General features: G+C 40.6%; 1 long non-coding RNA gene and 1 pseudogene across 2 annotated transcripts; one reads left to right on the top strand and one right to left on the bottom strand.

Annotated features, from left to right (window-relative positions):
• Positions 1-28,012: 28,012 nt before the first annotated feature.
• Positions 28,013-31,499, bottom strand: LOC148054935 (uncharacterized). 2 transcript variants are annotated; one of them, XR_015706140.1, is made up of 3 exons: positions 31,361-31,499; positions 30,105-30,216; positions 28,013-28,166 (listed from the first exon to the last, which is right to left on the bottom strand). It is a non-coding gene; the product is annotated as an uncharacterized LOC148054935 (long non-coding RNA). The 2 variants fall into 2 exon arrangements; XR_015706139.1 differs by having other exon boundaries at positions 30,105-30,219; positions 31,361-31,488.
• A 9,727-nt stretch (positions 31,500-41,226) lies between these two features.
• On the top strand, positions 41,227-68,701 carry LOC148054934 (uncharacterized; annotated as a pseudogene).
• Positions 68,702-72,089: the final 3,388 nt, after the last annotated feature.

The following is a 72,089-nucleotide window of genomic DNA, read 5'->3' as shown; positions in this document are numbered from 1 at the left end:
GAGTCTTCCTTTTGACATGTCTGCCTGAGAATCTCTCAATTTTCAGCTGATTTGACCTCTCAAGAATGAGGTGCTAGTAATTCTTGGAGATGCAGAAATAGAGAATTATCTGTTCCACAGCCACATAAGAAATCAGCTGAGGAACAAACCACTGAACTCTAGTTTTAGGCAATCACTACTTCACTGTCTCTTTTCCTCTTCTATTGCTTTTACATCCCATTTTCTGTAGAAAGTTGATCCAAAAAACCATGAAACACTCATTGATAAAGAAAAAACAAGAATGAAACAAGATTCCTGGTTTACAGAAGCTCCCAATACAATGCTAATTTGACAAAGAGGTAACTGTCATGTATGCATCATACATATGTAATCATTTTATATGTGTGTTCAATCTCATTCCTATGAGAATTTCAATTTTTTTTGAGGGAAATATTACTTGATTTTGCCTCTTTGCTTAAGGCATTTAAGCAACTTATATTATCTAAACAATTTTGCAGGTCCTGAAATGGATCATGGGAAGGATGTCCCCTTCATTTATAGAGAAGCTGTAAACCAAGTGTATTGTTTATAATAGGCACTGGGTGTTCAGCATCTTTAAATTTAGTCTCTAAACATCTCTTCTTCCTCATCTTGAGTCAGTTCCTTGGACAGGGATAGACTTCTGGGAGGGAGCCAGGCTTTGGGGAGCCACAAGAGCACCTTTCTCATCTGCCCATGGCATGAAAACACAACATCAAGCTAACATAATTTAAAAAAAAAATATTAAAAAAATCAAAAAAACTCCCTACTAAATGCAACTCTGATGGGAAAAAATGAAAGCAAAAAATCTGAAAACACCTCTGGGAGAGAGAATGCTTTGGATAAAACTTTAAGACAGACATAGCTTCCACTGCTGAAGTGGTACGATGTGTCAGTATGCATGATACTATCATTGGATACATCAAAGAGTGCATTAGAAACATGCTTGCTACAAAAGGAAACACTGGTTTTGCATCCCTGAAAAGCAATGGCATTGACACAAAAGAGATTGTCAGCGATAGCAAAGGAAAATGCCAGTAACAGTTTTGCAAATATAATGATTCCATCAGTACATTGGAGAGACGAGCAATAAAAATGATTAGGGTAGTGCTGGTCACATCATTTTATGTAGATAACATTTGCTATGAATTTAGCCTCTTTTATTCCTTAAATATCCTTTGCAAACTAGTACTGATTGTCATGAAGCAGTCATTATTCATTGAGATGATGGCTGGGAAGGTCCATTAAGTCAACCATTCTGACCTCAAGAGAGTAATGGATTACTATAACAGTATCTACTGGCCTTATCTAAGTTCAGAGGCTTGTTGGACTCTTTATATATGGATAAATAGTTGCTGGGCCAATGAATTTATAATCAAACTGGATAAAATGTGGGAGATGAAATAGAGTCATGGTGTCAGAATAGATCAGTAAAGAATCTAGCCAAGTCAGTTTTTCTGACTTGAAGACTAGCATGTAAGACCCTGGAGTCTATTATCTCTTCATCTTGTCTTCATTATTTTCAGATACCCATCAGTGAGTAGTGACATAATGATTCTACTGCTTATTCAAGAGATATTTAACAGATGTTTGAGTATTTTTGTTTGGGGTTTTTTTCATGGTTTGGGGCATTTTTTTGTGTTTTTCTTCTAGACAACTGAAATAAGATTTTAAAAGTCTTGTGAGTTTTAGCAGATGCTTAGGAACAAACAAGCAGAACTCTTTCCAAAATGTATTCCTGCTTCTTAAAATGTAGCTTTCAAATCTCAGTATAATTTTCAAATGACAAAAGAAAAATACTAAAATCTTGAATTTTTGCACTAAAGATGACTCAGTGAAAAATAAGGATTGCTTCCCAGTACATTGCCTCCAAACAGTTCTTCCTTCTCAGGATCTGTTTATAGATTAGACAACAATTTTAAAGATTTTAGATTAAAACAAAATAGCTGCTGTGAAATTTAGACCATCTTAATACAGCTGTGTGTATAATTAATTAATAAGTATGTGTCCTTTAGTAAAAGAACATAAATATTTTAAAAAATATGGTTTTGATCAGTATTTGTGTTTATTCAGACTGTTTTTGCAATCTCACTGGAAGGAATGACTTTAAAGTGATATTTCCACTTTTTCTCAAAGGCTACTAAAGTTCACAAATAGTTGTCTACACCTCTATGAAACCAATCATAAGTGATTTCAGTGGGATTTTATAAAGAAAGCTCAGCCCCATCATCAGAGATTGAGTTAAAGTTTGCCAGTGTGAGCTCTGACCAGATATTTTTAATATCTGAAGTTTGTAAACACCAAAGGGAGGAATCGTAATTAGAATGATAAACAGATGGTCTGACAACCAGTAAATCATCATAATAAAGAAATGGAAAATTGTAGTGGGATGTTGGGAAGAACATCCTCATCATCCAAGCACGTTAGGCTTGAAATATTCTCTCAGAGAAATTGTGAAAATTCCCAAATTTGAGACTTTTGGTGAGAACACAGTCTATAATTTAAAGCAATATCCCATAACATACTGTGGCATCTATTATATACATAGAAACACTTTAAAAAAGGAAGTTGTGAGGTCTGATGTGAGATGTAGTCTACACAAAAGTCAAACATATACAGGAAATAGGAGAATGAAGCAAAAAAATGAAGGGATCCATAGAAGGTAAGAAGTGTTCTTAGTTGGTTTAAAAAAATATACATTTCACAAATGTACCTGTATAATTAATTTTTAGATTCTAACAAGTTCTAATTCCATGTGGCCTTCTTTCTTCAAGTTATATAACAAGGATATGTTTTCCAAGGTCAAGAAGATTTTTCAATTATAACATACTTGCCCAATACCTTAAAACATGTTGGTTCACTCTTTTGTGTGGAGAAATTGAGGTGATGTTTATGGATATACCTATAACCATACCAAAGTCCCATGAGATAATATAACTTGTCTGTACACTGTTAAATCAGGCCTTTCTTGCTTAAAAAAAACCAAACCAAAACAAAAAAAAAAACCCACATGTTAAAAACTGGGAACTAAATGATCCATTTTCTAAGTAAGGCAGCATGTTTACACTTTGTGTACTGAGCCATTCCAATTAGGATCCTACTTGAGCAAAACTGCCTATTAAATAACACAGAATTCAGGCAGTTAGTAACTCTGAATAACCTGGACCTAAATTTAAAAGATCTACGCAAAGTAAACAACCTCCATTACTACTATATTTATAGATCTATTTATTTTTTCTTCATACTCACTTGCAACTCCATTGGAAAAAACATAGAAGTTTTATCAACTATGCACCATAACCTCTGCCTGTGGCAAAGGGCTAGGAAAGTCACACATATGCTCAAATTTAGATTGTTTTTTCACTCACTAAATTTGCCTCCACATGTGAACAGAATCAGAAAAATAACCTAAGCCACAGAGGGTGGGGGGAAGAAGTTAAGAATTAGGTTAGAGTCTTGGAAACAGCAGACCCTGAAATCTTTGGTTTTACAAGAATGACAGTGCTGTCTTCCCTTCAAGTTATGTCTCAACCTTTACAAGTCTGAACCCTAAAAGCAGAGATATCTCTTTGTGACTGGTTGGTGATCACAGGGAGAGGTCTAAAAAGTGATTGAGAATATAAAATGGATACATATTCCTTAATGGGATAAGCATTTTTGCTGTTGGAGAACAGGGAGAATGAGCAAGGTGTGATTTAATTTTGAGACACATAATCATTTTTAGAAAATAAAATACAGGGACAGTTTTGATTCAGAGAGGAGGAACATGCTAGATGCACTTTTGAACACAACACGGAGGCTGGTGTGAGGCCATCAGAAAGGCTACAAGAGAGCTGAGACTGTTTGGGAAGTGCCATGAGGCTCTGGGCTGAATTCGCCTTGGCTGGATTGAAGCTCTAATGACAAGAAACTTAGCTCAGGGCTGACTCTGGAGAGGGCTTTCTTACCCAGAGCTTGAACTGCAATCACTGCAGGTTACAGACCTTTTTGAACAGAAGTATTGCAGAACAGGAGATGGATCTGCTCATACCTGGAGCCTGTTCATGTAACACAGAGGGGGAAGATAATGGTGGTTAGAAGAACATATTGCTCCACTGTTTTTTCACAGCAATACACTGAGGATGGTGGTTAAGATTAGTAAAAAGACACTTCAGGGGTTGAATTCTTATCTAAATCAGTAATAAACTGCCAGCAAGCCTAAATTTATTTCATCCCTCCCTCCAAGTTTTGTCACAGTACCATTGGACAAAATGCTTGATGAGCAGTGAAATGTTACCTGTCACAAGTAGCCAGATGATACATTTCAGTATCCAAGGCTCCTAGATATGCACTTGAAGGGACACTAGGTTTTGTTTCAGAAATGACCCCTGCCAAAAAGGTTATAGGAATAACAGGCTAGTTGATCCTCCATTTTTATGTGGACTGTGAGGAAGCTGTCAGTCTGGATGCTCTTGTAAAACATTTTATACATAGAAAATGAATTTTTTTAATGTGAACATCTATGTCAAACAGGGATTAGATTAAAACTATGTTTTTGGCTTACTAAATGAAGTAGAAACTCTACCACTGATACCCATGGAGATTAGTTCAATGGAACAGTAACTCATAGGTAAACAATTTCAATCTTGAAAATAAAATAGATAGTTCTTTTGGAGGAAAAGTTACTTGTCATTTTTACACCATTTTGATTCAAAATTACTTCAAATTAATTTGATTTTGGTTAGTATAATATGGGGCTTTTAATTCCACATTTGGTATGTACCTGGAAATAATGCAGAAAAGAGACTGAGTCAAACTGCTACATAACCACATAATCTAGAATCACTTTAAAACAGGTCTGCTGAGTTCTGCCTGGAATGATGCAGACATATGCAGAAGAAAAACTAAAAAATACATGTAGCAAAATAGTTTCAATGATTTGGGGTATGTAGCAATCTCTGGTAGATGCTGGAATATCTTTCAAGTAATACTGCATTTCTTTTGGCACCTGACTGACTTGCCTTTCATGTTTGGGTTTGGTTTTGGTTTTGTTTTTTAACTTTAATAATATATTTTATTACTTACCCACTCAGCCTCCTGAGACTTCCCAGGGTTTCTTTTCAAGACCAGATTCCACAGAGATATCTAAGCATGCCACCTATACCCGGTCACACTCAATAGTATTGAAACTGTTTTCTCAACAGGCACTAGTTTCTTCAGTGGATCAAGATGGATAGCACTCAATTTCTGCTAACTTTTTTGGTGTTTTTTCTCAAAGCTTGAATTCCTTCCTCTTCTGTGCCCAGCTAGGAGTGCTTGACCCATAGTTATCTCCTTCCTAGACATCCATTAGGGAAGGCCCTCTGTCCAGAAACTCACTGATGTCATGCTAGCAGAAAATTTGGCTCCTTTACTTTTCCATGTTTGTGTCTTAAAGGAAACTTCCAGACACAGGCAATACTTTCACTCCATTACAAACTGGAATGTTCTTATTGGAGTAATGGGAGTTCAGACTGAGGTTTTCTATCTGTGACCTTTAGCTCTCGGGAGAGTTAGAGGATAATTCAAAAACGGTCCCTTACATAGTTGGTAAGAAAAACAAGTTCATTGCCATGAAGTTTGATTTCTTGACACTGGGAGCTATAGCTCTCCTGGAAAAAGTTTTAAAGGCCAGCAAATAGAACAGATATTGTTGAAAACTAATGTTCAGGTACCAGCTGTAATGACTGAAGTGAGCTTCAGATTGTACTGGTGCAGAGCCGGGCTCTGAGGGAAAGGTGTGGGGTTTGAACTGAGAAGCTTCATTTCCCATCTGTAAAATATGGAGTAAAGTCCAATTCTCATCTTCCTTCTCATCCCCTAAACCTAAGAAAAATTCCAATGTCGAAAAGCGTCACCACAGAGGAAAAAAGTCCTACTTTGTCTTCTGTTGGAGATGATACTTCAGACCATTTCTGCCCAACCTGGATTCAGTTCCACTGTTTAGCACAGTAGAAAATGGAGCCAGATGGGAATGATAAAGCTGCCTATACATTCACTTCATTCAAAGCTGCAAGCTGCACTGAAAAGGATGCATATTTCTTTGTGCTCTGAGACATAATGTAGGTAGCAAAAAACCCACAAAACAATGTGTGGCAATATAATATTGTCCAAGTACTGCAGAAGACTAAATAATCTAATATGTGTGTGTATGAGTGTGTGTATGTGTGGGAGGGAGGGCAGAAGGAAAGACAAATTAAGGATTTTCTTCATTGCTGCTCTGATGAGAGTTTTGTTTGGAAGAAATGTCGTAAAATGATGGGTGAAAAAAAAGAATCATCTTCAATTATTTTTTCCCTCCTTGATGACTCTATTTCCTTGATTTCAAACCTAGTTGAACTTTATCTAGCATTGACACATGATTTGAGAAGCTCATTTGTGCCTTCCTAGAGCTGCCTTCCCTCCTCCCCTCTGAGGGATGCTGCACAAACTGGGTTCAAGGCACCTACTTCCAGTCACCCTGCCAGAGATAAGACAGGGAAGGGACTGCTTATTTAGCATTTAAAAAACAAAGGGTATGCTTACCTCTTAAGCAAAAAACAATTGATCACCAATAGTGAGTAAACATTGCTTAGCCACAGCACACAGACCTTGAGGGATTTATGAGCAGCTACAAGCTCACCTCTTGACTTCAGCTGGAAGCTGGTTTGCTTTTCTGAGTAACAGACTCTGACTGGTAATGTCCTGTGCAAATGAATTTAGAGATTTTTCTCAGCTTGTATTCATATTCTACAAAAGGTAAATATCCCCCAATTGCACCTACTTGGAGCTGAATTATTGACTTCAGCTTTGAAGTGCAAATGAGCTGAATGAAAACATACTTAAACTGCAACATAGGAGCTATTCTTACTAGCTGATTTATGGTGCATTAACTGTCTAGTAAGGAAAGCCTTCTATTGCTATGGATTTGTAATCCCCCAGTCCAATTATCCTGAAGATGAAGGCAAAGTGTCATCCACTGTATGAGGTGATCAATAGTGGTCATTTCTTAAAATTCTTTACTTCCCCTTCTTTCCAGCAATCCAGGTTACAGGATCTTCCATAAATTGCTCTTTCATGGTTTATCAGCCCTGCTGTTTCTAAAAGCTAGACTTATGGACTACGGTTATGAAAATAAACTGCTATAAACATCCTTTCAGTAGGTTAAAGCTATCAGTATTTATGGTGAATGGAAAGTCCTTTAGAAACTTCTAATCACCATAGTCTGTCTGTATAAAGGTAATCTCTGACTAAAGAAATATGTCATAGAATCATAGAATCATAGAATCATAGAACCATAGAATCGTCAAGGTTGGAAAAGACCCTTAAGATCATCGAGTCCAACTGTCAACCTATCACTGCCAAGTCCATCTACACCATGTCTTCAAGCACCGTATCTATCCATTCTCTAAATACCTCCAAGGATGGAGACTCAACCACTTCCCTGGGCAGCCTGTTCCAGTGCCTGACTATGCTTTCGGTGAAGAAGTTTTTCCTAATGTCTAACCTAAACCTCCCCTGGCACAGCTTGAGGCCATTTCCTCTCATCCTATCACTCTTTACTAGGGAGAAGAGACTGACCCCCACCTCACTACAACCTCCTTTCAGGTAGTTGTACAGAGCAATAAGGTCTCCCCTCAGCCTCCTCTTCTCCAAACTAAACAACCCCAGCTCCCTCAGCCGCTCCTTGTAACACTTGTGCTCTAGACCCTTCACTAGCTTCGTTGCCCTTCTCTGGACACGCTCCAGCACCTCGATGTCCTTCTTGGAGTGAGGGGCCCAAAACTAAACACACAGTACTCGAGGTGCGGCCTCTCCAGTGCCGAGTACAGGGGCACTATCACCTCCCTGGTCCTGCTGGCCACACTATTCCTGATACAAGCCAGGATGCCATTGGCCTTCTTGGCCACCTGAGCACACTGCTGGCTCATGTTCAGGCGGCTGTCCACCAACACCCCCAGGTCCTTTTCAGCCAGGCAGCTCTCCAGCCACTCCTCCCCCAGCCTGTAGTGTTGCATGGGGTTGTTGTGACACAAGTGCAGGACCTGGCACTTAGTCTTGTTGAGTCTCATACAGTTGGCCCTGGCCCAATGATCCAGCCTGTCCAGGTCCTTCCTAGGGCCTTCCTACCCTCCAGCAGATCGACACTTCCACCCAGGTTGGTGTCATCTGCAAACTTACTGAGGGTCTGCAAACTTACTGAGGCTGCACTTGATCCCCTCATCCAGATCATCAATGAAGATATTGAACATGACTGGCCTCAGTACTGAGCCCTGGGGAACACCATTCGTGATCGGCCGCCAACTGGATTTGACTCCATTCACCACCACTCTCTGGGCTCGGCCATCCAGCCAGTTTTTAACCCAGCGTAGAATGCACTCATCCAAGCCTTGTGCAGCCAGCTTCTTCAGGAGAATGCTGTGAGAGACTGTGTCAAAGGTCTTACTGAAGTCCAAGTAGACTTTATGTCATGAAGAGAAAAGAAACAGAACATTTCTATGACAAAAAAAGCATGTCTAATTATTAAACACCCATACTTTTTTCTTACTTTTTAATAAATAAATAAATATACACATGAAGTGACACCATATGAAAAATTCAAACCCCTCAATTCTCCTGTTACTCTCTGCTAAAGGGCATTATATCTTCATGTAATACCATTCCCAAACTCTTACCTGGAAGAGAAGAGGTGCCCTCTTATTTGCCAAAGCACCACATCCACTTCTTTCTCTGCTATCTTCAGGCATTTATTTTTCTATGCTGAAAACTTTCTTCTCACTCTCACCAGTTTTGCATCACAATATAAACTCTTTTGGATGCTTCTCAGAACTTCCAACATGAACACAGACTTCAGTTTATTTGAAAAAAAAAAAAGCTTATCCTAAGAAAATACTGGATGTTGCATATTCAGTTTATTTGTTGCATTTGTGTGCATGTGTTTCTGCCTATTTATGCCTGCCAAAGCAAGGTATTGCTCTCATTTTAGAGAAAGCTAAATAAAGATACAACAACTGAGGTTCATGCCATAGGTGTAGATGCTTGAAAGGTGAATGTCTTCATCAGAAGAAGTAGCCCTCAGCATTTACAACCAATGGAGATCTAGTTATTATAGTCATTGCAGTCTAGGATGAGATCCCTCTCATCCTCAAGTGCATGTATAAAATATGGCAAATATATATGCTATGCCCTCCCCAAATTACTGGTTTAATCCATTAATAACAAAGACAATGTGGAATGGTTGCTTGCAATGGCGATATCTAGCTTGTACCTGTTTGAAATAAGGTAAAAATTAATCCCAGCCCTAGCATCAAAAGGAAGATAGCAACAAGACAAAGAGTCACAGTGAGCACTAAGGTATTTTTCAGAATCAATACCATTGTGTCCTGGTTTCAGCTGCAATAGAGTTAATTTTCTTCTTGGTAGCCAGTATGGGGCTGTGTTTTGGGTTTAGGATGAGAACAATGTCGATGATACACTGATGCTTTGGTTCTTGCTAAGTAGTGCTAAGCTGTTGCTAAATAGGTGCTAAGTAGCGCTTACACTGGTCAAGGACTTTTCAGCTTCCCATGCTGTGCTGGGTGCGCAAGAAGCTGGGAGGGGGCACAGCCAGGACAGCTGACCCAGGCTGACCAAGGGGCTGTTCCATACCATGTGACGTCATGCTCAGTATATAAGCTGGGGAAAGAAGAAGGAAGGGGGGGACATTGCGTATGATGGTGTTTGTCTTCCCAAGTAACCATCCCGCGTGATGGAGCCCTGCTTTCCTGGGGATGGCTGAACACCTGCCTGCCCATGGGAAGTAGTGAATGAATTCCTTGTTTTGCTTTGTTTGCGTGCACGGTTTTTGCTTTGCCTATTTAACTGTTCTACTGTTTTACTTCAATTATTAAACTGTTCTTATCTCAACCCACGAGTTTTCTCCCTTTTACCCTTCTGATTCTCTCCCCCATCCCACCAGGGGGGAGTGAGCGAGCGGCTGCGTGGTGCTTAGTTGCTGGCTGGGGTTAAACCACGACACATTGTCATAATTGGACAATGAGCTTTGAAAGGGTCTCAGACTCTTGAAAGCATCTATTCTGCTTTCCGGGCTGATTTGAGATCATAAAATGGTCATAAGCTTCATGAAAGTGTCGATCTGCTGGAGGGTAGGAAGGCCCTGCAGAGGGACCTGGACAGGCTGGATCGTTGGGCCAGGGCCAACTGTATGAGATTCAACAAGGCTCAGTGTTGGGTCCTGCACTTGGGTCACAACAACCCCATGCAACGCTACAGGCTTGGAGAGGAGTGGCTGGAGAGCTGCCTGGCTGAAAAGGACCTGGGGGTGTTGGTGGACAGCCGCCTGAACATGAGCCAGCAGTGTGCTCAGGTGGCCAAGAAGGCCAATGGCATCCTGGCTTGTATCAGGAATAGTGTGGCCAGCAGGACCAGGGAGGTGATAGTGCCCCTGTACTCGGCACTGGAGAGGCCGCACCTTGAGTACTGTGTTCAGTTTTGGGCCCCTCACTCCAAGAAGGACTTCGAGGTACTATAGCGTATCCAAAGAAGGGCAACGAAGTTGGTTAAGGGCCTAGAGCACAAGTCTTATGAGGAGCGGCTGAGGGAGCTGGGGTTGTTTAGTTTGGAGAAGAGGAGGCTGAGGGGAGACATTATTGCTCTGTACAACTACCTGAAAGGAGGCTGTAGCGAGGTGGGGGTTGGTCTCTTCTCCCTAGTGACAAGTGATAGGATGAGAGGAAATGGCCTCAAACTGCGCCAGGGGAGGTTTAGGTTGGATATTAGAAAAAACTTCTTCACCGAAAGGGTAGTCAGGCATTGGTACAGGCTGCCCAGGGAAGTGGTTGAGTCTCCATCCCTGAAGATATTTAAAAGATGGGTAGACGTGGTGCTTGAGGATATGGTTTAGTGGTGGACTTGGCAGTGATAGGTTGACGGTTGGACTTGATGAGATTAAGGGTCTTTTCCAACCTTAACGATTCTATGCTTCTATGATTCTATGATTATTTTAATTCAAACAGGTAAGATTACTGTGGTATCTGGAAACAGAAATGTCGTATATGATTTTGGGCGGCAATTTAAGTTTCTATGACCTTTTCCAGTAAGGTAAATGACCTGTGTTTGGTGAAACTTAGATAAATTAGTGTCCAACACCACATGAAATTCTGGCTGTCTTAGTCCTATATGGGATTCTTTAAAGACATTTCAGACTATGAAGTAAGGACATTACACTGAATAGCTTTTTTTATCATTGGGTTTTTGTTATTCTAGCAATCAAGGTATGTGCATCATTCTCTCTACAATATGGAAGTTTCTCAAATTTATTAACAAATTTTATTCACAAAATTAATTTATGAACTAAGGCAGGCTCTACTTTATAGATTAAAATCTATGGCTCAGAATAGCTGCAGCTAGTTATCCAAGGTCATCCAGGAGATCCGGATATGCTCCTGGCATCAAATTCTGCTGTCCTGAACCCTTTTTCAGACTCCTACTCATTGGAACTGGTTTCATATTTAAAGTGTTGCCTGAGAATCAAAGAGCTACATGAAATACAATTTTTTATAAGTGATCCTTGCGTTTGCTTGGGAAATATACCATTCTGTTTGGGCTCAGTCCGGAACAAATTATGTAGGTACGATGGAAACATGGCAATCCCATTTCCAGGAGAATTTTTTATCTGTACTACTCTATAAAGCTTTTGCCTAACTTCAAAATTCAGATGTTACTTTGTAAAAACAGAATTAATTTTCTTGATTGCTAATCCATCACCACTAAGTATGATGCATATGGTATCAAACATAGGTATTTCTGCTATCATTAATTGTGGCACATTGTCACAACCAATAAGGAAATGCAATATGAGAACAAGAAAACAGTCACTGGATTTGGCAGTTTACCCTTGTTTTTCTAGTCATCATGGCAGGTACCAACCGAAACCCTTAACTCAGGAGGGTGACTGTGTGAATAAATGAGGAAAAGAAACTTGGGACTTGGAGAGCATCAATCATTCAGCTGTGTTGTCTCACACTCAGTTGTTCAGTGAAAGATAATGATGGATAGGTCTGAACAGGTGCCAAAAAAAGAAAGTTCTGTAAAATATCCTAATGCTCAGGAGAAAATGCGTAGCTTTTGGCCCTGAAGATTTTGCTAGAGAAAAGGAGAGGCAGTGACACAGAGGATGAGAGAAGGAAATTAACATGTGCTTGACAAAAGAGAAATCAAATAAGAAAATGTGGTTTAAATGGCAGATAAAGTACAGCTGAAGCGATAAGTATCATATGAGAGACAGGAAAGGAAATTAACAAAACATAAGTTAGCAGGGTAGAAAATATCTGGGTCCAAGCCCAACAGCAGATAGAAATACTCTGGTCAGGAGGAAGAGAATGAGATGTTTTCTTTTTCGAGAAAGAAAATCCTAATGTAAAGTGCTAGGGAGGGCTTTGGAAAAAGATTTGCTTTTCTGTTTCAGTTTGCTTTATGGGGAGAGAATAGAATCACTGAAATAGCTGTGAATTACAGATTAAATCATTTTATTATTAGATAAAAAAAGTAAATGGAGATAGATCCTTTTGAGATTGTATAGATGTTCCCTAGAGTATCCCCATAATATGGCAAGCTTTTATAGGATAAGCAGGTGAATCCTGTATTTTAAAACTAGTGGAAGCTATTATGATTATCTTTGCTGATCTCCAGTGTCACGCAGACCTAGAAGAGCACAATCATTTCTGCATTAGATGAAGAACTAATGTTTAAAAGTTTCTGGACAGTACTGCAGCCCATATTGCACCATAGGGAAGGTCCCATTAATTCATCCAGGCATCTCAAAATGACGTTGAAATCTCTAGTCCCTGGTTTAACCTAGTGGCTGTGAGAAAAAAAAGAGTAATTTGAAACCACCTTAACCCTGTTCATTTATTGTTAAACTGTGAGTTGAATGTTGCATCACTCAGTAGCACAACATAGATTTTTAACAGTATTACATTGCTATTGCCTTTACTGTTAAGGGAAACTTAATCTCAAGAACAGACTCTGGATTAGGTTACTTTATTCTCTGTTGAGTTTACTAGAGGATAGGCTTCCAAAGGATACATAGGGATATAGAACTGAGGCAAAGGATTGGCCTGACTCTCCTAGCTTACTGTTGATTTAGATCTTTTCCTCTATTTAGCTTTTATTTTTTTCTTTCTAAATGTGGACTTCTTATTAAATCAATTCCTGACTTTTCAGTAAAAAACAGAAATAGACTTCAACAAAATACTTGTTCCCATTCCACACTGAACTCCGTTCTGCAGTCCTGCTTTTCTCAGCTCTGTATATTGAAGGGGCAAATTGCAGGTCTCTGCACTGGTGACTTCCAGAGCATATTTCCCACTCACCTCATAGGACCTCTCTTTCTTATTTCTCTGTTGGTTAATGCTAAACTATTTTGCTATCACAAATCATTCATGCTTATCCTTCTGTAACTTTATGAATCTTCAGCTGCTTCATACATCTTCATTTAAGTGAGATAAAAATAGCTGTTCTGGGATCAGGAAGTAAAATAGATGCTACAACAATACTGTAATAATAATAATAATAATAGAACAACCATCACAATAACAATAAACAATGGTAATATTGATAAGTGATCACTATTCTTTTCACCTTGTAGACTACATTAAATATATACTACATCATATTATAAACATATGATACATTATGTGATGCATTACGTACTTTTTCTGACATATTTTTAATTCAAGCATTTTTTAATATACACATATATTTAAATGTATATATATGTCTGAATGTATGTGTATATACATACACAAATAGACACACTTTAACTCAGCTAGATCTACTCTGCAGAAAAAACCCCACACATTTAAATAACACTAAATTTATTTGAGTCACTTTTAAAATCCAGCCTTATTTTCTGGATCTCTCACACATGTTCAGAAGCAGATGAATATCTTTAGATGCTTTAGTAGGATCAGAAATATAGCCAACAACATATGCCTGTTCTGTCTCCTTGTGACGCATTCTGGTCCACAGAGTTTATCACTGAAGGTACTAGTGCAGTACATGCTTCAACTGGTTTGAAACAGGAATGGTTTGCAAAGTCCAATATTAAGAGCAATACTGAAGGTAACTTAGGAATTCCCAAGCAAAGTGCATTTTCTTTAGCACAATGGTTTGCCTAAAGTTAGGGAGAAGAGATGACCACAAAGAATGAGAAGTAGCCGGAAAAGAATTTCTGTGCTGCCTTGTGCAACCAATTTAATGTTGTTATACATAGCATGATGTAAGGGTACTTTCACAGGCGTGTAAATGGAGAGAGCAGAGGGGCTGCAGTGTCTTTAATCTGAATAAATTGCCAGGTAAGCGAAGGACTCAGCAAAGTGATAAACTCAGAACAAGACAGGGAAGCCACTTCTGGGGTGAAATCACCAACAGCAAACTGAGGGCCTGGTCCTTTTTGAAATAGCTGTGAATCTTCTCATTGACTTCTGTAGGTTTGGATCAAGCTAACACAAGGGAAGCATAATTTAGCCAGCTGAACACGCAGAAGAAATTCAGAGGGAAGGAATGTACTGAGCCTTACTGGCACATGGCCATGGGCTCTGGAGGTGACATCCACCCCCCCAGCCCTCACAAAAACATGGATAGGAACGACCACAAGAGGCAAAGGCCACAGCTTTTGGATGACCCTGTAAAGCAACCCTTCCACCAGCCTCATGTGTCATGTACACGCAGCAGTTAAAACAATACAAACACACACCAAAACAGGCTTTTGTGTAAATTCAATATTATTACAGTATACAAAAAAAAGGTAATATGAAGCAAAGTACCATTTTTAATACATACTAATTAAAGTGGGAATTACCAAACATGAATTCACTTACCACTTCATTTACCATGTTACATTATAGATCTAGTAACCTTTATATTCAATAATAAAATCTGTGACTAATTCCTAAAATCAACTCTAAAAGCAGAGCAGTTCTTTGCTGAAATCTAGCATAAGCCAGAGAAATGAGTTAACAGAAACAGTTTCCAAATGATTTTGTAACATATTAAATCCTGTGGGCCTGATCCACAGCTGGTATAAATTGGCATATTTCTCATGACTTCAAATGAATTAATACCACTAGGGATTTGGCTTTATGTATTTTTTTCCCCTTAATTCTATGATTGCTTTTTTTTGTTTTGTTTGGATTGTTTGTTCTGGTTTTTGTTGGTTTCTTTTTACTCTTTTTTCAGGCAGAACACTATTTCAAAACAAACATATTTAAATATCTCAGAAAATCCATTGAATAGCTGAATGTTAAGGTATCAAAATAGAGAATTTCTGGTCTTTTCCTGTATGCTAATTACATGGAAGAGCAAGGGCCTGCACCATGTTCTGCACCATGAAAGACCATACTAGATTATTGTCAAAGGTATGAGTGGATGAAGAGGTATTTTATAATTCCTCTTCCTCTCCTGAGTTTGTCTTTTCCTTGTCGTACAAGGATTAAACTTCTTGTAAGCATTAAATGCTTTCCCCTGACTGCAATTGAAGAGCAAGGGGTAATATTTCGATTCTACCCAACTTGTTGTCTCACTTCTCTCACCTTTGCTGTGCTCAGAAGAATTCTCTTCCTTTCCCTTTGGGCTACCCATCAAAACCTGACCCACTTCACCAGCAATACATTTCTTGAATTGCAAATAAATTCCAAGTGTGTTTGGCATAGGGTAGAAGGCACAAAGAAAATGACAAAATAAGACAAATTGTAAACAAATGTGACAAGCTGAATAGAAAATGAGAAAACCAGGTGCAAAGCTAGTATGGCCTTGCATGAATATTACTCATAGCAGAGCTGAGAAAATGTCTGATCTCCTCCCTGCCCCTCCCCCCTCCACTTTTTTCTTTCTTTTTCCCACTAGACCAGAAAGCTGTCTAGCTCACTTGTCAGCTAAGGTTGTGTCCAGTGTTTGTATGCTGTATAGACTTTGTTTGTCCAGGAGAAAACCAGGATTTTAGACCCCACACATCAACACGGCTGAGCAAAGAGTTACTCAAAAAAAAAAGCTTTGCAGTGTTCTTGCAGCATACCTTCTGAACTACTTGCAGTTCCCTTAGTCTCCAAAGACCAAATAGGTCTATTATCAGCTGGCTATGACACTCCTGAATGGCCCTAGGAGAAGGAGAGCACAGGAGACTTAAAAGTGTCGCTGAATTTTCTCCTTCCTTATTTGGGCAAAATGTTCCTTGACTGTTCTAGATTCTAACTCATCTCCTCTGGAGTTAAACGTGGGAATGGGCTAATGTTTTCCATTTTAGGGGGATTTTTTTCCCCATTATGTCTACATTTTAATTATATAGTTACTGCTGGTGGTAACATTTACATATGTATTTAATTCTTCTACTTTCATCACTTCATACAATATTTGATGATCTTCCACTGTAATGTATTAGTCTCATGTTATCATTTTCTGTATGAGTAATGCAAGTACCTGCTTTTAATTTGTACTAATAATAATTTCAGAAGTTTAGTACAATTAAAAAGGGAAGATGGAAAAGCAAAAGCTGGAGTTTTTGTCTGATTTACTCATTATCTGAAGGTTGTTTTCAGTCATTACCTATTTGCACATAGATGGAAAAGGGCAAAGAATGAGATTTGGACCTAAATAGTTCTATAGAAACTAAAAACATTTTGTAGATCAATTGCTACTCAGACTTTCTTCCTGCAGATTCTCTAAGTATTTACTTTGGAAATTCATGGCCTTTTGAACACATCCTTTATGTACACTGTTAGCATCCCAAGAAAGAAAGACTTCCACTCCTATTCTGTAAAGAATTCACCTGGCAGCAGTATACTGGACGGAAACAAAAATCATTGACTAAAAATATCCACATCTCAAAGACTATTTTGAATAAGTATATCATTCCATGCTATACATCATATGTTTGCACGATGACCAAGGCTTGCAATGACATCATTGCTATTATTAAACTATATAATTTTTTCTAACAACTTTCACATATTCATGTTCTGTTACCAGAATTTCTTGTACTGAATGCTCCTAATTGCATTATCTTTTGTGTGCAGACTAATCCTAGGAGTTAATATATCTCATTTCTGGAGCCCAAAAAACACTAAAAAAATCTTATGTGAATTTCTATGTTAATTAATTTCTCTGATACTCACTTTTCTATGAACATTCAAGACACTGAGGTTTTCCACCAGGAATGTGTTTATCAAACACTTATTACTATTAGCAGTAATAGTTTTAAAGATGCACACATTTTCAGTGAGATGTGCTTGATCTTTTACCCAGTCAAGAAGACTGTATTAAGATTATGAAATATCTCTGACCAATTGCAAATAAGCACCATGTTTAAACACCAGAAAAAAAATCACAGTATCTCCACAGACTTAATAATAAAATAAATAAGGTAGAAAAGTCTGTCAAATCATTTCAGATAGCAAATAAATCTGAGAAGGCTGTGATCTGCTGGGAAGTAGAAGGAAGCTAATTTGTCAGATAAATGATTTGTTGTGAGTTGTTCTGTTATCTCTGTTCAAGGGGAATGAGCCTTGATTCTGGAAGGTGCCGAGCCAGTCCTGCCAGTTTCTAAACAATCTCAAGTCCCATTGTGGGAGAATATCCATTTCTTCCACATACGGAGTGATTTTGATGAGATGTGGCACAGTGTCCAGGCCAGAGGAAAACAAATCTGCATTCTGTTCCCACCTCCACCATGGGTCTGCTGCATGACCTTGGGTAAATCACTTATCGTCTCTGGACAGCAGTTCCTCCATCTGAAAATTGGGCATGATACTATATTTTTAAAGCTCTTTCAGACCTGGGATGAAAAAATGCTAGACGTTGTTATTATTATTATTATATTTCATTGCTGACATTTATTACTGAGTATGTATTTCACAATGACAGCTATCACAGTATGTATATTTCTATAATGACAACTATCACAGCACGTATATTTCCAGGATGACAACTACCGTATTACAGTGTGCATATTTTTGGAATTAAAGCTATACGAGCCTGCATTGTTCTAAAACTATAGTACTAATTGTCATATACTTTTCACAAATACACAGTGTGTCATTATATGTCATGAAATTGTACTTCTTGTTTCATTTTAGATATATATATGTATATGTAAAGTGTAATATATATTCCATGTTGTTTGACATCCATCAAATTGCCCTATCCTAATAAAGCACTCTTGTATAAAGCAATCTCTAGTAACAATGTGCAGAAATGCATGTAATATGAAAGACTTGTAATGGCTAACAATTCAGCATGGCGGTATCAATGAAATCTTTCACAGCATATATTAGACAGTTAAACATTGCAATCTGCTCTTCACACTGATATGCAATAAGTAAAGGAAATGCCAAGATCAGTAAAAAGCTAAGAAGGTTTTTTTCTTCCTTGTTTTCTTGCCAAAATTTATATATATTTTTAAAAGAATATTTATTGTGTAGTCAGAGGAAGAAACCACATCCCTGCAAAATAGAAAAAGAATTGTTCTCTCCTAGTGGTGCAGTTCATGTTAAGATTGTATCTATTTGACTGCTTGATACAGAATGCTTGCCTATTTTTCAAATTAAAAATTACTTATAAGGTTTTATGTACTTTGAATTATTTTTAAATAAATAAAAAATGGAATGTTTACCTATTTAAAATCCTTAAAATTATAGAATACATATTTCAGCATCGGTTAGTAAGTTAATTCATTTGATGACAGAGCAAGTTTCATGTTTAAGAAAGGCTAAACTGTCTGACAGGAGAATTTCTTTATGTCACGGAAAAGCTCAGAGTAGGAGCTTATTTCAGACCCTTGTTTGCAGCTTGAACAAACATCTACAATGTCCAAAATCCAGGTGGGAAAACTTTCCAATTTAACTAGAAATATTTAGTAAAGTGAGGCTGAAGTTCCAGGTTTCCTGGGTGCCTAAAATGAGGTTAATGAAACAGGTAAAACCAAAAATACAGTTAAATACAAAGCTTGATCTTTTTTACTTTGAAAATCTTTAGTTGCCTAAAAGTATGAAAAATTACATATTTTTTTAAGCCTAATTTCATTCACTCAGGTTTAAAACATTGATTCTTTGGATTTTCAGTTCTGCAGAACAAACTAGTTTAATGTCAAGGACTTTCAAAAACAAATTTCTTTCAGTCACTCAAGCTACTAATGCCAGTTTCTTTAGCCTTAATAGGTCCGAAATCTCCTTGCAAACTATGATATTAATTCCTAGCCACTTGCTAGTTATTTTTCCCAATGATCTCCACTGTCTCAGATACCAATACTCCAATGCAATTTGAGCTCATGTCCAAGCAGGTGTTGTGGCAGAATGGAGGCTTGACAGTCTGTCTCCTGAAAAAGTCTGCACACAGCTACCTCTTTGAGAACCTGGAAAGCAACTTGTTACCTCTATTAAGCAGCTTGGCTCATATCTTTGACAATAGTGTGGGACTTTGCTATCTGTTCACACTTTTGTCTGCTGATACGCTGCTGGTTATACGGCAACAATAACACTTGGGGTTGTGTGTATATGGGTGCTGCACGAGCGTTCTTAATGATACACTCCCAACGCTGCCTCTTAAATATTGAAAACAATATAATTAACCAAATGACTGCCTTCTGCTCACAGATGTGAAAAAAACTATCTGAATTGTGAAAAAAGTATATTACTTTCCGTTGTACCCAGAATAAAAAACCATATTTCACCCAAGGCACAGGCTTGTACTTATTAGTATTAGTTCCAGTACCACTGCTAAGTCAAGTATTTTGAGATGCTAGTCCATGAATAATAATGCCAGAGAAGTACAATAATTAATAGAACATGAGGATATTCCCTAAAGAGCATGAGCAGCATTGCAAGAGGTATGCATGCCTCTCCTTTGAAATTTGTCTGCTACGGCCTCTTGAACTTTGATTTTGAAAGGTGGGGAAGAGGTAAAATGAATTACACTTCATTAGCAATGTCGAGGAAGATGAAGCCCTCTCTTCTCTGGAGAAACAGCCTTTAATTGTTAAATTCCCAGAATTCCCCAGTGCACATCAAGCTAGATTCACTCTCGTGCTCTGGCTGAGTGCAGGTGATGGTTTTCATTAGCCATTCTTTCTCTTGACCCTAATGTCATCATTGTTATTGTTATTTATTAATTTAAAGTGCCTTATTCTTCCCTGGATTGCAGACGTTTCATGTGAAACTCATATCCACTAAGCAAATATTAGCATAATGGCAGCAAAACAAACTTTTCAAGAATGTTTTGTATCAATTTATCACTGACGGACTGACATCCCCGGAGGCTCAGGTCTGCTTAGTCTGCTAGCAATTACAACAGAAACAAGCTCCCATAGCACACACCTCTTACCATTCTAACTCTAGCCTTGACCTGGAAAGGGCACTTTCTAGGGGTGAGAGGATGTCTTAACTTATTCATTACTTTTCTTGCCTTTTTAGACAGATGGAGAAAAATCATTCAGTTAGTGATAATCTTAGCAAGCAACAGTATATTAGCCAAAATGAAGAGTAATTCAGGGTAGCAGGAGAAAGCAGCACAGACACCAAAGTAATGAATTTCATGCTTTTCTTCACCCACTGGGGTACACAGTTTGGAGATGCTCAATTGCTTATCAGATTTAAGGGGGGCTTTTATTTTTTTTTTTCCTAGGCTTTTATATCACCTTAAGGGGACAAGGGTGAAATGGGACTTCCTAAGGGTTCTGTTTTGGTTTGTTTGTTTGTTTTTTTGTTTGCCGGTTGTTTTTTTTTCTGTTTTTTTTTGTGTTTGTTTTTTTTTTTCAAAAAGAACATAACAGTTTTATATAGGCCCCCTGTTGAGACAATTACCACATTAGGTAGTGCATTGGTGGTGGGTGCATTCCCTGGCCCCTTTTGCTTTCTGTTTATTGTGCTTCTTTGAAGCAGCCCTAAGAAAGCTTCCATGAAAAGCTGACATAAATATAAGGGCAGCTCCAATAAGGACCCACACAAGCTCTTGGAAGAAGGAAGAAATGGAAGGAAGTAGTGTGATGTCTCTTTGTTTGGTCTACGTTTTGTGAGTTGTATGTTCTAAGATGTGCATGTCTTAATTCTCAGCGTGCAAAGCCTTCTTCCTACAGCTCTGTCAAAGAGAAGTCTTGTGAATAACCTTGAAGTCCTAGAGAAGATACCACACCTTCCAAAGGTTCATGCAGCAGGAAGCAGGACTGCTGCTGCCATTTATTCTCAAACTCGGCTCTTCACAATCTATTCTGGAGTCTTTACATGTTGTAATGGTATGAGAAGCTCTTAAGGACTCCCTTTCAAATAACTCAGTGGAGAATTCACTTTGACTTACCTCTGGCTTTAAAAACTATGTCTGATCTCTTCCAAGAGAATGGTTTGTCTCCAGTGTCATTGCTACTGTGACTGAGGCTGTGTGGTCAGGGCAAGTTCACTAACCCATCTGAGATGCTGTGTAGATACCTGGGTACTTAGTTCTTTCTGACCTCTGCTGTACATTCAGTTCACTTCAAGTTTATCTCCAGTACATTTATATAACACATCAAATGTAGAGAAGTTGTCATCCATGAATCTTGGAATACCTTTCATGACACACGAATTCCTACTGAAATCTTTTCAAAGTCAACAGAAGGTAAATGCATAAAAATCTTGGTGTCTAGCCATATCTAGTTCTCCAATTGTCTGGTTGTCCATATCTAGCTAAGTCCAGGACAATACTCAGACTGCTATTGCAAGCTGGTTTAATTGCTCTGAAATGAAACCATTCAGTTCCAAGAAGACAGTTAAATGATTGCTACTTTATTTGTGTCAATGTCTTGCAACACAGATTGATTAAAAAAACAAAAACAAAAACAAAACCAGAACATTTCTTTTTCATAAGTTTCCCCAGTGCTACAGCTTGGTATGGTACTGAGAAGTATTGAACAACAAGCTGTATGCTTAAAAGAAGCAAAATTCCCATTTTACTCATGTAGGAAGTAGAAAACATTAACATTTGGATTTGAATGTGCCCAGGCTTCTCCAGAAGCTTGGCAACCAGAAATATTATACTGCCTAGAGAATCAGAGACCACGGAAAATAATTGTAAAGATAAGTACTTTGTGCAAAGAAAGGCTATGTGGAAGCAAGAGTGAAGAAATCTACATAAGGAGACCAGCTGTGCATTAGGTGTATAATACAATAGAGAATGACATAAATTACCATAGCAAACAAATGGGGACTTAAGAAGCTGCACATAGGGGAATATGCATAAAAAGAAAGTATGGGATTCTAGGCACTGTTTGCTTTGTCGCTTCTTTGTGGATGATTTTTTTTTCAAAAAAAACCCCAAACAACCAAAAAACAAAAAAACAAAACAAAACAATCCCTCCGCACACACATTTTTTTTTTTTTTTTTAAAAATCTACATTTCAGGCACTGGTTTTTTATCCTGTGTGCTTTACCTCAGATTTTTCTATTACGTGGTAGATTTTTTTTCTCTTTTTCTCAGTGCTGGAAGTAGTGTGGTATTGTTGAAGTCAACCGTGTGTTAGTGCAAACAGCTCTAGATCCTGACATTTCTGGGGAAACAAATCCCAATACTTTAAGCTGGAGACATTCCACAGCCTGGAGGGACTTTTAAATTATATCAAATCCTAAGACACAAAATGGTGATGGTTATAAAAAATCTTTCCGGGCCAGATTAAGAGAACAATTTAGGAATTGGTAGAATTAAAAACTAGTAGGTATCTTGTGAAATTTACAGAATTACTTAAACAAAGTATAAATAGGAATAAATATCTTTGATATTAATAGAAATTTGAAGTATGCCTAAATGTTATTTTTTTAAAATCAGAGTAAAAATATATTTGTATATTTAGTTAATTAAGAGTTAGCTTTTATCTAGCTTGCGCCTTAGGTAATCTTTCTTTACAGCCAGTGAACAGAATTATGTGTTTCACAGCATGTTTTAGATCCTTGCTTTAAAATTAGAGGAATCATGCCTTGGATGTGATTTCTTCTCTCCATTTACTATAGAGAGAGTATGCAGTGACTAGCTCAGATGAAAATGTCTGCTCTGTGTATATCTATTTACAGTCCAATGAATCACACCTGAAACTCTGAATTCACAGGACTCTAAGTCCTTTGAATTCTTTATATTAAAAAATACAAACCACTGCCTTACTTCCAGTTTAGCTGCATATGTTGCGCAAGACAGATTGGTATGCTCCTTATTTAGCAGTCCCATGTCCTCACTTTCCTAAGAATGAAAAGAGGGTGAATGAGATCTGTTAGCAATCAATGGGCTGAATATCCTGTTTTCAATGCAATATGTTAGGACACCCTGTGCTAGCCCAGATTAACATGCCCTGTGAATTGACAACATTATAAGCTGTGAAACATTACCATTTGCTTGAAAGTTAGACTGAGACTTCTGTGAATATTTGTTTGAGTGGGATTCTGGAAAAGCAGTAGTAAAACAGGTGGTGATAAAATCTGTTTATACAACTTTGCAACTTTCATCCTACCCAAAATATCTGATGGAGAAGAGAATATGATATGTTGGCTGAGATTTATTTTGAAGAAGGAAAATTATTTGAAAACTAGAAAAAAAACCTATCAAACCATACCATATACCTAACATAACATGTAGCACACAACAGAAAACAAAAAGAAAAAAGAACAAAAGCAAACCTGCTGGTGTATCAAAGGTAATTTTCATACCTCATGGTCTTATTGCTGTTCTTTTCCTTTTCATAAATCTGTGAAAAAGGGATTTTTTCCATAGCTGGAAAATGAGCAAAACCTCATCCACATGTGCAATGTCTCATATATGAATTTCATGAAGCAAACAGGCTGAAACTTCTCAATTTTGACTTGTCTGTTCTCTCTCTAGCAGTTTAGCTAATAGTTTATTCTAGTTCCTTAAAAAAAAAGTTTTATAAAGTACCTGCTTGAAAAGTGCAATATAAATGCAAATAGAGTGACATTGAGAATCCCTTGATTAAATACTACAGAATAGTAGAAATAGAACAGTGTCATATTTTTTTAAAAAACAGTTTTTAATTCCAGTATCTTAACTAAAAGACATGAAACAAATCCAAACTGTAATTCCAATAACCTTGATAACCCAACTCACAGTACAAAAAAAAAACAAACCATGTGGAAGAAATTTCCTTTAAGCCAAAAAGAAAATTACCTACTGTGGATAAACAGAGGATGGCTGTTTCTCAAGCAGTATAAAATAGTAGGCAATACTGTAAGCTGACCTGGCAAAATAGGAAAGGTAGCATTCAGTAGTGCCTCTTATTCATATTTAAAGGGTACAAGGTCACAGCTGAGATCTATGGTTTTAAGATAAAGGATTTCAATTTTACAGAAAATGTTTCTGCTAAGAAATTAAAAAGGTAGGAGATAATGTTATCAAGAGAGATTCTGAAGTCTTTGTTGGACCCAAAAGGCAAAGTCCCTAAATCTCTATTGTGTATAATACTAGTGAGGATTTATGACTTTGGATGAACAGATCTATAGTCTACCAGAAGGAAAGGAATAAATGGAACCAAAGCCAAGTTTGTGCAAGAAAGAGGGAGTGAGTGAGAGACATTATTAAAGCACCCAGTAAAGGAAATCTATGAGAAATCTGGACAGTGTTACAGGTGAAATGATTAAGTCCCCTTCCAGACTGAAACATCGTTCTCTCTCTTTCAAACTGAAACGTGGAGCAGGTGGGACACAGGTATTAGAGTTTTATCTTTCTTTCTGAGCCAAAAGAAGCTGAAGACTTGAGAGAGCATCTAAAAACCAACAGTCCTGTACCAGCTTGATAACAGGTCAGTCTGGGATGCTCTTTGAGGAAGCTGTCCACTTAGTGATAATGGCAAAGAGGATTTTCAGTTTCCAGAATGTGCAAGGATTGAAAAGTACTGGCTCTCATCTCTAGAAAAATTATTCATCATCTCTTTTCCCAGTGCCAGCTTTATCCAACCAACCATCCATCAACATGTGGCTATCCATATGTCTTTCTGCCCATCTATTCCTATATAGATGCCTATATTTGAGATGGGAGAGCAGACAGACATCTGTGTGAGAGCAAGGCTCAACAGCTGGACCACTTTCAGATGTTTATGCAGATGTTTCCCTGTTCTTACATCTCTACAAATGTGAATGTCTCTGACTATTAGATCAACCTTTATGGTCACTGAATATTCATTTGCCTAGAACTCCTGTGACATTTTAGACAGCTAGGATATGCAGAATACAACACACACCCTACAGATGACTCATTATATTTTGAAGATGCGGCTGAAGCCCTGTGGTACAAAAAATAGCATTGTAAGAGGTAAAAGAAGGTGGAAAGTTCTTTTTTTCAGTTTTTTTCCTGTAAATTTCAAAATTTTTCTCTCTAAGGAAATATATTCATACACTATTTATTTTTGAGAGTGATCATGATTTCTATTGCCTACAGATCCATTAGTTGGGAAAGCCATAGAATCATAGAATTGTTTGGGTTGGAAAAGACCTTTAAGACCATCAAGTCCAACCATAAACCTAGCACTGGAGATCAGGTTAGTCCACCACTAAACCATGTCCCTAAGCACCCCATCTACATGTCATTTAAATACCTCCAGGGATGGAGACTCAACCACTTCCCTGGGCAGCCTGTTCCAATGCCTGACTACCCTTTCGGTGAAGAAGTTTTTCCCAATATCCAACATAAACCTCCCCTGGCGCAACTTGAGGCTGTTTCCTCTTGTCCTATCGCTTGTTATCAGGTAGTTGTAGAGAGCGATAAGGTCTCCCCTCAGCCTCCTCTTCTCCAGGCTAAACAACCCCAGTTCCCTCAGCTGCTCCTCCTAAGACTTGTTCTCCAGACCCTTCACCAGCTTCGTTGCCCTTCTCTGGACACAGTCCAGCACCTCAATGTCCTTCTTGTAGTGAGGGGCCCAAAACTGAACACAGTACTCGAGGTGCAGCCTCACCAGTGCCGAGTACAGGGGCACTATCACCTCCCTGGTCCTGCTGGCCACACTATTCCTGATACAGGCCACGATGCCATTGGCCCTCTTGGCCACCTGGGCACACTGCTGGCTCATGTTCAGGCAGCTGTCAGGCAACACCCCCAGGTCCTTTTCAGCCAGGCAGCTCTCCAGCCACTCCTCCCCAAGCCTGTAGCGTTGCATGGGGTTGTTGTGACCCAAGTGCAGGACCCGGCACTTAGCCTTGTTGAATCTCATACAGTTGGCCCCGGCCCATCGATCCAGCCTGTCCAGGTCCCTCTGCAGGGCCTTCCTACCCTCCAGCAGATCAACACTTCCACCCAGCTTGGTGTCATCTGCAAACTTACCGAGGGTGCACTCGATCCCCTCATCCAGATCATCGATAAAGATATGAAACAGAACTGGCCCCAATACTGAACCCTGGAAAACACCACTCGTGACCAGTTGCCAACTGGATTTGACTCCATTTACCACCACTCTCTGGGCTCGGCCGTCCCTCCTGTTTTTTACCCAGCGAATAGTATACCCATCCAAGCCATGAGCAGCCAGCTTCTCCAGGAGAATGCTGTGGGAGACAGTGCCAAAGGCCTTACTGAAGTCCAGGTAGACAACATCCACAGCCTTCCCCTCATCCACTAAGTGGGTCACCTTGTCATAGAAGGAGATTGGTTGGTCAAGTAGGACCTCCCTTTCATAAACCCATGCTGGCTGGGCCTGATCCCCTGATTTTTCACCTGTAAGAAGATAAAAAGCAAGTTAATCCCATCTATATGTTTGGAAACCAGTGTCTAGTTTACTTATTGCACTGGTTTAGGCTGGGATAGAGTCAATTGTCTCCATAGTAGCTTGTATGGGGTTATGCGTTGTTGTGATGAAAACAGTGTTGATAACACAGGGATGTTTTACTTATTGCTGAACAGTGCTTACACAGCATCAAGGCCTTTTCTGCCAGCAGCAAGTAGGCTAGGGGTGCACAAGATGTTGGGAGTGGACACAACTGGGACAGTTGACCCCAGCTGACCAAAGGGATACCATATGACGTCATGCTCAGCAATAAAAGCTGAGGGAAGAAGGAAGAAGGTGAGGATATTCAGAGATGGAGTTTGTCTTCCCAAGCAACCATTAGGTGTGATGAAGCCCTGCTTTCCTGGAGACAGCTAAACACCTGCCCACTGATAGGAAGTAATGAATGAATTCCTTATTTTGCTTTGCTTGCGGACGTGGCTTTTGCTTTTAAACTGTCTTTATCACAACCCACGAGTTTTTGCACTTTTACCCTTCCAATTCTCTTCCTCATCCCATGTGGGGGGGAGTGAGCAAGCAGCTGTGTGGTGCTTAGCTGCCTACCGGAGTTAAACCACAGCATCTATTCAAAACCTGGAGAAGAGGGAGCAGCAAAGCTAGAGGCACTAGATTTCTTACGTCAATGATTTGGGTAAAAAAAAAAAAAAAAGGGAGCCAAGAAGCAAAAGAAGGAGGAGGTTATGTTCCCTGTCTCTTGTTCCTGTTCTAACTCGTTGTCCTGGTTTCAGCTGGGATAGAGTTAATTTTCTTCCTAGTAGCTGGTATAGTGCTGTGGTTTGGATTTAGGATGAGAAGAATGTTGATAACACACTGATGTTTTAGTTGTTGCTAAGCAGTGCTTACACTAGTCAAGGACTTTTCAGCTTCCCATGCTCTGCCAGGTGAACAAGAAGCTGGGAGGGGGCACAGCCAGGACGGCTGACCCAGACTGGCCAAAGGGCTATTCCATACCATATGACGTCATGCTCAGTATATAAACTGGGGGAGTTGGCCGGGGGGCAGTGATTGCTGCTCGGGGACGTGCTGGGCATTGGTTGGCTGGTGGTGAGCAATTGTATAGTATATCACTTACTTTGTATATTATTATTGTATTTATTATTATTATTATTATTACTACTACTACTACTGCTACTACTGTTACTACTATTCTATTTTATTTTACTTCAGTTATTAAACTGTTCTTATCTCAACCCATGAGTTTTCTCCCTTTTACCCTTCCGATTCTCTCCCCCATTCCACCCGGGGGTGGGGAGTGAGCGAGCGGCTGTGTGGTGCTTAGTTGCTGGCTGGGGTTAAACCACGACACTCGTGTAGTAACATGCTGTTCTTGGGAAGAGAGATTCCACCTACAAGCTGCCAGGCACTAAAAAAGATGAAACTGTTATGAAAATCATGTCAGTTTAACTCTTACTGTGAAAATATGATCTTACATAGTACATAGCTAACAAAAACAAACAAATGAAAAAACCGAACAACCCCCCCACACACATCATACCCTTTGCTAGGCAATTCTGCTTACAATAGCTGTTATTTCTATTGAAAAAGGAAAAATAAAAAAAAAAGCTTTGAACCTAAGGCTTGACAGTCCAAGAAGTCAATATGTTTTTTTACATATTGGAATTAATGTAACATAATATATATCCCAATGACGCATAGATCTGCACCTAACTGTAAATTCCTCTACTGAAGCTTCCTCCTGCTCAACATCAGTTCAGAAGTGTTGACTTTAACACTCTTTGTGTACATATAGGTGCTACATTCATAATTTCTACTGATGCATATGCAGCTCAGGACTACCTAATTCACCCCCGTCTCAGGGAAAACATGTGTATTACAGCACCTTCCTTCAACCGAATAAAATATTTGGCATTTATTTTGATCTATATTTATTCTTTTTCTCTGCCATAACTGATAGTTTGATTCATTAATTCATTGCATTCTTGAAAAAAAAATGATATATCCAGGACCAGAGCACAAAAGATTTTTTTACTTCTTTTAAGATCCATTCTTATACAATTAAAATGTGTGTGTAGGGGAAAAGGCTGTTGTGGAGGGGATGTTTTTGGTTTTTTTCCTTCTGTTTTCCCTGGCGGTACAGGACAACATATAGACTCATTCAAGAAGAAAATTAAGGCAGTAAAAACATAAAAATAAGAAGAGGGAACATAGTATGGGGTTAAATATGCTGTATTTAGCTCCCTAACAGGAACTGAAATTGTTAGCACCTAATGAAGCAGTCCTCCTACAGTAAGTGAGGATGATCATTATCTAGCCAAACAGAACCAGATGTCTTTGAAGAGCTCCAGTTTGCAATGGAGTTTAGGGAAATACCCATTCACGAATGAATTCCCTGGTTATTTTATCAAAAGTATGGTGTGGCAGTAAGTTAAAAATTATTTGCAATAAATTTCTGTCTGCCTATCAGCTGACATGACACTGACACAACCTAAATGGTGATCTGAGGACACTGCCAGACAGAGACAAACAGCAGGGAAGAGAACAGATCTTCTCTTGGAGGGGGCTGCAATGTTATCTCTTAAACAGACCAAAATACACAAACATGAGAAGTAGGACAGCAAACTCAACAGGCAGATAGTTATTTCTCCAAAATGCATGGAGAGGGATGGATACAGGATTAATCTGAGACAACTTGAAATCTCATCGATTTACCAAGCTACACTTTGGTCTTTATAACCCTTCTCTTGCCTTAAATAGCAATAACTAGAAAAGTTCAATGCAGCCTTTAACTTAGCTGTTTTAGCATTTGTTTATTTAGATTATTCTCTGTCCCAGTTACAGATAAATAAAAGGAAAACCACTAAATATCTTGATCTTTCCACAACATTGGTTATATTTCTATAGCCAAAAAGGTATTTTAAAAGCTACTGTTTTAAATACATAGAGAGTGCTGGGTTTTTTTGTTGTCACATCTATTTATATAAAAAAGGCCTGCTATTGAGGTCTGTATAGAAAAAGCAACACTAAATTACTTGTTTTTGGGTGTATGGCATCTCATCAGTGCTTCATGATAATTCTAACACATATGATGCAGGTTTCCCATTTCTGATCTAAGACAGTGGAATTTGCAAATAAACACTACCAGATTTAAGGTGGTTCATGTTTCCCATCCTCCACTAACAGGAAAATATTAATATCTTTCTCAAATGCATAAGTTATTATGTAGCACAGAGGTCATAACTTCATTGAAGTCAGCAGAGCTGCTCTGATTTATATCGGCTGAAGTATGGCCCAAATATTGAGAGTGCAACATTTTCAGGCAAATTAGCTTAAAAAACTTTACACCTGAGTTTACGTGTGTCATTTTCCGTTTGGTGTCTCATAGATAGGGTAGCAAAGAACAACCTCTGCAGCTCCAGTCCAATACCTTCATAGCATCATCATTCTTTTCATCCCTGCTTGAGAACACACCAAGCAATGAAAAAAAAAAAAAAAAAGAAAATTTACATTAGGAGAGGAAAGAAAAATCTCATTAATAAAATAGACCTCTGTCTACAGGAATTCTACAGTTCTGTCCAGATTCACATCCAGTTATGTAATGGATAACTCACTTTTCTGAGCCTCAGTTTCTTCCTGTGCAATGTGGGAAATGACACTACTCTCTTTCACCTGGATGTTGTGAGCTTTAAGTCCTAATTTTTGCAAGAATATTGGAGATTAGTTGAAGCAGGAGAACAAGTTTTATGAGGAGGGGCTGAGGGAACTGGGAGAAAAAAAGGCTCAGGGGAGACCTTATCTCTCTCGACAACTACCTGAAAGGAGGTTGTAGTGAGGTGGGGGTCAGTCTCTTCTCCCAAGTCACAAGCGATAGGACAAGAGGAAACGGCCTCAAGCTGGGCCAGGGGAAGTTTAGGTTGGATATTAGGAAAAACTTCTTCACTGAAAGGGTTATCAAGCATTGGAACAGGCTGCCCAGGAAGTGGCTGAGTCCCCATCCCTGGAGGTATTTAAAAGGTATGTAGATGTGGTGCTTGAGGACATGGTTTAGTGGTGGACTTGGCAGTGCTAGGTTAATGGTTGGAGTCGATGATCTTAAGGGTCTTTTCCAACCTTAATGATTCTATGATTCTATGATTCTATGAAAGTGTTGCCTAAACATGCACAATATCCCCATGCTAAGTAACTACCACATCAGTACATGTTGTTTTGAGACTACACAAATCTTATTTATTCTCTTTATTATTGAGGCCAAATACTCTGTCTGTAAAAACACAGTGCCTACTGTCACATCCCACCTGGGGAGGAGGGGGGAGGAGTGACAAAGATTCACAAATCCTCTCGGTGTGGATTAAGGTGGGCCAACACTCAAGGTCCGTACACAAACACCAGCTTTAATAGAAAGCTTCTATAGAGACAAGTATTGAGTACAAATATTCGATACCCACCAACCCTCTCACGGTTATATCCACTCCAGCTATGCGGCTTTATGGAAAGTCAAGGTAGGCCATGCAGTACTTGACTTCAATTTAACAACTTTAACAACTTATTCACCTTAGGAAAAGTGAAAGAGAGAGAGAGAGAGAAGGAAAAGAGAATCACCAGTCCTGGATCCAGCGTTGGTCCTGCCAATAGGGGTATTCGGTGAGGAAAGAAGGAGAAGAGTGAGGAGGAGAAGTGAAGGTTCTTATAGAGATGTTGATTCTGCGCAGGGTGCTCGGTGATAATAATTCCACAAATCAAGCACGCACACTGTCATACAAACTACAGCACATTTATCAGGCTACATGATTAGTATAAACCCACCTAAATTTACACTTATTGGTTAGTGATTAACATTTCATACACTATTGGTTTACTGTATTTAAATTAGCCTCGCTTGCTATGTAAATTAGCACGCATGCTCCTTTCAGGTGTGGAGGGGCAAGTCTTTTCGGTCCTGAATTGAGTCGGTGGTCATGATCTCCCCTCGCCACATTTACCTTTCACCTACTTTCTGCAGTTTTATCTTCTCTGGCCACCGTCCAGTCTTTGGTGCCAAGATGTTCACTTTTATCGGCTTGTTAGCTCTTCTTCAAGGTTAGAGCCTTTAGTTTTCCACAGTTTGTTATCTTTTAGCTCCCTCCCAAATTCCTTTCCCAAGGCACAAGTGGTTAGCAGTTTTGCTAATTGGAAAATTACATCAGCGACCAGTCAAACCAAGAGGAGTGATACCAGGACTGTCCCCCAGGCAGTAGGTGTGTGTGGGGGGGGAATAAGACCACGGGGGACTGGGCCGAGGCAAGGCCACCCTGTCTCCACAGGGCTCCCTCCCTCACCCTCACTCCAGGGTACTGTCCACTCCTGGGTCCTAGCGACCGTTGCTCTGCATTGTGGTTTTAGCACCCAGGCTGTTTGAGACATCTTGTTGTTTTACACTAGCAGTGCTCTACACCTACAAACCTGAAATGTGGACAGACAGAACCCTAAATGTCCAGGAACGAGCAAAATACATTTTGCGGTATCCCTGATGAGCAAGGTTAATGCTATCTTCAAAAAGTTAAGGGAAGTAATATGATTTTTTTTAGTGGAGTCTCTCATATCTTATTAGCAATATCTTATCTGATTAGCACATTAGCAACATTCCTTTGTATTGCATTAGCATTCATATCGTATAAGAATATATTGTTGCCAATACAATGTTACAGTCCTTTCATATTAGTGACTTTCATATCAGGTTACTGAGAGAGGATACTAATAAGACATTCCGATTCAATTAGTAAGGTAACAGAATTCCCTTCTTCCAAGTCACTTCCAGCTTTGCTCCTAAATATTATCTGATGATATGCATCAGTGGAGTAATCCTTTTACCATCTCAAAAGAACATCGCCCTTCAGAAATCATGTCTGTAGAAAAAAAGAATTGGAAATTGAGCCCAATATTCCTATCCTGTTAAACTCTGTGATCTTTCCATTTCCAGAGATGCTTCAGGGAAGAGAAAACTCTCTTATTACATATAGGTCTATTGCCTTAGCTGACAGATAGTGCAGTTTTCTAGGGTGAATATTGTGAAGGGGAAATCAGCACTTTGCAGGATCAAACTTTCAGGTGGTGTGTTACAACTAGCATAGAAATGCAGATTTATTTATTTTAGATTTCCTTCCCACTTGAAGAATCCCATTTATAAAACTTTCACTGAAGAATCCAACAAATCACATTCATCTAAATTTTGAGAATTTGAAAATATTTTGCCTTTATAAGTAATGATAGAGTCTCAGCATTAGTGTGCAATGCACAGCAATTTAGACTCACAGCTGCTCAGAAATGCAGTTTGAAGAGGAGGAATGCGCTTTGGTAAAAACATATACCTAGGATTCAAGTGATGCAGGTTGGATTACTAACTTTGTTATTACCTTCAATTAATCTGTGTGTACCACAGGCATTCATTTACTGTGATTGAAGAGGGACTTTGGGAACTGTGTCTTCTCCATCTTTCCGCACTAGTTGGCAGTTACAATATATGATCCCAGCTCCATGATACAGTAATGGTTATGTGCCTGTACAGCACTCTCCCCTTTACCATGGCAGTTGCAACTATGTGAGCTGCTTCAGCTGTATCCCACCTGTAAATCACAGATACAGATGCTGACTTTCCTCCAGAGGATGTACTGTGATTTCCACAGGCTGAGGTTAGGATTATGTATTAAAATAAAAGTGTTCCCCAGATGATTGTTCAACTCCAGGGACGCACCTACTGCTTTTGTTAGCTGGAAGTCATGGCCATGTGTTGCATTTTCCTTCCTTTGAAGGCTTTCCATCAAGGGCCAAGTCCATGAGCATCATCTGTGATATGTCTGGCAGTCAAGAAGAAAATACTATATACCAAATTAATCTTTTATGTCATCTACGAATTAGACGATGATTTATAGCATCTCACAGTCTCAAGGTAATAATGAAATGTATGAATGAAATGTTAGCGACCTTTATTTCAGTGTAAATATACTGTCCATGCTGATTATTAACCTTATGAATTGTATTACACGGACAGCATATACTAGTGAATTGAGTAGTATTTCTGCTTAGGTCTTCCCAAATTGAAGTGATATTCATTAAAAGAATCTGACATAATATGGTAGCATCATTGTTCTAGTGATAAGGTCTTGCCAAAGGTATTATAAGTAAGTCATGAGTGGATGTTAGCTGAGCTTTATCTGCTGTGAGCTGGATTCTCTGTATAATGCAGTCAGGAGCAGAATGTGCATTGGGTTTGATTATACAAGGATAATGTGTTTGGACTCTAGATTTTATTAATATTGTACATATTAAATATTAGTTAATATAGATGTGGAAATTTAAAATTAATGTAAAGTTACTATTATTCTTATCAATTATGCTGTTGTTATTAGTGTTGCACCTATTATTTCTTCATCCAGCTTCATTCTACCTGTGGCTCTTCAGACTGTTCATGGATTCCACACTGGACAATTGGCCAACTTAATGCAAAACAGACATCTTCCAGGTCCATCTTCTTTCAGCTGAGATCTCTAACCGTAGTGCTGCAGCCATCTCTTTTTTGCTTCTTTCCTTTTACCTCCCTGAATACTGAATTCTTTTTTGCATAGTGCTCAACTTTTACAGAAATAGTGTATCATAATTTAAAATGTCCAGTTATCCGTTGCTTAAGTCAACTCCTTAGAGTGTGTTACTATTCAGGTTAAATTCTCTCAGCTTGAAGAATACTCAAAATTTCTTTTTTTTAATTAAATGGGCGTTCAATTACTAAAGATACAGCACAGATGTCTCAAAAAAAAAAGTTTAATTTACCTGTACTCGTCTAATTGGCAGACTCCTGCCCACAGGCAATACACTGCAATATCCTGCATTTTCTTCAGCATTAGGGGATGACAAATTGGAACTCAGATCAGGTCATGGGGCTCAGTTTAATTGCCCATACTTAGGTGTCCAAAGTCAACCTATCCAAAGATATCAGTGTTGACCTGGAATACGGCACCCACACAACACCTAGGCCAAACTAGAGCAACATCTGCAGAAAAAATGCAAGGGCCTGTCAAATAGCCCTGGTTGACTATAAAAGCAGCAAAAAGTCAAGCCTCTGCAGTTTTTCAGCTAAATGTCCTTCTAGAGTCTGCATTGACTACATCTCCATTAACTATAATGGGTGCTTAGACACTGATTTCTCCTATAGTACATTTTACTTAAATTGAGGCTTCTCTATCTGCCAGCAGATGTCCTCCCAAAGGATGAAATAAAAGATTTATATATCCATTTCCCTTGTGTGAACATTATCAATGAGAAATAGATATCTTTTTTTTTTTGTCAGAAACTGTAGTAATGCCCATCAATGATTACAGTACACCTGCAAAATATTGTAGAAGATCACAAAGCATCTGTATCATCAAAATTTTAACCTAAAAATAATATAAAAGTGATATGACTTTACTGAGCACTTGAGAACTTGGATATGGAGCCTGACTACTTGTATAAGGTGCTCTGTGAAAAATAGAATAACATGCTAGTCTGAAAAATAAACTCTATACAATACATTTTCAGTTTTGGAAGTATTAATGTCAACAAAACAAGAACTCATGACTGTTTGTCATAAGAGATCACAAAATAATCACAGAGATTGCTTTCTATTTGAATGAATATTCATGAAAAAATCCATTATTTGCGTATCCCTAGTAATTATATTCTTCTAAATTCAAATTTCCCCCTGAAGGCTTATTGGAGGGTGGAGGATAATTTCCTTATAGTATAAAAAGTTATAGACTTAGGTTAGGCAACTGCCCTAATTTTAGCTATCCTTTGGTGGCTATAATTCCATGGAGAACTTCGTAATGAGTAAATTCGTTAATTCCTTCTACAAAACAGACTCCATTTGCATTAAGCACTGAAGTCTGGAATCCTTTTTCACTGAAAACATATCAATGCCATTATTAGCTACTGAGATGTAACCAACCAAATAAGCTAAAAATAATGTTTAGAATATGCTTCAAAAGTCAAAAAGAAAATATTACTGTCTCTGTACTTGGAACTTTTCGGAAGCAATTCCTTAAAAGCACAACAGAAAAAGAATAGCTGAAGGAAAAAAAAAAAACAACAAAACCAATCAACCAACCAAACAAAAAACAACCGTTATTCTTTTGATTTTGAAAAAAATAGCAATATGAAAAAAGATATGCACTTTAGTTTCAATTCCCCTGAGAAAACCATTTGTCTTTTATTTTTCATTTCGCTTGTAACTGAAGCTCATACTTAGTAGCAGATGCTGTTTTCAATGTGAGGACAGAAAAAAAGAATTGTGAAAATTTATCCTCAATATTATTTATCCTCAAATATTATTTATCCTCAATAAAATAAAATTAAAAATTCATTACTTGCTTGTTTGATGTAACTTCATTACAGCTTTTACTTAGATGTCCACAAAGCTGTTTGCAACATGAATATCATGTAAAATTCACTGGTTATTTTCAATATTTTGAATTAAAATAAAGCACGAATGCCTGCAATATGTATGTTGGATATACAAGACATCAATATTTCTCACTTTATATCAATATTAAAACTATGAAAATACTTTGAAAAGGGAAGAAGCAAGCAAGAAATCTGTTCTTAGTCAGAATTTCCTGCTGCAATTTTCAAAAACTCTTGTTATTAATATCATTATTCTCCATAGAAATCACTAATAAAACTTCTATTTAACTTCAGTATATTTTCTTTGAAATCATTCTCCTAAATACCATCTTCACTTATTATGTTTTCAGAAACAATGAACTTTTTGTAAATGTGCCATACAAAGTATTAGCAGACATATCTTGCCCTGGAAGGTATGAAACCAGCGTTTGGCTCATAGAGGTGGACGTTCTGAGGCCACCTCTGCCTTCTTTTTGCAAATTATCTGACCTTTATACTACTTTCTTCCCTCGTTCTGTTCTTTGATAGTGAATGCTCAACTCTGTATTGCCTTTGTGATCTATACCAAGGAAAAAGTTTGCTCCTGGGCTGTTAGGAGCTAGTTTGTGTCTATATTATTCCTAAAGACCAGACCTAAGAATCATCACCAACTGGTAAAGTGGGTACAAGAATTTCTAAAACTTATTCCTTGGGAATGTTGCAAATTGATGATTTCATGTCATGTTTCACTGTGTTCTCATGACTTCCCATCCTCCTGTTTTTAGAGGCAGCATTTGTTTTATCAGTAAAATCCTTGATGTTTTGCCTTTTGAGCTCTGAAACTAAGAAGTTTGGCAGTTGTTGTGAATTCATAATGTTATGCCTGATGACAATTCTCCAAAGAAATGCAGTAACTAATGCATTCTTAAGGTGAGAAACTTAATTTTACTTATCTATTTATTTATATATTTATAAGTACAGGGTTTATTATTATTATTATTTTTTTACATTGAGGTTGTCTGTTGGTTTTGAAGTAGCTTTTCTGTGGTGTTGAAATTATTTAGGATAAAAGAATTCTAAAGCATCTAAGTTATATAAATATGTATGGAGAGATACAAGCTGTTTGTATGCACAATAGGATGGTGATAAAAACAATCTGTAAGCTTCTTCCAATAGCTTCTCTTATAACCACCCACTGTTTAGTCATTTTGTAATAATGTGATGGATGAAAATGTTTCAAAGCTGAAATACCAAACAGATCTGCTCAAATTGCATCTGTGGATAGCAAAATAATGCTGGAAATATATAGATAATAAAGTGTCCATTCAATATCTCTAACCACTGATACCCTGAAAAAGCAAATTCTATAAGCTAGTATAAGGTTGATGTACCCCACAGCTAACAATAACTTTGTTTAATTTAGACTAGAGATCTAGACCTAAATGGTCCCATTCCCAGTTACAAGCAAAACTGGGATTTTCTGGTACATTCTCCACTGCTAAATCCTGATCCAGATTCTTTAGCCTTAGCTATAGACCTGGAGATGTGTAAGGAGCATCTGCAAGTTGTGTCAGACTAGGTATGGATCTTTTGTAGCTTTGTGTAATCACTTTTCCTGAGACGTACAAAAGGGTAATGCAGAATGATATGAAACACTACCATATTAATTTGGTCATGTGTTCAACCCACCTTGCAATCACTTTAAAGAAGTATAAATGGCCCCAAAGTCTCCAGCCGAGTGCTCTTAACTCAAGCAGTCTTAACCTGGCATTGTACTTTAAGTACCATGGAAAGAAATATAATTAATGTATTAATGTATGAGGCTGGAAAGAGATAGGTCTTTAGATTTCCAAAGTTACACTTCTGAATTGGGTCTAACAACTGTAATCAAAATTTTTCATTAGGTCTCTTATACTAATTAAAGGAGCTAAAGACACTGAGGAAGATTTACAGGAAGACATTCTGTTCCCAATAAGCTTTGTAAAATCTAGAAGCCTAAAATGGAATTCCTTCCTCACCCTGGTGTAACTTCTGTTGTGTGAGAATCCCAAAATACAAGAATTACATCAGAATAAATCAGATGTTTATAAGAAACAAATCAGTTCCTGTATGGTCATTTTTGACAGCAGAAAGCTCAACAAGTTTTTACACAGTAATAGTAATTTTAAAACATGTAAATGGAAAAAATGTCTTGAAATTGAAACAAACAAACAAACAAACAAACAACAAACCACCAAACAAGCAAACAAACAAAAAACTAAAACAAGATCCACAAGGAAGCTACGAAAATCAAAGCCACAGAAGACTTCAAAGAAGTAGCCAACTTCATTTATATATCCAAAGACTCTGGAGAGGATGCAACCAGTGCTACATCTTTTTAGTGGGCAACTACTGTAACTCGGTAGAATCAGCTCATATACCTTAGTATCAGAAAATACCTACATTTGCTGAAAGTACTTTGGCCCATGGGAGATGATACAAACATTTAGACAGAGTTTAAAGGTATAAAACAAACACTGTTTTAAGTTCTACAGTACACAACCATGGCTAAAATGTAATTAGTAAAAAATGCTAGGCAAGAGCATTGTGTGACCGGAACTATTCAATCAGAAAGTGCTGATTGAACATATATAATCACAATCAAAGCCTTTATTTAAATAGGGGTTACAGTCCTAATAAAACTCAATGAAGGTAATGATAAGGTTGAGTGCTTATGGGTAAAGATCAGGGGGAAAGCTAATAAGGCAGGTATCCTGGTGGGAGTCTGTTATAGACCACCCAATCAGGATGAGGAAACAGATGAAGTATTCTACAAGCAGTTGGCTGAAGTCTCATGATCCCTAGTCCTTGTTCTCGTGGGAGACTTCAACTTACCAGATATCTGCTGGAAATACAACACAGCAGAGAGGAAGCAGTCTCAGAGGTTCCTGGAGTGTGTGGAAGATGATAACTTCCTGACACAGCTGGTGAGGGAGCCAACCAGGGGAGGTGCCCCGCTGGACCTGCTGTTTATGAACAGAGAGGGCGTGGTGGGCGATGTGGTGGTCGGAGGCTGTCTTGGGCTCAGCGACCATGACATGATAGAGTTTTCAATTCTTGGAGAAGTAAGGAAGGGGATCAGCAAAACCACTACCCTGGACTTTAGAAAGGCAGACTTTGGATTGTTTAGGAGTCTGGTTGAGAGAGTCCCTTGGGAGGCAGTCCTGAAGGGCAAAGGAGTCCAGGAAGGCTGGATGTTTTTCATGAAGGAAGTCTTAAAGGCACAGGAGCAGGCCGTCCCCATGTGCCAAAAGACGAGCAGGCGGGGGAGAAGACCGGCCTGGCTGAACAGAGAGCTTTGGCTGGAACTACAAGAAAAAAAGGAGAGCTTACCACCTCTGGAAGAAGGGGCAGGTGACTCAGGAGGACTACAAGGATGTTGTGAGGATATGCAGGGAGAAGATTAGAAAGGCGAAGGCCCAGCTAGAACTTAAACTGGCCACCGCCGTTAAAGATAACAAAAAATGTTTTTACAAATATATCAGCGACAAAAGGAGGGCCAGGGAGAATCGCCCTCCTTTCTTGGATGTGGAGGGAAACTTTGCCACAAAGGATGAGGAGAAGGCTGAGGTACTTAATGCCTTCTTTGCCTCAGTCTTTAATAGTCAGACTGGTCACCCTCAAGGTTTTCAGGCCCCTGATCTGGGAGATGGAGACAGGATGCAGAATGAAGCCCCAGTTGTCGAAGAGGTGGCAGTCACCGACCTGCTCCTCCACCTGGATGCCCACAAGTCCATGGGGCCAGATGGGATCCACACGAGAATACTGAGGGAGCTGTCAGAGGAGCTTGCCAAGCCACTTTCCATCATTTACCAGCAGTCCTGGTCAACCGGGGAGGTCCCAGATGACTGGAAGTTAGCTAATGTGACACCCATCTACAAGAAGGATCGGAAGGAGGATCTGGGGAACTACTGGCCTGTCAGCCTGACCTCGGTGCCAGGGAAGGTCATGGAGCAGATCATCCTCGAGGTCATGGTATAGATGGACTTGGCAGTGTTAGGATAACGGTTGGACTCGATGATCTTACGGGTCTTTTCCAACCTTAACGATTCGATGATTCTATGATTCTATAAAACACAAAGGGAAATAGGGGCAGAGGGCTTCTAGACAGGTAATGAAAGAAAAAATTAAACTCATCCAATTACATCTGGGGAAAAATCCATTACTTATAACAGTGAGAGGACAGCCCCAGGAAAATTCAAAGGCAAAACTAATAATGAAGGCGCAGTGTCCTTTCAACAGATTCTAAATGAGCTCTAATTTTCTTACATCCACCATTCCCAAACTATATAAATTTCAACTAAGCAGAAAAAAACTGACATGCTAGATGTAGAGAACTGCTAGTGTAAAGCAATATGTCTCAAACAGCCTGGGTGCTAAAACCACGATGCAGAGCAACGGTCGCTAGGACCCAGGAGTGGACAGTACCCTGGAGTGAGGGTGAGGGAGGGAGCCCTGTGGAGACAGGGTGGCCTTGCCTCGGCCCAGTCCCCCGTGGTCTTATTCCCCCCCCACACACACCTACTGCCTGGGGGACAGTCCTGGTATCACTCCTCTTGGTTTGACTGGTCGCTGATGTAATTTTCCAATTAGCAAAACTGCTAACCACTTGTGCCTTGGGAAAGGAATTTGGGAGGGAGCTAAAAGATAACAAACTGTGGAAAACTAAAGGCTCTAACCTTGAAGAAGAGCTAACAAGCCGATAAAAGTGAACATCTTGGCACCAAAGACTGGACGGTGGCCAGAGAAGATAAAACTGCAGAAAGTAGGTGAAAGGTAAATGTGGCGAGGGGAGATCATGACCACCGACTCAATTCAGGACCGAAAAGACTTGCCCCTCCACACCTGAAAGGAGCATGCGTGCTAATTTACATAGCAAGCGAGGCTAATTTAAATACAGTAAACCAATAGTGTATGAAATGTTAATCACTAACCAATAAGTGTAAATTTAGGTGGGTTTATACTAATCATGTAGCCTGATAAATGTGCTGTAGTTTGTATGACAGTGTGCGTGCTTGATTTGTGGAATTATTATCACCGAGCACCCTGCGCAGAATCAACATCTCTATAAGAACCTTCACTTCTCCTCCTCACTCTTCTCCTTCTTTCCTCACCGAATACCCTTGTTGGCAGGACCAACGCTGGATCCAGGACTGGTGATTCTCTTTTCCTTCTCTCTCTCTCTCTCTTTCACTTTTCCTAAGGTGATTAAGTTGTTAAAGTTGTTAAATTGAAGTCAAGTACTGCATGGCCTACCTTGACTTTCCGTAAAGCCGCATAGCTGGAGTGGATATAACCGTGAGAGGGTTGGTGGGTATCGAATATTTGTACTCAATACTTGTCTCTATAGAAGCTTTCTATTAAAGCTGGTGTTTGTGTACGGACCTTGAGTGTTGGCCCACCTTAATCCACATCGAGAGGATTTGCGAATCTTTGTCACTCCTCCCCCCTCCTCCCCAGGTGGGACCTGACACTAGCACAACTGTTATTCCAAACAGGCACAGCTGCTTGCTCACCTTAATTAGACCTAATCCCAAAAGGGAACCAATCTTTCCCTATTTTCTTCGATGAGCTCACCTGATTTACCTCAACTTTTCTTTTCTAATAGGTTTTGCCCTAACCTTTCAGCTATTGTCATTTCAGAAATTCTAATGGGAACTGAAAAGCTGCAGCTCCCTTGTGCCAAACTGTTTTATCTTTTTTTTTTTTTTAAAGTAAGTTTTTCCCAAATGTCAAAATCTTACTGAGGTGAAGAGGCATTTGGAGACGTGACGGGATGGGGGGGAGAAGCTGAGAACAAAGAAGGGGGAAAAGCTGAATGTGGTGTGTGACTTTTTTAAATCCTATTTTCTAAGATTCTGGGTCAAATCAAGAGCTTTCCTCCAACAAAACTTCTAGAAAGTGTGCATTGCAGAAAAGACTAAGACTAGCAGGATCTGACCCCTGGGTGCTGTGGCAATACACAATTTCTCAGTGTCTGTGTCCGTGAGAGTTATGGGAAGAGAGTTTCAATACCCACAGATGTAAGTATAATATAAGGATCTGCTTATCTCTTATTTTTGTGGACCTCCACAGCAAGTTAGGTAATTATATCTGAAGAATTATTAGTGCTCTAGATTAGAAAGAGCATCCAGAGGAGCAGAGCCAAGGTCCTGAACCCTATCTTTCATCTTAACTATGTTCACTTTCCCAGCTTCATCCATTCCCAAGTTTTTGCATCAAAAGTGGCAACAAAAACACACTCATTTTTCACCAGAGATGTCAGTTTATACTGTGGACACATTCACAAAGAATTGCACTACAAAGACTTTTTAGAACCACTACACAATTTAGAGAAAAAAGGTTTCCTTGTAACGCAAATCAGGATAGTTTTCAACTCATTGTGTTTTGCTGTTTCAAAGGAAAGCTACACTAGTGGATATAAACCCACTTGTAAATATAGTCTCTTCTCTAGCTATCAAAATGCACTCTCAAAATGTATTTTAAAAAACATCTGTGCATTTTATTACTGCTCACATTTTTTCCCCCCCTCTGAGTTTAAACTTAAATTTGCTTTGTCTAATTTTGGGCATGTGAGGTCAGCTCATTTGGAACTGATGAAGCTAGTCATGAATAAGAAATTAAAGGACATAAAAGTATTTCCAGGCGCCAGGTCTATGTATATACACAGTGTCACCTTTGCCAAGATATCACTTCAGTGTTCCTGAATTCCCATTGACTCATAGCCGTTTGATTTCGGAGCAACTGCTTTGACTTAAAACAGTTATTGCAACTGAGAGATGAGAAAAATAACAGCATCTGAAGAGCCTCTCCTTCACCTTTGAATTTATATATAAGCAAGTAAATACACCTACCTGTTTAATATACCTTCTAAAATATACTTTACCTGTTCAATGTACCTATGAGTTCATTACAAATGAAAAAATGTTGAGGTTTCCTTTTAAAAGATTTTTATAATGTAGTTTGTGGAGCTTTTGCACAAATAGTTCAGAGTAATGAACTGAACAACACTGAAAACTTTTTCTAATGCAAAATGCATTCAAGTGCTTTTCTAGATACACATTTCTTTCTGAGTGATAAAGTATAAAGGGGAAAGAAGTAAGTGAAGAATAAAAGGGAAGAGAAAAGAAGGGAAGAACATGTTTATTTGCATTTAATAAAAATTCTAACAATTAAGAAATGGTAGAACTAGAAATGCTTTTATTATTACAGAAAATAAACAAATTTGTGACTACTATGCTCTGAGACTATATTTGTACAAAATCCATCCTTAAGGACTGAAACACTTCCCATGATCAATTTCCAGACAGTGTTCTTCAAAAACTCTGAAAGAAGAAAACTATGTACTATTATGTCTGTAGACAGAGAGGATATTCAGTGCTCAATGTATAGGTAAAAATTCGGTGTATTGCTTTCCTTTTCTTGTCACATATCTATAACTTGAAATCCGTATATCTTCCAAACTTTTGTTTTTTATCATTTTCAAAAACGATGTCAGAAAAACAAAATACCCAGGAGAAAAAAGGAATTTTTTTTCTTCTTTTTTTTTTTCCTTTTTTCACCCTGAGATTTCAGATATCTGACCCGTTACATGTCTTCCTGACTGTTCCCAAGTGGACATTAAGACCACAATCTTTGTGAGAAAGTGGCAAAAGAAAACACTCCAGAAGAGAGTCAGCAAAAGTGGCAAGAATTCACTTGTGCATTGCAACTTTAGTGAAGTATTGACTCTGCGAATGGCAAATTTGTACCTTGCATAAACTTCACATTATCTTCTTTGATGGTCCAGGCAATTAGATTGACTGCTGTGGTATGGCCTGGTTCCTTCACTTCTTTAAATCCTCTTGTCAGTGCAGAAGCAGACCTTAAGAACTCTCTTCTCTGCAGGAGAGGAGGTGAAGTCCAGCCTTTAAAAAATATCTAAGGAATAGAGTTGTATAAATAGCCACTGACTTCTAAGGGAAAAAATCCTTCTTGATAATAAAAGGCTGAGATAAGAGGTCATAGAATAAAATCATAGAATCATAGAATCATTTAGGTTGGAAAAGACCTTTAAGATCATCACGTCCAACCATTAACCTAGCACTGCCAAGTCCACCACTAAACCATGTCCTCGAGCACCGCATCTGCATGCCATTTAAATACCTCTAGGGATGGGGACTCAATCACTTCCCTGGGCAGACTGTTCCAATGCCTGACTACCCTTTCGGTGAAGAAGTTTTTCCTAATATCCAACCTAAACTTCCCCTGGCACAGCTTGAGGCCATTTCGTCTCATCCTATCCCTTGTGATTTGGGAGAAGAGACCAACACCCACCTCACTAAAACCTCCTTTCAGGTAGTTGTAGAGAGTGATAAGGTCTCCCCTCAGCCTCCTCTTCTCCAGACTAAACAACCCCAGCTCCCTCAGCCACTCCTCATAAGACTTGTTCTCTAGACCCTTCACCAGCTTCGTTGCCCTTCTTTGGACACGCTCCAGCACCTCAATGTCCTTCTTCTAGTGAGGGGCCCAAAACTGAACACAGTACTCGAGGTGCGGCCTCACCAGTGCCGAGTACAGGGGCACTATCACCTCCCTGGTCCTGCTGGCCACACTATTTCTGATGCAAGCCAGGATGCTATTGGCCCTCTTGGCCACCTGGGCACGCTGCTGGCTTATATTCAGGCGGCTGTCAACCAGCACCCCCAGGTCCTTTTCCGCCAGGCAGCTCTCCAGCCACTCCTCCCCTTGGCCCATCAAGGTCATGCTATACAGCCTAATGACTGATACAAGGGGAATATTATAATTACTGTAATTAATTATTCATTTACCACATAGAAAACTGAAAACAAGGGACAAGAATAGAAAGTGGTATCCACAAATGGAGTCACAAATAATGATTCCCAGGAGTTAATTCTTGAAAACTGAAATCACTACACCCACTTCATCAAGGTGCACCAGCAGGGTACCATGACCAGTTAATCAGACAGTGCTCAGGTGTGCAGCCATTACACTTTTGGTGGTCTGAAATTTTATCTCTGCTCCACTTTGCACTGCATTGTTGACATAACTGCTCACTCTCTTCTCTCCTGGGGAACACAATGCTACCCCAGAGCTGTCCAGTGGCACACGTTATCCCAGGCAGGCCTGCAGTGAGATGAAGCAAAAACTTTTCTTTTTTCTTTTTTTTCATTATGAGCACTTTTGCACACAACCGTGCTTTCCATCTCCCCAGTACAGGTGGTTCTGGCAGACCAGCAAGTATATTTAGGTTTTGTAAATCTAGTTTTCTATTCCCCAGTCCTCATTTAGATGGGGCTTCCACAAGACAGAGAGGTAGAGCCAAGCACCAGAGAATGAACTGCCAGAGAGTGAGACTCAGTATGAATTTCTGCTATCAGTGTTAGCACTTAGTTGGAAGAAGGGAAAACTTCAGCTCTAGGCAATGTATGACTTCTACATGAAATAATCTTTCCAAGAGGGAAGAAAAGCCAAGAAAGTGCCATATTCACTGAGCAAAAAATTGCAATTTGATGTTTTGGAGCTTTTGTGACTCTTCCTTTTTCTCTCTGGTCAGTCCAACAAATTTTAATTCTTTTATGTTCAGAAAAATAAGAACCATGCTCTCCCCTTATTAAACAGTCATCACGCTAGTGATTAAAGAGCTTTATTTAGGTGTGAGAATGTGGGCTTGAATCCATTCCAAAGGAGGAAGGAACTGAACACAGGTCTCCTGGGAGCTATTAAAGAATAAATAAATCTTCATCTTCTCTGGCCAGGATCTGTCCAGTCTAACTTTGAGAAGAGATTTTTTCAGAAGTTTTACTCTGTGAAAGTCACACTGCTGGCCATTGCCCCCACTCCCCACAACCAAGCATGCATCTCCATACATGTGCCCTGTGGTACTTCACAGACTGAGAGAGAAAAAACTGTAGTGATGGGGAATATAGTGATGGCTGTTTGTGTTTTAACTGAAATGGATGCCGTCAGTCTGGGGCTTCAGTGCAATGTTCCTGGAGATGACAGTGAATACCTGAATAAAGTACGTATTGATTTAACACAGCAATTTCCTACCTAACAGAAAAAATTAGGACACCTTCTTCATGTAGGAAAGTATTTAAACACAAGCTTCATTTTCATTTAATTTTAAGCATGTTTAATATGTTCCTGAATCAGGGCCACTTAGGTAATTGTGTGGCATAATTGCAACAGCCTACTTTAAAAGCTCTGTGTAGCACCACAGAAATGTAATTCCCAGTATCTGTTTAAGGAGGTGATCTATAGCTTAATGTTAGTATAATCGTCATTTGATGCAGCAGTTGCTAAGATTGTAACATGTCTACTGAACAGTGTTTAAAAAAAAAAAAGACAAATAAATACATAAAATAGCATAGTGTAAATTTCTCTTAAATTACCACTTCCCAACTCTATGCATAATGCATCAAATGTATTTAGCACCAGTGAACTGGATTACACTTTTTTAGATGACTTACTATCTTCATGTTGGAGTCACATTCCCTTGCGGAGAATAAAATGTGTTACCCTTGGGAGCAAAGAGATTTGAAGAAAAAAAAATCTGGGGGAATAGCTTCACATCCATTATTTCAGATGGTTCTGTAAAATTCGGATAGCTTGTGGAAAAGACATGGATTGTTGTTGTTGTTGTTGTTGTTGTTATTATTATTATTATTATTATTAAAGAAAATGGCCTCTAGCCAGCTTAACAAACCACCTTGCAGCTTGTATTACTTATAACATTTTGCACTGTAAATTTCTTTTTGTTTCTAAAATATCTATGTTTTGAGGGCTTATAATTAACCTTATTCCATTATTTATATTTTGATGCATTCATGTGCAACTGAAATAAAGAAAATACATATCGATGCAACTAATTAAAGTAAAATCGTATAAAGTTTCATTATAACTGTAATTGATTTGTCAGCTGAGTAATATAACTAGATATATTACTCTGTTGACAAATTAAGTTAAAATGATAATGACACTTAGCCTGATCCTTATTTTTTTATTGCATTCCTTCCAGATAATTTCTCATTTCTTACACAAAAAGAATTCAACTTTTCTTTTTGGTGCCTCATAAGTCTGTGGATTAAAATTAATATATTAAAGTCCTTCACCATTTCTGTTTCTTTTAATTGAAGTAGAATAATTTACAGTAATTAATTGGCTTTTGCCAAAGTTAATTTGATAGTGGTGATAGAATGCTTTCAAAATACATCTACTGTCCGTAGGTGCAATAACATTTAGATAAGTAGGTAATTAAACCACCTAGAATCTAGAGGCCTTCACACTAGCCTTCATCAACAAGGAACATGTCTTGGAGAACAAATGCTCCTGGCTTGGGACTAATTCTGTATATGACAATATATTCTCCTTCAAGAAGAAGGGTGCAGCTTTAGGGAGGCAAGAAAGAGCTGCCTAAGGAGACCTATGACCTGTGATGATAACTGGCGAGTGATGAGTGAGCAAGAGGTAAAAGAGGAACAGTTATTTAGTGTTTCTCATAATACAGGAACTTGAGGGCAAAAAAAGAAATGGTAATGTTCAAAAATTGAAAGGATACCATGATGAGTTGACCTTGGCTGGCAGATGGGTGCCTACCAGGCCACTCTCTCACTCCTGCTCCTCAGCAGAACAGGGGGAGAAAACAATTAAAAACTCATGGGCTAAGATAGAAGCAGTTTAATGAAAGAAAGTAAAGGCCACATGTGGAAACAAAGAAAAAAATAAAAATATTTATTCTCTACTTCTTATCAACAGGCGATGTTCTGCCACTTCCTGGGAAGTAGGGCCTCAGTATGTGTAGTGGTTGCTTTGGAAGACAAATGCCTTAATAATGAATGCTTCTTCTACTCGCCCCAGCCCCGTACTCCTTTCTCTTAGCTTTTATTGATGAGCACAACATCATATGGCAAGGAATATCCCTTTGGTCTGTTTGGGTCAGCTGTCCCAGTTACGTCTCCTCCTAACCTCTTGCCTACCCCCAGACTACTGGCCTTCAGCAGGACAGGGGTTGGAGAGACAATCTTGATGCTGTTCAGGCACAATTTAAATGTTGTGATGTGAACAGTGCTATAGGCTTCAGCCATTTTGCCTTATTCAGTTGTAGTTAATTGCAATCATAATTAAAGATTAAGCATAGATTTTATTTTATAAAGTCTTAAGTGAAACATTTCTCCTTTTATTTAAAGAAAAATATTTCTAAATCTTCATATCCTTCTAAATATAAGTTGTTCCAAAACTATAAGACATTTTGAAAATGTTCAAGCAAGACGTTTTGATTTGGAAGTGGGGGATGTCTTTCACTTTCTTTTTTTTTCTTTTTCTCTGTCCAAAGTGAAAGCATTTGAAAAATCAGTTAAAGTTCTCCAAATGGTTTTATTTTGCATCTACAGTGAACAGTGGGTGAAAAATACTGTCTAGGTCCCAAAGATACCAAAGTCCAAGGTCATACATCTCCTGATATTTCAAAAGCCACAGAACAGAAGCTATAAACAAACTTTATTCTTCTGAAGCCAAGAAGTGTACCTCAGTGTTGAGAAATGTGTAGAATACAATGCAATTGTACAATACAGTTGTTCACAGTTCACAGACAACACAGGCACATTATAGCCCTCAGCTATTTAGTACTGGCTCCAAAGGACAGAACTGCTCATGCATTTAATTCTGGAGACCATCTCAACTGAAACATTAGTGTGCTGGCCATGATGGCAACCATTACACTTACATTCAAGCATCATGCCCTGAGGGCTGAAGGTTTTAGCCAAACCACGAATAAGGTCTTCTGTAGCAATGCTATGTTTCTCTGTTAAAAAGTCTTTTAATCTAAGACAGGTACAGTTTATTGAACACTCAAATCCTTAAAATCATCCTCTAGATAAAGGACAGGGAGATAAGATAACACCATATTGCTCATTGGTTTGCAATCCACACAGTGTTAATCTACTAGCAGTGCTCGTGGGCACGCCATCTATTGAAATTGAGCTCAAGTCCTTCAAAATTAAAAACATGTGTTTCTGTTGTTTCAGCTAAAATGCCACTGTCAGCAGATGAAGGTCAGCGGTCATGTCATGACCTTTTTAAAGCATTCCAACAACTAGAGGAATTTTTAGCTGGTGTTTTTATACACTTATGAGACAATGAAATTCAGAAGTTTATGCTATGTTGTTGTTTTCCACAGATCATGTTATCTACATATCATTCTCAAGACACCTGAGTCTTCAAGCTCTCTGGGGACCTCCACATGTTAATGGCACTTCACGGTGCAGCTAGTCACAGGTAACTGATCCAGGGTCTGTTTTCAGACTCACTCTTGCAGGGACTAGCCTAGCACACTTTTGTCCAGCTGAGGGCAAGTGCAGAATACCATCAGGTATTCTTGTGAAGCCATAGCCAAACAACACTTTCCAGGTACCTGAATCTAGAGACCACATGGTGTGACTACCTTCCTGTTCATTTAATCAGTTCGTTGTACACCACATCGTGGATCCTCCTGTTAAATATCATTCTTATACTGTATACCTACCCATTGTTTGCTTTTTAATGGGTTAATTACTGTGTTCATACATCAAAGAGGACTCAAGCCCCAGTTGTTACCAATATGATATTTTCAGTTCAAGATGTACATTTTTAAATACTGAATTTATATACTTCCAGGACTACACAGTGTTCAACGTACAATATCAAAGGTGACATTCATAGACCTTCTTTATTCTTTTGATACACTGCAAACATCCCGTTCATTAGTCTATTATCTAGCCGCATATCAGTCATACTTCTAATCTTTATGTTACTTCTGTTGCACAGAAACCATAAGGATTTACGTTTCTCAGGTTTGCATAGCATTGCTTTAACATACACATAACACTTAAATCAGTTTGCAGTGATGTGTCTCTTCTTGGCACACACGAGATGATACAGAAAGTGCATTTCAACATTCAACAATAAATTGCTACATCTTATTCTTTTTCCAAGGGATGTTAAAAAGAGTAGAATATAAACGATTCAGCTTTCCAACATGGTAATACAAGTATTTATTTCACCTTTTTTAGTGCAAACCGCCAACTTGCCCAAGTGCTCTCCGTCCTATTTGTTTGACACTAAAACTGAGGTACAATGTAGATAAAACACTATTATATTTACCATAGAGATTGTGGGTTGTAGAGACTCTCACATGAACCACATTAGTGATGAAAGCAAACAAATACAATTTAATTACCTGCAATCAATAGAACAAATTCTCTATGCTGAATGCAAGCTGTGAAAAATAGTAAATTAAAGCTCTGTCACAGCCTGCAAGCATAAGAGCACAAAGATTCCATAAGTAAAATATGATTGTAAAGAAAACAAAGTAGCTGCAAACAACAACCAGATCAGTTCTTCCTTTAGGAGCAATTTTTTTCTAAATTACTGAAGTAACACAGCCTCATACGTCCTATTTTCATAAATCATATAAGCATTTAGGATTCCCATGGGATCTAGACTCCAAAGTACTTATGTGATTTATATGTGTATACAAAGTCACTTAGGTGCTTTGGAGAAGGATACTTCTAGATTTTTCTCATTCCAACTTAAAAAGAGGAGGAAGTGCCTCATATTGTTACAGGATTTTTCAGTGCCCAGATAATACTTTGGGATTTTCTGATGTAGGTGTCCTTTGATAAGTCATCTTGTCACTTGGTTAAGAAAAATTTTAAGCCAAAAAGACCACCTAACCTTTTTTGGAAAAAAAAAATACATAGATCATCGTGTGCAGGGCTGTCACAATGATTTTTATATACAATTAATTCACAATGAGGCTAGACTTTGTACTGTTTATTTCATTGATTTGGGGGGGGATGTTTGTTAATCTTTGCGCATATATGTATTCATGCTTTTTTATTTTCATTTTAAGTCTTCGAAGTAATTTCATGGACCATCTTTTAATTGCTTATAGGCAATCAAAGAAAGAGGGGCTACGAACTGATAAATGGTGTTAAGAAATATTCTGTGACTTTTCTTTTTAAATAGAACTAATAGCATATCTTTGCCTTTCAGAAATGTTAGGAATATAAAGACTATGATATAAGAAAAAAAAATAATTGTTCTAGCAATAGATTATGTAAGTGCAGTGAAATTGGCCTTTTTTGTAAAAAAAAAAAATTATGACTTTTAGTGTTTGTGGAGTAGCTGTGGATAGCCATTCACAGGTTTATAAATGGAGAATGAAAATCTGAGATTTGGGTACATTTGGTTTTATTTGTTCCTACTCTCCCCACCAGAGCAAGCATCCACCCAGGTTCAAGCCTGAGAGTTACTATTTTGATGCTATATTTACAAAAGGAATTAGAAGGGGCGAAAACAGTGAAAACAAGTAACAAAAGTGTAAGCAGGTGCAAGCTGTGTTATTTCTATTTTAAAATATATCTTCTAGCAGTGTGGTATAGTAAGCACCATCTTAAACTTCCACAGTCTGATGCTGAGTCCCTTCCCTTTGCTGTAGATCTGGAATAGATACTCAATGACTACATTTTTTTTTTACACCACTGTGCCTGAGATCAGAACCTGGACCCTTGACATTCACCAAATCCCCTCTAGCCCAAATGTAGTTTGCACCACTGGTGAATTCATTTTTCAGCCTCAGACCTTGAGTCTCCTTCCCTAAAAAGTCAACAACACAATACCAGAAAGTGTCAGCATTAGAAAAGGTATTTTGCTGTATAATAGGGAAGATAATTTCCTCCTCCAACAGATTTCCAATCTAAATAGTCTCTTATTTAGAATCCTGCATGCAGTGGTAAGTGACGTTATGGTACTCAGCTAGAAATGAGCAATAACATTCAAATGAAAATTGGAAGCTGAAGATCTAATCATTAACAACAGATGGTTCAACTTGAATCTGATAAACAAGTTGTCAGTCCCCGTCACCCCCCCTTCTCCCTGCCCTTTTCTTTTCCTTTCACTTGCATATGTTTGTGTGTATGCAAGTTATTTTACCACAGTCAAATCAACAGGGGAAAAAGGGCTTCCAAAACCAAAAGGTAAACCTCATGGTAAATCTGGAATACATTCAGATGGAAGTGGAAATCACTTGAGCATCTGATGCTGAGGAGTTTGGGATTTAATTCAGGCAGTTCAGCTAGCACAGTGGCAGCTTTCTTGGGCTCTGGATTGCCTCCCACATTGGTCCATGTCCCAGTATTCTCAATGTACAACCTGCTCCACTAAAAAATCCAAAAATGAGAGACTCTGCTCCACTCTTGGATGCTTATGTGCAGAACACAGTGAAAGGCAGTTGGAGACCTACAAGCACATCTGATCACAGAACTTGGCCCACCGTGGCTGGATTTCATCCCAGTTTTACAATAGTGCCTTCTTTCTTTTTCTCTGTTCACCGAAAAGAGAGTCTTTGCCTTTGTGCACAATCACACGTTCAACAGAAAGGGGAATATGGAACACAAAACTGCAATATTATCAAAAGCAACAAGTGAAGGAAACATATGGATAAAACATGGAGGTATGCAATTGCCCCATTTAACATCCTGCTTAGTACTTGTCATTGCATAAGTTCAAAAGCTGTGCAAAGGCTTTTGGTCAGATAAATATTGTTATTTTGCTCTGTATGGAAGTAGTTTTCTCAAGTAAAAACTTAGTTAAAAGTAATTTTATTTTGAATACTCCTTAAGAACCCTGGTGTCATAATTGTCAAAATGCTGCAAGTTTAAGGAATAAATAGCACAGAAGAGCATTGAGTGAATCATATGGTCCCACACCTCTGGTATTACATATGGTCCCACACCTCTGGTATTGCACCATTATCATGAGCAACTCAGGGAAAGGGGGGAGAAACTGGGAGTTGCTTAAAGTAATACTGTCATCAAGAAATAAGCCTCAGGCTACAGTCCTGTCTGAGATGAACTCCATACAAGGAATATATATGTATAGCTTATGGCAATTATCAGTTAAAGGACTTCCTAGAGCATTAGGCCAGTGTTCTGAGGAGAAATGTGGTGAAAAGTTCTGAGGTCCTTAAACACCATGGCAATGAAGAACATCATTGGGCTTCTGAGCCTGACAGTAGCTTTCTTTTGTTTCTAGACTGAGAAATAATTTCTTCAGAAGAAATGATGTAATAAACACAGTTTTCCTTCCTATAGAATGGTCCCACATTCTTTTGAACATGAAAGGAATAATCACACCAAATCAAATGTTCCAAGCAATGAATTCTTTTAAGTAGTTGCCAACCAATGACAGATTCAATCTACATCTGTAAACACCAGAACATTTTACATTCCGATACAATTTTCCTGAATTTACAATAGAGACAAGATTTTTGTGTGTGCACATGTTAACCCCAGTGTAAAATATCCCCAAATCAATTGATCAATTGATTAAGAAATTAAGTGCTAAATAATGGATGGGACTGTGAACATTTCCTGACAAGATGCTGAGAATAAAATATGTGTCTACAATTCTTTTGTCAAACAGTCAGCCAACAAAACATTGCAGTGTTTTCTTTAGGAGTTTACATAAATGCCTGGAAAACAAATGGAAAAGCGTGTTCAAACAATATTTTATCATTCATATAAGCCAAGCAGAAATGGTCATTACACTGAAAAATGAATAAAATTCTTTTTCTTTCAAATTAAATTTTAATGTAGCAGAACTTTACATGATCCTAAGAACATAAATAAATACAAGGTGACAACTAAATATTTTCCGCAGTTAATTATGCCATTAATATTGAACATAGTGTAAAGTACTCATGAAAGAATGTTGCTAAATACTAAAAAAGGAAGGCAAAGCAAGAGTTGTGAAAACACTGATGATTTCATATAGTGAAGTTTGTTTTATGCAAGAGCTGTATTGTATTTATTTTAATTCCTAATTACTATTTTCTTTTATGCTGGCACAATAATGTAACTAATTTGTGGGCTGTCTGTTACCATAGTTTTGAATCCCTTTATATATATATTTAATAATTGGGGCTTAGTCATTTAAAGTTGTTTTCAGGTTGAAGTGTAAATCTGTACGTTTGCACATCACTAAGTGTCTTAAGGTGAATGAAAGCTAACAAAAAGGCATGATTTCTCCTCATAATAATACTATGAAAAGGGGAATACCACACTCATTTTACAAAAGCAAAGTGAGACATGAGATAGTAAACTGTCATGCTAGTCTGTGGATGTTTGTATGGTTAAATCAGAACTTGAACTCTGCTCTCCCGTGGGCCAAGCTAACAGCTTATTTTCCCCTGAACATTTTCCCCACTTCATTTATAAGCAAATGTACCATATATCTGCAGCACATACACATGCCACTCAGCCTTGCTGTGATCAACATGTTATGAAACAACAGTCTAGTTCGGAGTATTTAGGGCTGTTGTTAGGATAATGATATTGCATGGCTGCTCTACTTCCCAGTGGAGTTCTGTTTTCCTAGATTTGCTTTAATGCAAGTGCTTTTTGCAAACAGAGGAGACACTGGAGAGGTTTGCAAAAATGTAAGCAAGCCCTTTAACAGTTCATTGGGAAGCAAAGAAGGATCCCTTGCTAACCAGACTGACTGTAACTGTTCACCTGAACAATCTTGTCACTCCTATGGTCGCTTTTAATATTTGATGGCTGGTCATGTATGGCATGCCTCATCACACCATCTCTGGAGGCAGTACATTGGGAAATTTGAAAAGATGCCACTCCGCTGGAAGGATACTGTTGCTGATTTAATGGCAAGGCTATGTTTCTAGGTTCTTATTTCTCATCTCAGGATTATTAAATTGCTGGCTACTACTGAAACTTAAAACAAAAGAAAATAAGAATATGTATAAGTTTGCGCCATGCAAGGCTCAAAGGGCCATTGCACTTTGTGACTGACCTGTGGTCACATATCTACAAATATGGAACAAAAAACATTAAATAAAAGAGAAGTTAGGATGTTATTCCCCCACATCCATGTGCATAATTCCACTTGATCAGTGGCCAGACTGAAAACTTGCTGCATTCACCAGGGACTCTCCCACACACTTTAAGACCAAAACGTCTTCTCTATTTCACTCAAATTTCAAAATTTTTCACAAAATAGCAAGACTGCCCCACCAGTCTATGGCAGAGGGAGTCCCACATCTGTTAAAATGGGTGGAGATAGGAGTTCTGAGGAGTTTTGAAGGCAAACTGAAAGAAAAGGTGCCTGGCACCCATCAGGACATCAAGGAAAATGCCTTTGTTTGTCTTAGAATTTTGCTAAAATCAGTGTGTTCCTATAGGAATTTCTGTATCTATATTTGAGTTTGGTTTTGTGCAAAATTTAAATCCAGGTTAGCAGAAGTCAGTAAAACTGATGACAGAATCAGGTACCTATTGAAGTTGATGACTCTTGGTTTAGGGGTATACTATTAGTGATTTAACAGCTCTCACCACTTTCCATGCTTTCTCTGTACTCTTTAAATGGTGTGGGAATGAAGGAGGAAAATACAGCCCAGGAAAGAAACATTTTGGTTTAGCCTGTCCTGGTTTCAGCTGGGATAGAGTTAATTTTCTTCCTAGTAGCTGGTATAGGGCTGTGTTTTGGATTTAGGATGAGAATAATGTTGAGAACACACTGATGTTTTAGTTGTTGCTAAGTAGTGCTTACACCAGTCAAGGACTTTTCAGCTTCCCATGCTCTGCCCGGCGCACAAGAAGCTGGGAGGAGGCACAGCCAGGACAGCTGACCCAGACTGGCCAAAGGGCTATTCCATACCATATGACGTCATGCTCAGTATATAACTGGGGTGAGTTGGCCAGGGGGCAGCAATCGCTGCTCAGGGACATGCTGGGCACTGGTTGGCAGGTGGTGAGCCAATTGTATAGTGTATCACTTGCTTTGTTTTTGTATATTATTATTGTATTATTATTATTATTATTATTACTATTACTACTATTCTATTTCATTTTACTTCACTTATTAAACTGTTCTTATCTCAACCCGCGAGTTTTCTTCCTTTCACCCTTCCAATTCTCTCCCCCATCCCACTGGGGTGGGGGGAGTGAGCGAGCGGCTGTGTGGTGCTTAGTTGCTGGCTGGGGTTAAACCATGACAATCCTTTTTGGGGATCAAAGGGTTTGAGATAATAACAGATTAACCAGAGTGTATTAAGGAATTTGTATCTGTTAACAGTTGATTCATCTGTTCTCAGTATTAGGCTCCCTGATTTGCACCATGCTCTTGTTTTTGCAGTATGTGTTAAAGATTGGTGTTGGGTTTTGCAGTTTGCTGTGCTCTGCAGTCATTAGTGAGGTTTTGCCTGGGAGATTTGTTATTAAAACACTGACCTTGAGCGCTATCTGGTATTTGGGTTCTGTAGTGAAGCCGTTACTGTACTTCGGGTACCACCTCATGGAGACAATTAGCAATTATACCTCTTCCTCTGAGAGGCTTTTTATGGAGGAAATACAGAATGGCACCTTTGTTGTTTTCTTCTGTGATGTTTCCTCCTTCATTACAATAACTTTTCAGTATCTTGAACATCCTTGGGTAGTTAAGATATATCCGTTGGTAGTTCTTGGGAATATTGTTTCAGTTTTGTCTAAGAAGGTTAATAAGCAACTTAAGAATATCATCCAGAGATCTGCCCCAAGGCTGGATAGTTATGAGTGGCAGGGTGTGTGGGAGAGTATGGGCAAATGCCTAGGACGGTGGGACCCTCCAATGTTTTGGAACTTCACCCCTGAACAAGTGCAGAATCCTGAAAAATTAGTAGAATATTTGGAAAAAGTGTGCTGTCACCCTGGCAACTCCAGAGAGACACAGATCACTGCAACGTGCTGGGGCCTGGCCCATGCCTACCGAGCCCTATTAAACACTATTCAGAACCCTCAAGGGGAAGAGAAGGTCTCTGGATCTGATGAAAAAAAAATAAGTGCTGTGGCTACGCCAGCCCCTGCCACAGGCACTGCGGCTATGCCAGAGAACCAATGCATGCCAGTATCAGTCATCCCTATACAGAAGAAAAAGCACACAAGAAAATCAGCTCATTTAGTAAGGGCTGATGATGAGCCAGGGCCATTACGAGAACAGGAGGAGGAAGAGGCAGAACCCATAAATGAGATGGTAACCACCCGATCCCTGTCCCTGAGTGAGCTGCGAGATATGCGAAAAGATTCCGGTTGTCGTCCAGGCGAGAACATCATCCATCACCTGGCTGCTCCGATGCTGGGATAACAGGGCCAGTAGCCTGGAATTAGAGGGTAGGGAAGCCAAGCAGCTGGGATCCCTTTCTAGGGAAGGGGGCATTGACAAAGCGATTGGAAAAGGGGCAAAAGCCAACTCCTGTCAGGCGTGAAGGAAAGGTATCCTTTCAAGGAAGATGTTATATGTCACCCAGGCAAGTGGACCACCACGAAGAGAGGCATCCAGTACCTGAGGGAATTAGCTGTGCTGGAGGTGATTTATAATGACCTGGACAACGAACAGTTACCCAGAGATCCAGATGAAGTCCAGTGCACACGACCCATGTGGTGGAAGTTTGTATGGAGCGCACCATCATCACACGCAAACTCATTGGCAATAATGACCTGGAAAGATGAAGAGGGACCAACGGTGGATGAAATGGCTGGCCAACTCCAACAATATGAAGAAAGTCTCTCTTCCTCCCTATGGGCCTGCATCTTGGCTGTGGAGAAACTGCCTGACATGATAGCTGAGAAATTATCCCAGGACTTCAAGCAATTCAAAGAGGTTATGTCCTACTCCTCACCTGTACAGACCAGTATCTCAGCCATTAGGAGCAAGCATCCCTCTCTTCAAGAGAGAAGATATAGTGGATACACACCACGGGGCACCCTGTGGTTTTATCTGCGTGACGATGGAGAGGACATGAGGATGTGGGATGGAAAATCTACCTCGACCCTAGAGGCACGGGTATGTGAATTGCAAGGAAAAACAATTACAAAAGGTGGTTCTTCCAGGAGAGTTGCGGCTCCAGTTTCCAGTGAGCAGTTCCCTAGACAGAGCAGAAGGGCTGATTTTACTTCCAATCTTAATAAAGCGATTTTTGATTTGCATTTACAAGAAGTGAGTAACGAATGCTATGACCGGGACTAGAGGGGCCCTGCCTCCAGCCAGGTGGAGGAAAGGGACAACCGGGTGTACTGGACTGTGTGGATTCGATGGCCTGGCACATTAGACCATATTAGGAGTATAAGGCTTTAGTAGACACCGGTGCACAGTGTACCCTCATGCCATCAAGCTGATGGGCAGAACCCATCTGTATTTCTGGAGTGACAGGGGGATCCCAACAGCTGACTGTATTGGAGGCTGAAGTGAGCTTAACCAGGAAGGAGTGGCAGAAGCATCCCATTGTGACTGGCCCAGAGGCTCCATGCATCCTTGGCATAGATTACCTCAGGAGAGGGTATTTCAAGGACCCAAAAGGGTACCGGTGGGCTTTTGGTATAGCTGCCTTGGAGACGGAGGAAATTAAACAGCTGTCTACCCTGCCTGGTTTCTTGAAAGACCCTTCTACTGTGGGGTTGCTGAGGGTCAAAGAACAACAGGTACCAATTGCTGCCACAACGGTGCACCAGCGGCAATATCGCGCCAACCGAGATTCCCTGATTCCCATCCATACGTTGATTTGTCGACTGGAAAGCCAAGGAGTGATCAGCAAGACTCGCTCACCTTTTAACAGTCCCATATGGCCAGTGTGAAAGTCTAGTGGAGAGTGGAGACTAACAGTAGACTATCGGGGCCTGAATGAAGTCACGCCACCACTGAGCACTGCCGTGCCGGACATGCTAGAACTCCAACATGAATTGGAGTCAAAGGCAGCCAAGTGGTATGCCACCATTGACATCGCTAATGCGTTTTTCTCAATCCCTTTGGTGGCAGAGTGCAGGCCACAGTTTGCTTTCACTTGGAGGGGCATCCAGTACACCTGGAATCGACTGCCCCAGGGGTGGAAACACAGCCCCACCATTTGCCATGGACTGATCCAGACTACATTGGAACAGGGTGGGGCTCCAGAACACCTGCAATGCATTGATGACATCATTGTGTGGGGCAACAAAGCAGAAGAGGTTTTTGAGAAAGGGAAGAAAAATAGTCCAAATCCTTCTGGAGGCTGGCTTTGCCATAAAACAAAGTAAGGTCAAGGGACCTGTACAGGAGATCCAGTTTTTAGGAATAAAATGGCAAGATGGACGTCGTCAGATCCCAATGGATGTGATCAACAAAATAACAGCCATGTCCCCACCAACCAGCAAAAAGGAAACACAGGCTTTCTTGGGCGTTGTGGGTTTTTGGAGAATGCATATTCCAAATTACAGTCTGATCGTAAGCCCTCTCTATCAAGTGACCCGGAAGAAGAATGATTTCAAATGGGGCCCTGAGCAACAACAAGCCTTTGAACAAATTAAGCAGGAGATGGTTCATGCAGCAGCCCTTGGGCCAGTCCAGGCAGGACAAGATGTAAAAAATGTGCTCTACGCTGCAGCCGGGGAGAATGGCCCTAGCTGGAGCCTCTGGCAGAAAGCACCAGGGGAGATTCGAGGTCGACCCCTAGGGTTTTGGAGTCGGGGATACAGAGGATCTGAGGCTGGCTATACTCCAACTGAAAAAGAGATATTGGCAGCATATGAAGGGGTTTGAGCTGCTTCAGAAGTGGTTGGTACTGAAGCACAGCTCCTCCTGGCACCCCAACTGCCAGCGCTGGGCTGGATGTTCAAAGGGAGGGTCCCCTGTACACATCATGCAACTGATGCTACGTGGAGTAAGTGGGTCGCACTGATCACCCAACGGGCTCGAATAGGAAACCCCATTCACCCAGGAATCTTGGAAGTGATCATGGACTGGCCAGAAGGCAAAGATTTCAGAATATCGCCAGAGGAGGAGGTGACACGTGCTGAAGAGGCCCCACCGTATAATAAACTATCAGAAAATGAGAAGCAATATGCCCTGTTCACTGATGGGTCCTGTTGTCTTGTGGGGAAGCATCAGAGGTGGAAAGCTGCTGTATGGAGTCCTGTACGACAAGTGGCAGAAACTGCTGAAGGAGAAGGTGAATCGAGTCAGTTTGCAGAGGTGAAAGCCATCCAGCTGGCTCTAGATATTGCTGAACGAGAAAATTGGCCAATGCTCTCTCTCTATACTGATTCATGGATGGTGGCAAATGCCCTGTGGGGCTGGTTACAGCAATGGAAGCAGAGAAACTGGCAGCGCAGAGGCAAACCCATCTGGGCTGCCGCATTGTGGCAAGATATTGCTGCCCAGATAGAGAACCTGGTTGTAAAAGTATGTCACGTAGATGCTCACGTACCCAAGAGTCGGGCCACTGAAGAACATCAAAACAACCAGCAGGTGGATCAGGCTGCTAAGATTGAAGTGGCTCAAGTGGACCTGGACTGGCAACATAAGGGTGAATTATTTCTAGCTCGGTGGGCCCATGACACCTCAGGCCATCAAGGAAGAGATGCAACATATAGATGGGCTTGTGATCGAGGGGTGGATCTGACCATGGACACTATTGCACAGGTTATCCATGAATGCGAAACATGCACTGCAATCAAGCGAGCCAAGCGGTTCAAGCGTCTCTGGTATGGAGGACGATGGCTGAAATATAAATACGGGGAGGCCTGGCAGATTGATTATATCACACTCCCACAAACCCGCCAAGGCAAGTACCATGTGCTTACAATGGTGGAAGCAACCACTGGATGGCTGGAAACATATCCCGTGACCCATGCCACCTCCCGGAACACTATCCTGGGTCTTGAAAAGCAAGTCCTGTGGCGACATGGCACCCCAGAAAGAATTGAGTCAGATAACGGAACTCATTTCCGAAACAACCTCATAGACACCTGGGCGAAAGAGCATGGCATTGAGTGGGTATATCACATCCCCTATCATGCACCAGCCTCCGGGAAAATCGAACGATACAATGGACTGTTAAAGACTACACTGAGAGCAATGGGTGGTGGGACATTCAAACATTGGGATACACATTCAGCAAAGGCCACCTGGTTAGTCAACACTAGGGGATCTGCCAATCGAGCTGGCCCTGCCCAGTCAAGACTTTTACGTACTGTAGAGGGGGATAAAGTCCCTGTAGTGCACCTAAAAAATATGATGGGGAAGACAGTCTGGGTTACTCCCGCCTCAGGCAAAGGTAAACCCATTTGTGGGATTGCTTTTGCTCAAGGACCTGGGTGCACTTGGTGGGTGATGTGGGAGGATGGGGAAGTTCGATGTGTACCTCAAGGGGATTTGATTTTGGGTGAAAATAGCCAATGAACTGAATTGTATGATGTTAATTGCTATATAATACTGGATGTCATCACTTCTGTGATTACTATGTGCCATATCAACAGTATACAGTAAGAATCACCCAAATTAATGAAGAATGAACTCTGAGGAAACCAAGCAAAGTGCAGTGGTGATAGAACCAGAACTGGCTTCAGCATGCAACAATCCAACACCACACACCATCTCTCCTGCCCTGAAAGACTGTTATGACAGATGAAGCCCAAAGTCATGAACTCAACAAACATTTTAGAGGGATAGCCTGTAGACTAGGGAAATTATATCTATATGTGTGTATATATATATATATATAAAAAATATATCAAAAGACTGGAAAAGTGGTAGAGATTAATTGGAATGTATTTGAAAGACCTGGGCATGACGTATATGGTATGGAATAAGGGGTGGATATTGTCCTGGTTTCAGCTGGGATAGAGTTAACTTTCTTCCTAGTAGCTGGTATAGTGCTGTGTTTTGGATTTAGGATGAGAATAATGTTGATAACACATGGATGTTTTGGTTCTTGCTGAGTAGTGCTTACACTAGTCAAGGACTTTTCAGCTTCCCATGCTCTGCCAGGTGCATAAGAAGCTGGGAGGGAGCATAGCCAGGACAGCTGACCCAGACTGGCCAAAGGACTATTCCATACCGTATGATGTCATGCTCAGTATATAAACTGGGGGAGTTGGCTGGGGGGCAGGGATCACTGCTCAAGGATGTGCTGGGCATCGGTTGGCAGGTGGTGAGCAATTGTATAGTGTATCACTTGCTTTGTTTTTGTATATTATTATTGTATTATTATTATATTACTGCTACTACTATTACTACTATTTTATTTTACTTCAATTATTAAACTGTCTTTATCTCAACCCACGAGTTTTCTCCCTTTCACCCTTCCAATTCTCTCCCCCATCCCACTGGGGTGGGGGGAGTGAGCGAGCGGCTGTGTGGTGCTTAGTTGCTGGCTGGGGTTAAACCATGACATAGCCTTTGACAGTGAAAGCAACGATTTGTAGCCATGGGCTCAAAAGCACACAGATAATAGCTCAGTCATTTAGACTAATCTGAAGTCAGCCATTTCATACAAAATGTCCCAACTCTTTGTAACTGATACTCCTGAATTTCAAATTCTTTCCTTTACTGAATAATGAAAAATCTGTTTTTCAGCCAACCTTGGTAAAAAATTTCTTTTTGAAAGCAATAAATACCTAGTTAAGTTCTAAAATGTTAATAGCTGTGCAAATAGTTACTGCTGTCTAAATGAGTGACCATTTAATGAATCACTTACACCAAAAAGGTCATTGTAGCAAGTCCCATGTGCATCATGTTATTACAACTTACCAGCAAATGACCACATTAATATTAACTGACAGATTGCAGACCTTTATGTCTGTGTACAGCGGGTTTCTGGAAGGTGCACTTCTGGGAGGTGTTAGAAAACTTTCTGCCAGCATATCGTCCTGTAAATTATGCAATTTTCAAGTCATTACTTGTTCAATGTGTGGACACCTAGTTATGGAGCTTTCTGAACAACAAGTAGGTTAATGAATAAAGCACACTTGACCTCTCACCTTTCAAAATCTTATCTCAAAACAAGCTAGTATTCTTAATTCCTCTTGTTTCAGGGGTCTGGGACATGTCACAGATAGGTTTTCCTATCAGGCAACCCCATGACAGCTCTGAAATAGCTAATGGTGTGCACTAAAGTCAGAGACCGTTTAAGACAGAGGGAACAGCAAACTTTCATGCCCCTGATGATGCTGATGCTTGTAGTCTCTGTGATAAGGGTGATTGCATTAAGGTGAATTTCTGAATTAAACATAATATATCAAGCTTGTACCAGGGACCTGTCATGTCACCATGGCACAGAATTCCCACACTTGAGGGCTGACATTCCCTCATGTTCACCTTCTGAAATGACACTGTAAGCTGCATTTCCAAGTCAGCTATGGAATATTGAGCACTTCTTACTAATATTGAGCCACTTGCACAAAAGCCTCATATATCCTAATAAGGACAGGATTAAGGATGTGCCTAAGCAAGGGCCAGGGCACAGGCTTGAGCTCTGTCCTGCAGAGCAGGAGGCAGGAGGGTCCTTGACTTTGCAGACTGTAAGAGCCCAAGCATTGCTCCTCTTCCTATCTCATCATGTGGTCGTGAGTGTGCCACAACAGCATTGCTCATCAGAAAGAAGGGGTGAGAATGAATTCAACTTCTTCCACATGGGAAGATTCCCCCTCACCCAAGGTCTCTTCTCTCCTTCAGTCTTTCCATTTTGTCTACTCTCACCAGCCTACTTAGAGCTGTCATCCTTCAGACCTGTAAGAGACTCAAGTTCAGGACAGGAAAATCAGGCACACATATACCCTGGCTCAATGCTCTCATAAAACTTTGAGAAAGGTAAGTCACTCCTGATCACTGATAAGCCATTTTTACCTCCTCAGAAATTTTCTGAATATCACAAAGATGCCAGAAAAGTGATTAAGAAGTTAAGCCCTTGTAGTCTTTTAAAGAAAAGACCACCATCCCCCCCACATGTTTTCAGAGAGTGTAGAGAGGAAAAATGCTATTAAAAAAATCCCTGCTTGCTAGTGTCCTTTTAAATTATGTAAAGCCAATTTCTTGTAATATTGTCACTGAACAAATAATCAGTTGGTTGAGGAAGATTTGTGGCTGCAATTATTTATTCATTTTAATGTTTGTTATTAAGCCTTCCTCTTGCTGTTTGCACCCATTATATGATGAAAGATCAATACGAAGAAGATGAGGAAGTGCAGAAATGATGGTTAATTATCAGGGACTGAGGAGGATGAGAGCAGCCCTGGTACAAATGGCTGTGAGACCTACGGCCAGTGCTCTAGTCTTTTGCTGATATTAGCCTTTGTTTTACAGTGAGGGGACCAGGGTTTGATGCTCTTGTTTTTTTTTTAATCAGGACAATGGAGTGAACACTTGAGACGAGTTTTATCATGCTTTTCTAATCCGCTCCATAGCTGGGATTGAATTAGGAGAAGCAGTGGTGCCAAGTGGATAGAAGGAGCCTGCAGTTGAGAAACAAGGGTTTTTTTCCCAGTGATGTTGGTAAAGATTAACCTTGCTCATTTTACCCTAACAATACTATGGCATCATGAAACAGGATATATGTCTCATAACAAAGAACTCTAAAGTGAATGATAGTTTGCTTCGCTAACGGTCCGTAAAGGACCGCTTACTGTTGCCAAAGTTAAGTGAACTTAGGGGAAAGGTAATTCCGGCAGGGGGAGATCACAACCACCGACTCAAGGACCACCCACTCAAGAAACCCACCGATCCAAAAGATTAAGGAAGTAAAGGTCTCGAGAATCATAGTGAGCATGCGTAGTAATTTACATGGCAGGTGAAGAATTTTAACCAATCATTTAACAAAGTGACAATGAATATGTATTAGATGATTGTATAAATAACTGGCATAGAAATAGGTAACCATTTAGCTTCTGGGCTGCTTGGCCTCTGTAGCTCAAAAGAAGCACAGAGCCAGAGGTTATGTATTATTCATTTTTCAGTTGGACTCAGTAGAGAAATCTGAGAGTTTACTACATAAATATCTTAAACTTAAGTACATCATGCATTTCCATAAAGTTCACTGAGGCCAAGATTCATCATTTCCTCACAGTTCAATAAACCACTTTAAAATATGCTTAAATTGACTTCAGTAGAGCTGTGAGCACTTACTGAAAGTTCAGTGTGTCCTTAAATGATTTGGAGAATGAGGTCCATCTGCATACATGTAAGTGCTTTGCTGAACATGCCTAAGTATCTAATCCATGGCCCCATGAAATCCATGAGGTTCTCCATTGATGTCATTGGGCTTCCAATTTGGTCTTAACAGTTGGATATTACCAGTTCATTATCATTTCAGAGCTGTCTTGTTACTTCCTTGAAAGGAGATGACATTCAGCTTTTCACGGCAATGCCCTATGCTTTGCATTAGAAAGCCCTAGATAGCATTCTAAGATTTCTTACTTAAGGGTGTCTGTGGGGCTTGTTGTTATTATGATTTTAAAATGCACTGCTCAAAAGTGTCAACTAACACAAACGGAATAATAATTCCTTTTGAAACATATTGAAACCTATGTGCTGTCCGTACAATAGCCTATAGTAACAGAATGTCATAGAACAATGTTATATACATTGGGCTTTTATGTAAGGTAAGGAACTTCATGTTAACTGTTGCACAGTCAGTGATGCATTTCCAACAAAAGGGACTTGTCATAGAGCTATTTATTACCAGGATGACTGCAGATATTAGAGTCTAAGTTTAAGAACATGATGAATAAACTATAACTGATGAATTCTCTATCAGACCCTCTCTTTCTACAGTCAGAGATGAGAGCAGTCTATGCTTTAGTCAGTTCCCTGACCTATATGTTAAAGTTACATGGGGGACTACTGAATTATGTTCTATAATCCTGATTTTGAAGGCAATTTCATTCTTATTTATCTCAGGACCTTCTCCTTTTAATGACCTCTTCTGTTTTCCCAATTATTGATAGGACTGTTTATACTACTGTCGAGGACTGTTACGGAACCAGAATTGTCTCGACATCGCCGTTATACCGCCATCTTCTGGCTTCGACATCCAGCCCCCGATGAAACCGCCACTGGACACCTGCGCAGAGACCAGGGCGCGAAAAGCAGAAGCACAAACTGCACGTATGGAGACACGTTCTGCGCATGTGCGTGGCCCTATAAAAGGACCGTGTGCGCCTTTTGAGGGGCTTCTCCTCCTACCCCGCGCACTCCTCAGAAGCTGCTCCTGCGGACACAGAGGCTGGACATTTGATTGACGGGATAATGCCGGACTCGGAGTGGTGGTAGCTAGTTCCCCCACGTGGCCCTCTTCTCACCCACCTGAGCACGCTCTTTCTCTCTCTTTTTTCTCGCCTGCTCTCTTGCTCTTTTTCCCTCTCTCTCTTTTCCCCCGTCTCCCTACCCGGTCCTCGCCCCTTTGTTCACCAAAATAAAGTCAAAAGGTAGTACGGCATTTGACCTCGTTTGCGTCTTAATCTCGTCCTTGGGATCATATCGAAACCTCCCCCGACATTGGATCGGGACATTTCATTGGCGTCACAGACAGGATCCCCTGAGACGAGAGTGCCGTACTACCTTGTTGTGGTGTGCTGTGTGATTGTGTGTGAACGAGACGTACGAGCAAGTACGAAGCGAGTGCAGAGTTCTGATCCGTGGTTCTGCTCTCCCGCGAGGGAAGCAGCCAGAGATGAACGAAGCGTGAGGACGGTGTGAATGTTGGTTCTTCTTTGTTCATAGCTTACATATTAGTGTATGGTCTGGCCTCCTGGGAGCGTATAGGGGGAACGTGGACTTTAAGGCGGGACCCTCTCAGGACGACACCCCCCCTTTGTAGGAATTTTTTGGGTATTGGTTTATGTTTTGGCCTTCTGAGAGCGCATAGGGGAAACTTGGATACTGAAGCGTGACCCTCTTAGGACAATATCCCCTTTGTAGGTGATGGCCGCCTGAAAGGCAGTCGATGTTTGTGACCATGTGCTTTCGCTGGATGAAGGGACAAAGAAATTGTATGGCCTCTCAGAGGCGCACCGGTCTTGCCCCAGGGACAAGACTGGGCAAGGGAACACTGGTTTCAGTTGCGGAGTGTGGTGGATAGAATAAGAATATTGCAGAAGGAGGCTAAGGTTAAGAGGGGGAAGGGAAAGGCTATAATTTGTGCAGTGTTAGGAGCGAGTTTGGCTGCCGCGGCGGCGGAGAAAAAGCAGAGGTCTTGTCGGACAGATACGGTGGTGAGTTCCCTGCAGATGGTAATAAAAACCCTGCAGGAACAGTTGGAGGAGGAGAGGCGCCAAAATGCGATACTAAAAAATGAGTTGAGAAATCCAGTTTTAAGGGAAGCGGACACACCGCCGGGGGTAGAAACAACGCTCGCGGAGAAGGGGATACGGCATGTTTACCCCCAGGGGGATTTGCAAAGAGCCAAAGAGGCCGTGGAGAGCCCCCCCGCACATGTACCCGCTGATCAAAACGGAGTATGTGTATGAGGATGAGGGTGACAATCGTCCCCAAGTTATTACTAAAGAGGTCCCGTTTACCGCAACTGAATTAGCAAAGCTGAGAAAGGACTTTGCGAGGACTACAAAGGAATCGGAGACCGAGTATGTGTGGAGAGTGTCTTTGTCGGGGGGGGGGATGGGATCTTACTGTCAGAAAAGGAGGCGGAAGGGTATTGGGGTCTGGGTGTGTTTTTAACTACGGGCGATCTCCGAGCCCCATGGTCGTTGACCCAGAGAGCTGCGTACTGGGCCAGGGGGTTGAGCCCCTTGGAGAGGGGAGACCCCTTAGCTATAATGGGCACGGTAGATCAATTAGAGAGTGTGCAAAAGGCGGCGTGCCTTCAGATGATGTATGACCGGGAGCTCAAGCCCCACCTGGGCTCCCCAATGTTAATGCCTGTAGACCCGGAGAGAATGACTCCCCTGATACGGGGACTTCCCGACTCCCTGAAACCTATTGGGATCCAATTGCAAGGGAGAATTTATAACACCCCCGGGGAGAAAGGAATGCAGCCGTTCGGGAGGGGATAACGACCCCTGACTACCGGCGGCCAGGGAAGAAAGTATGGACATGGGGGAGGTGGCTCAGGAGTTAAGTGATTTCGGGAGGAAATACGGCCCTGTTAGTGGACCACCCCAAAGAACCGAGACCAGGGCTGTGTGGGCGGCAGAACGAGTTAGTGGGCGGCAGTCACCCCACGGGAGCGGCCGTGACCCAACCGGGAAAGGAAAACCCCTGAGTCGGCAGGGACTGTGGCAGTTGGGGCTCCAGAGAGGCGTTCCCCAAGATTTAATGGACGGGCTCCCAACCAAGAAATTGGAGCAGCTCGTGCGGAGATGGTCAGAGCAAGGGGCCATTTCGAGGCCAACTCCTAGCACTCCACTCCTGATAAGCTTTGAGGAGAAACCAGCCGGGGAAGAAAACAAGGCGGCGGAAAACTAAAACCTCCGCCCCCCTGAAGGTGAGGGGGAGGGTGGAGGGTGGATGTTCATAAGACAACTCGCCTGCAATGCAAAGGGAGACTTGCTGCTCACGGTAGCGGTAGGACCAAAGAAAAGACCGGTAACCTTTTTAATCGACACGGGGGCGCAAATTACTGCGCTAAGGCGAACAGAAGCAGAACGATGCGGGATCTCGGTTCCCTCTAGAAACCTGATTGTCTTAAATGCTCTGGGAAAGACACAATCGGTACCTATGACCCCAGCGTCACTATGGTTACCAGGGAGGACGGCCCTGTTAATACTGTGGTGGCCATAGGATCTTTCCAAATGAATCTCTTGGGCATAGACGTTTTAAAGGGCAGACAGTGGCGCGATGTCCAGGGAAACTTGTGGTCTTTCGGCGTCCCCCAGATCAGGCGGTTAGCCGAAGACCCCGGTGCGGAGGTGCGCCTGTTGCAAACGGCGCCTACCCTCTCCCCTTCTAAATTGACAAACGTGAAACCCTACCCGCTACCGATAGGAGCCAGGGACAGAATCGCACCAGTTCTGGAGGACTTAAAGAGGCAGGGGATTATAGTTCCCACTCACTCCCCCTTTAACTCCCCGGTATGGCCAGTCCGAAAACCAAACGGCAAATGGAGGTTAACAATAGATTACTGGAGGCTGAATGCCAACACCGGCCCATTAACAGCTGCTGTACCGAACATTGCCGAGCTCATAGCCGCCATTCAAGAGCAAGCACACCCTATTATGGCAACTATTGACGTTAAAGACATGTTCTTTATGGTCCCCCTGCAGCCGCAGGACCAGGACCGCTTTGCCTTTACCTGGGGGGGGGCGGGGGGGGGGGGCAACAGTACACCTTTACACGGCTCCCTCAGGGATACAAGCACTCCCCCACCTTAGCCCACCATGCTCTAGCGCAGGAGCTGGAAGCAATTCCCATAAGGGCAGGGGTGAAAATTTACCAATATATAGATGATGTGCTCATAGGGGGGAATCAGGCGGAAGAGGTTGGGGAAGTCCAGAAGGACATCATCACCCATTTAGAGAGCATAGGATTGACAATCCCACCCGAGAAAATACAAGCCCCTTCAAGCGAGGTAAAATTTTTAGGAATTTGGTAGAAGGGAGGGATGACCTGTATCCCACCAGACACCCTTTCCTCCCTCGACCAATTTAAGATACCAGAATCAAAAAAAGACTTACAGCATGCGCTAGAGCTACTTGTGTTCTGGAGGAAGCACATCCCCGATTTCTGAATTATATCGCGAGACCCCTATATGATTTACTACGGAAAAGGGCCCAATGGGAGTGGACCCCGGTCCACGATGAGGCGCTACGACTGTTGGTGTTCGAGGCAAATGCATACCAAGCCCTGGGGCCTATCCACCCGACAGACCCGGTACAGATCAAGTGGGGGTTTGCCGCAACTGGGCTGTCGATTCATTTGTGGCAAAGGGGTGTGGCAAAGGGGGCCGGCAGGTCCCATCCGGCCCATTGGCTTTTATTCCCGGAGTTTCAAGGACGCAGAAAAACGGTACACCACATGGGAGAAGGGGCTGTTTGTAGTCAGCCTGGCTTTACGAGAAGCACCATTCGTCAGCAAACAATAGTGCTCAGAGGTCCTTTCAAAGTGATTAAAGCAGTTTTAACCGGGACACCTCCCCCTGACTGGGTGGCACAAAGAGCTTCGGTATGAAAATGGTACGCGCAAATAGAACATTATTGTGGTATCTTTGAAGTTTCTGAGGGCGCTACCAAAAATTTAGTTATCCAAGAGGGAGTGGCCCCAGACCGGGAAGGTGACGTGCCCCCTTCTGCTGTGCAGGTAGCCCCCCCTATTTCAGAACAATTACAGAACGCTTGGTTCACCAACACCTCCGCTAGACGAGAGGGCAGAACTTGGAAATACCGTGCTGTCGCCCTACAGATAAGGACCGACCAAAAAATAATTACCGAAGGGGAAGGCAGCGCACAAGTAGGGGAATTAGTGGCCGTATGGAGTGTCTTTCAACATGAAGCCCAATCTGCCTCTCCAATCTATATCTACACTGATTCCTTTGCTGTCTTTAAAGGGTGTACAGAGTGTCTCCCCTTTTGGGAACAAAATGGGTGGGAGGTTAACAGAATACCCATATGGCAAAAGGAAAAGTGGCACGATATTTTAACCATTGCCAAACAGGGGAACTTTGCGGTAGGGTGGGTAGCCTCCCATCAGACGGAGGAAGATCCATCCGGTCATTGGAACAATAGGGTTGACGAGCTGGCCCGCCTCGCCTCCTTGCAAAGTGATCCAGTAGTAGAGGATTGGGAAGGACTCCTGGAATGGTTGCACCTTAAGAGAGGGCACACCGGAGCCCAAGACCTCTACCGAGAGGCTCAGGCCAGAGGCTGGCCAGTTACCTGAGAAAACTGCAAAACTTTCATTTCAGCCTGTGAGCAATGCCGTGTCCACTTAGGCACCCCCTGGAAGACGACCCCCTGCATTTGAGAGAGGGAAAAGGTTTGTGGGAGGCCTGGCAGGTGGATTACATCGGTCCCTTCCGCAAATCAGAAGGGAAGTGCTATGTATTAGTGGGTGTCAAAATAGTATCTGGCCTAGCACAGACTAAAGCCCCTGCTAAGGCAACAGGGGAGAATATGATGAAGGCCCTGAAAGAATGGTTTGGGACCTTCCCTAAACCGCAGTTGATTCAATCCAACAATGGTACGCACTTCACAGCCAAGACGGTTCAGGAATGGGCGGCTCAGGAGGGGATTTCATGGGTATTCCACACCCCATACTACCCGCAAGCAAATGGGATCGTGGAGAGAACAAACGGCTTGCTGAAGTGCTTCCTGAAACCACACAAACCAGGGTGGGCTGAGCGGGTGGGAGATGCAGTGACTAGCGTCAATAGCCGTTGGGGAACAAACGGATGCCCAAAAATTACGGCGTTTTGCCCACAAGCCCCGACGATCATGCCCACCTCACCTGGCCCTGACCACTCTGACAACCCATCCCATTTCCCCGGACAACCCGTCTTAGTTGAACTCCCCACTGTGGGAGCAGTGCCATTAACATTAGATGCCCCGGTGAATAAATACACGTGGAGGGCAAGAGACGCTTGTGGAAAGATCCACAAAATTCATGCTAAATGGATTGTTCCTTCCTTCTGACCCGAGAAGCGAGTTTGCTTCTACTTTTGTTTTTCAGGAGGAAACAGCCGATCTGGACACACACCACCCAAAGGAGACTAGACAAACGCTGATTGGTGCTTAATCAGGATGCGCATGTTATTTGTGGTTATACTAGTTTGGGAATGTACCTATAAAAGCGGCGGAGGGCTAATTCCTTCACCCTCCCCCGACCCGTTTGATCCCTTTAAGGACAATGAATTTGTATTATTAGCCAAAGCTGTAAGCCGAGCTTTGAATTTAAGTCATTGCTGGGTTTGCGGGGGACCTCTGGGGCTGTCAAGTTGGCCGTGGATGTCCACACCCCTCACCCCAGCCCAAATTGTGAGTAATTATAGTGAGACCACGAATGACACTTGGGGTGATAGTGGAACGTGGCCAATTCAATTTCCTGCTGTGGGGCCATATTGTTTAAATCGTACTCAAAAGGGAGGGGTCTATGTGGGAGAAAGCAAGTGCCA

Source organism: Nipponia nippon, unplaced genomic scaffold, assembly GCF_047370975.1.
Source record: "Nipponia nippon isolate SJK-2023a ecotype South Korea unplaced genomic scaffold, ASM4737097v1 scaffold_29, whole genome shotgun sequence".
NCBI classification, from domain to species: Eukaryota; Metazoa; Chordata; class Aves; order Pelecaniformes; family Threskiornithidae; genus Nipponia; species Nipponia nippon.
Note: the sequence above shows the minus strand (reverse complement) of the source record. Positions and strands in the feature narration are given on the sequence as shown.